Genomic DNA, 60,948 nt, shown 5'->3' on the forward strand with positions numbered 1-60,948 from the left:
AACACATTCTTGTGCTCTTTGTTCTGCCTCAGCTGAGCTTTGAACAGGTGACTTATATTGAGTGACAAACTGTCAGTGGTTAGTGAGACACCCTCAAACTTAAAATAATCACCTTTCTCTCTGAAAAATTTGCACCTACTATTGTTACAAGTAACTCCCAAAGTGACTATATCAGAGAGGGGAACAACAAATATTTCTCTTTGGTTTTTTAACTTCTTGAGTGTGCACCTGACAACACTGAGGCTCTTTTTATAGTGTCAATGGGATTTCTGCTCCTTAAGGCACTTTTGAAAATTCCACTCTTTTGTGCATCATAGTTTTGCCTGTTTGCATGGGTCTTTTCATGCAGCAACAGCAATGAGAAGAAAATATTAGTTCAGATCCACAAATATTGGCAAAGAGACTCGGGGGTGGGACCTAAAGTAATTTAAAAAAACCTGGTTAGGGTTTAGAAGAAATGTCAGGACAGATTTTTAAAGATACCGAAGTACCTAACTCCCACTGAAACCAGTAAGTTAGGTGCCCAAAAATCTGGCCTGTCTATAAATCTGAGAGCAATAATTTTGTGGTTAAGGATCTGACTGAAACTCCCTGTGAGACCTTGGGCAGCTCATTTATCTGGGCCTCAGGTCCCCACCTGTAACATGGGGGCAGGGAGTGAGGAAAACACCATTAATGCATGTGCGGCACTCTAATAACTATGGTGATGAGGGCCACAGGAGAACCTAAATAGACAGAATCTGCTTTGACCTGACTGCTGAAGCCACAGAGGAAGTAGAGATCATGTGACTTCGGCACCAGCAGGGTTGAGTGGCAGACGCAGACACAGACAGGGTGTGAGCGAAGGCTGAGAACTCACCTGCCAGAGCTGTTGCCAAAGCAATGATTAAACCAGCCACGACTAGGACTAAGCAGATAACAGAGCGTCTTAAGGTGCAGCCAAATCCATTCCCTGAAAGAGAGAAAGCCATGAATGTCCTGGGGCTGCTGGAGGGACCAGAGTTATAGTAATATCAGCCTCTGAGCTGCCATTGGCCAAATCATTTTGTATTTGGATTTCTAGGGGCTTGCCTACACATTTAGTTCACAACCATCTGAGGCATGAGTCTACCCCGTGCCAGCCTGCTGCGGCCTAACTATCCGCTTGGACCTTGCAGACACACATTAATAGTTGGTTAGCCCTCTGAAATCCGGTTAGAGCAAAGTGGATTAACTGTCTGTGTAGACAAGCCCTAAAATGCTCTAATGTCCATGCTGGGCATATGGACAAATACTCATGAAAGCAACAGTCCAGAGCCCTGAAAGCGACCAGCTCTGCCAGTGCCACCAGATCGATGAACCTGCCCAATTACAATTGGATTAAACGATTCCACCCGTTGCTCCTACCTAGACTCCCCTGCAGCTGTTGTCCAGAGTGTCCCAGAGACAACTGGCTCCCAGCCGACAAAAGGGAGGGAAATGTGCCTCATCCTCAGCGTCACTCTGCAGTTTCTGCCCCATGCCCTGCCTGTGCCCCCTACCTGGGGGGACAAAGGGGATCAGATTCTACCACACAAACCCAACTGCATCCAGCTCCCCTTCAAGCCAAGCTGCTCTGAGACCGTCAGGGGTGTTTGCCATATGGCCCTTGGCTTCAGAGCAGACTAGATCTGAGGTTAGTGACACTAAAGATCTGAGAAAATGCCCCCTGCAGGGAGGGCACAGCCCCTTCCTAGTCTGAGAAACAAACAAAGGATTTTTATTTGCAGCTTCAGTACAGCTGGGTTTGTATGAGTCACCGGAAGAGACACCAGGATATCCCAGTCCCAGAGGAAACGATCCTGGGATAAACCCATTTGTTTTCCTAACGGTTCTTTCTCAGGCCACTTCTAGATTTAGTTAGAGGAGAGCAAAGCAGTGAAGGTGTTGGTGTTATTAAGCATAACCCTAGGTAACTCAGGAGGGTGAAAAACCACAGTGTTAATGAAGCCTTTCTGTACCAGGCCTGAATGAATCAGGGTTGATGCTAAGCTTGTCCAAACTGTTTCCATGTTGGACTCTGATTGACCTTGCGAGCCAGAATTAAGAATGGAATGTGTAACTGCTCCTTATCAGTGCAACACTGGCACCAGGAGATAGGCCCCTTTTTACTACTTGTATCTGGCTTAGGAGGAGGAGGGGAGGGGGAGCAAAGTAATAAATCCGAAAGTAAACCAAGGTAACAGCCTTGAAAAGTTACAAGATAAATTGTTTGCTGTCAAGGATGATTTAACCTGTTTAATGTAATCACTAGCTATACAATATGTCTACTATATAGGAGGAGAGTAAAGGAGGGAGGAGAATAGTGGGCGGTAACAAAAATGTCTAACTAAAATCATGTATAAGAAGGAAAACACAGCTTGCATCTGTGTGCAGGATTTGAGATTGCTATGTCTCCCTTGCACCTTATTTGGGCTCAAATAAACTTTTTCTGCATTCTCCACCTTGGTGTGTTTATTGGAACGAAGCACACCGGGCAACGAACCCCTGTTTGCTGCCTCAGGCCTTTTGGGCTGGCAACAAAGGTATTAGAAGTACAGCGGGAAGATCCTCTTTTCCCCACACTGGAGCCAAGAATCTGAGCTGGCAATCAGGCCCTCCAGGCTAAGGCTTAACCTGCCTGGACTTGGATTGGGACTAGAAACAACGTCCTCCCTCTAGATTTCCTGCTTTCCTTGTTTCAAGAAACACAGTTCTGTGGTGATCAGATCAGATTTAAATGAGAAATAGCACGAGCATTCCTCCAGAAGGGTAAATCCGGGTAGCTCTGAGCTGGGAGAATTGTTGGTGGTCCACCATTCCACTCTGCATAAAGCCCTTTGCAAATACCCTACCCCCAGTGCTTTGACCCACGCTTCAGAAGATACAACGGCTACCCTGGCAAATGCATTTCCCTGCATGTTATGGTAGGTCATAGAGATCCAGAACTCCCTGCACAGTTAATACACTATCCCCAGATCACCATCCCCATGCACACATTTTGTGGCACACATCTGAAAATCTGGCCCTCAAAACAAATCGAAGGAAAGAGAAAGTGGAGTGAGGAAAGGAAAGGGGAGAGCGCAAGGGAGACATGGACCAACTTTTCAAACAAATGGGGGCATAATAGGTGCACCCGCAAATATTTACGTGTGCCAACCGCATGCTGACATGGCCACGTTTCTACATATGAAACAGCAAATCAGGAAACTGGATCATAGGAACCCCCTGAGGTGAGCAGGTCTCTGCTCCCCACGCTTAAGAGGGTTGGGCAGTTGTGGCCACCACTGAGATGTGGCCCCACCTGGGTAGCCTCAGTGTCTCTTCCCGAACTGCTACCCCACCAATGAGACTGTTTACCTGGCTTCCTTCCTTTGTTGAGGTCTCCGTTGCGGTTAAGGGGCTGCTCTGACTGCTGGGAGTCCTCAGTGGGACTCTCTCCCATCCCCATCTCTCCTCTCTCAGGGAGACACCAGGGAGTATCTATTCTCTCTCCTTGCCTGGGTGCTGCAGTGCTTTACTCAGCAGCAGTGGAGTGGCTTCTCTCCTGATTGACCTGGAATCCAAGACCACCATATGAAGAGTCAGTGGGCTGGTCTGTGGTTTCGCAGCCTCCTGTTCATTGCCACAAACACAGAGATACAACAAGCAATGCAATGAACACCCTCACATTTCATTAACCCTGTGCAACAAATCCCCATCCTTCTCCCTCACTCCAGGATTGCAGCTCTCACTTGGGTGTGCCATCATGGAAATGTAGGACTGGTAGAGACCTGGAGAGGTCATCTAACCCAGTCCCCTGCACTCAGGGCAGGACTAAGTATCATCTAGACCATCCCTGACAGGTGTTTGTCCAACCTGCTCTTAAACACCTCCAATGCTGGAGACTCCACAACCTCCCTAGGCAATTTATTCCAGTGCTTCACCACCCTGATAGTTTTTCCTAATGTCCAACCTAAATCTCCCTTGCTGCAATTTAAGCCCATTGCTTCTTGTCCTGTCCTCAGAGGTTACGGAGAATAATTTATCACCCTCCTCTTTAAAACAACCTTCCACCTACTTGAAGAGTGTTATCCCCCTCCCCCACCCTGCCCTGAGTATTCTCTTCTCCAGAAAAGTGTTTGGAGGAATGGCAGGGGACAGGGGGATGGAGGAAGGGGGGAGTTAGTATAATGAGGGTGAGGGTGCACAGGGCAAGCTTTGTGCTTGGGGCAGGTGCACATCGCGCTCTCTGTATGGAGGGGAAATGGATTTAGTACCCAGTGCCGTCTCCCTGTACTGACACCTCTTCCCCCCCCTCCCCCAGGATGTGGAGTAGGCACACACACATACATATAGAGCTTTGATACCCACGCTCCTCCCCCCCCCCCCCGGCACCGATGGCTTTGTGACACTAGGAGCATGGGGCGTGATACATGTTGCTCTGGGAAGGGGGATTTTAGTAGCCAGTTCCCAACCCTCCCTGCACCAGGGAGCTGCAGCTGTGTGTTTGCCAGGCCTGGCAGCACTCACAGAGCTTTCCACACAGGCTGAGAGGAGGGGCTCGGTGCCCAGGTCTCCTCATGAGACACACAGCTGTCTGCCTGGAGGATGGTTTTGGCACCCAGCAGCACACTCCCTAGGCCTGCAGAGGCTGTGGGTTGGCAGAGAGACAGGGTACGTGCACACAGAGGCTGGGGGGACAGGCTCAGTGCCCCAGTCCCCGCCCCACACACTCTGATGTCATTGTTAGGTGGGGTTTGTTTATTTCTCTCTGTGTATGATACCAACAGCCACCGGCAGAGGGTAACTGCAAGTTCTGTTCTCAGCTGATTTTCTAACTGCACAATAACTTTCAGCCTATTGCAGACTGAAATGCCTCAAAATTCCAGACTTTGCAGTGACACCCCCGCCCCCCTCACACACCCCCACCTTTCCTTGTACTGTGGGGATCAATCCTGCCTCGAGCTCCGGCTGGGGACTCACTGAGGGGAGCCGCCAGGGCAATCCAGCGCCCAGTTCCCAGCCCCTCCCTGCCCCCATTCCCCACCAACACCGTCTCGGCTAATGTCTCTCCCGACATTGACAACTCCCCTGTGGGTGCTGAATGCTGGCACCTGAGCAAGGCTCCTTCTCCCAGCCCAAGGGGCTGCTGCCTTCAGGGTAGGGGGTTAAAGGGATTCAGTCCAGGTGCTTCCCCTGTCCCCAACCATGGGACTGCAGTTTTGCAGGGGACTAATAGGGACAGATTCCAGCCAACCCTCCCCATAGATGCACCAGTAAAGGGGATGGAGCAAGGAGTGGAAGGGGCTGAGACTGAGTCCCGCTGCCCTTCCTCCGCCCGTCTCCATCCACGGGGCTACAGCCCTAGATGGGAAAGGGGCAGAATCCAAGCACCTTTTCCCATCCTCAGCGGGCTACAGGGACTAGTCCGGAACCCACCTCCCGAGCCACAGGGGGTGCAGCCCAAGGGACTGACGCCAGGCAGCTGCCCCACAAACGCAGTTGCAGTCCTGGAGTTGGCCAGGGTGCAAAGTGCACTCCGCTGCCACCTCCCCAGTCCAGCCAGCGGCTGCTCTGCGCTCGGCACCACATGGAACCGTTTTCCCCCATGCCACTGCTATGCCATTCACTTAAGAGACTTACGCCGTGCAGCTCGCACCTTGCTACGCAAATGGCGCAGTACTCTGGGCTCTCGGTTGTGCTGCTGGCTCCACACCCCTGCAGCAGCTGTGCCAGCGGATGGACGGAGTCCTCCCTGCCTCGTGCGGTGGCCGGGGTGGGGGAGCCGGCAGGGTGACAGGTGCTGTGCAAACACAAGCCATGCCCATGTCATAAACATACAGCTAAGGGTAGCAAAAAATCCCTCTTTACCCTGGAAAGGGTTAATCCCTCCTTTACCTGTCAAGGGTTAAGAAGCTCAGATAACCTGGTTGGCACCTGACCAAAAGGACCAATATGGGGGAAGATAGTTTTAAAACTGTGGGGGAAGGTTTTTTGTTTTGTGTTTCTTTGTTCTCTCCAGGTCAGTGAGGAACCAGGGCAGGGAAAATACATCTCCCTAAGCCATATCTGAACTAAGCATCTAATATTACAGAAATAGTAAGTAATAGCAAGAAAATGCATTAGAGTATCTTTTGTTGTAGCTTGTGAATTTTCCCTGTGCTAAGAGGGAGGTTTATCTCTGTTTTTGTAACTTTAAAGTTTTGCCTAGCGGGAAAATCCTTTGGGTTTGGAATCTTTTTGTTACCCTGTAAAGTTATCATCCATTCTGATTTCACAAAGGTAATTCTTCTATTTATTTTTAAAATAAACTTCTTTTAAGAACCTGATTGTTTTTCAGTGTCCTAAAAACCCAGGGGGGTTGATCTGTGCTCACTTTGTAACCAATTGGTTAGGATATTATTCTGAGGCCTCCCCAGGAGAGGGGATGTAGGAGCTTGGGGGGATATTTTGCGGGAGGTAGGGCTCCAAATGGCCCTCCCTGAATGCTTGTTTAAATCACTTGTTGGTGGCAGCAGTACCAAGGGCAAGGAAGTAATTTGTGCCTTGGGAAAGTTTTAAACCAAAGCTGGTAGAAATAAGCTTAGGGATTTTTTCATATGGGTCCCCACATCTGTACCCCAGCGTTCAGAGTGGGGAGGGAACCCTTGACAGCCCACTTCTGCAAGGGGTGAGGGGAAAGGGGCATGATGACCCACCCCAGGAGTTAGGCCAGGCTAAAAGGTGAATAAGGTCAGGTGCCTCTGTATACACCCCTAAGTAGAGTTGGGAGAGACACAGGGTCCCAATGTCAAGAGAAATCAGGAGCCCAACTACTTTTGTTAATCTGGGCCTGGAAGAGAGGGGCCCAGTACGAGCCAGGGGTGACTGGGCCCCGTTGTGCCGGGTGCTGCACAGACACACAGCGAGAGACAGTCCCTGCCCCAGCTGAGATCAGGGCACCGTTGTGCCAGGCGCTGCACAGACACACAGCGAGAGACAGTCGCTGCCCCAGCTATCAGGGCCCAGTTGTGGCGGGATGGGGCGCTGGCCCCCTTGCCTCCAAACTCCTCCACAAATGAGTTGTCAGTGTGTTGCCCTGTGGAGTTGAGTTGTTTCTTTTGTTTCTTGTTTCAGTTCCTCTCCTGTGGACTGGGGGAGGGGCAGAAATTAACCATTCAGGAAATGGAGTCTGACTGGTCTTCGAAAACAGTGTTAGAAACCCCAAACCCTGTAACCTCCATTTCTGGATGGGATCTGGGGGTTCCAGCTCAGGGCAGGGGGCGCAGGAGGGGGAGGGGGATATTGGTGTTGCTAGGAATGCAGACACAGAGTGAAGGGAAAGTTTGTGGCTGTAACAACCACACAGTACGAAATGTCCGCTGGAAAGCGAAAGTAACTCAGAAGCCGAAGGACGACACAACACATTGCTCGTCACAGAGAGCCTCCTAACCCCCCACCCCACGCAAACACAAACACACTAGGGAAGTCCTTGTGCCCACTCCATGCAGAGCAGGCTCAGGAGAGGGAAAGGGGGAAGAGATTGAGGAGCGGAGAGCAAGGAGGGAGAAAACTAGGCAATGAAAAGGGGAAACAGGAGAAACGCAGCAAGGGAAGAGGGAAAGAATCAGGGTAGAAGGAGGGACTGGAGAAGGAAAAAGAGAGAAGAGGGGGAGGCGGGGGGGAGCAGCCCCCAGAGACTGCGACAAAGAAAACCCAGAGCTGGGAATGACCCCCTCAGTCACGGCCCCTGGAATCTGTGCACCTCTGAGAGGTGAAACATTGAGGGGGGATGGGGAGCTGAGTTGCACCCCTCAATCTGGCCCCCCTCTATGCACCATGTACCTTAAACCAGCTCCCACCATCAGCCTAGACAGAGACACACAGGTGGGAGATGTTAGCAGGAGGTAGATCTGAGCTCTGTGATGTGTTTATATCATTTGAATACCTACCGCAGAGTGACAGAAGGCAGGAATCAGGGTGGGCAGCAGAACAGGGCAGAGGTTGGGGTGAAATATGGGAACACTGACTGCCCCCAAGGGTCAGTGAGGTGGGGGGCAAGGCACCCCACAGTGACTGCACCGTGGGGTAAATGCAGGGGAGTGGGGGGCGGGGGTCATGCAGACTGCAGTTTCTGTGCTCTGGCATCAGTGCACCTGTGGGGGACTGTGCACCCTGCAGTGACTGTACCCCAGAATCAGAGCAGGTGGAGGGGGCAGTGCTGCACCCCACGGTTAGTGCACCCCAAAGTCACTGTGTAACCAGGCTGGTGCTTGTGAACTGTTGACATGAGCACCGGTGTGTAACCTGGGTTTGAATGCTCTGACCACTGCAGTTGCTTATGTCAATGCTAAAGTAGCTTCAGCCTGGAATTGCACAATGCAGAGTGTGTGTGACTGATACCCCTGCCTGCACTGAGCCTGCACTAACCACTGGGAGAGTTCTCCTCTGGCTCTGTGTCAAGATTTGGCAGGCAGCCCAGGTAAATACATTCTGAAAGTTGAAAACATCCAGCCTGGCTCGCACAGGGCCTGTCATTCCACCCGGTCCCAAAAGTCAGGGACCATTTCAAGGTATTGTCTCTGGCTAACCAACAGGGATGGAAATCAGTGGTGCTGCCTCTGGGGAAATTGGGGATCCAGCCACTGAGTGATGGACTTCCCAGCCCAGGATCCCCAGCCTCCCTCAGCGTTTCTCAAATGTGACAACCAGGGACTTTTCTTACAGCCACGGCCTTCTGGGTGGTGATTGGGGAGGTGGGGGAGGGAAGCAGTGGCCCCCTCCCCCAGGGCTGCCAACCTCTGGAGACAGAAACGCTGGAGGAGCAGACAGCCAGTGAGTTCCCCACCTTCCCAGGGCCAGTGGGGTCAGGCTTCAGGTGGCGGGTGGCAGGCTCCAGCCATGCGGCTTCAGGCTCCGTTCCCCCACCATATGGTGACAGGATCCGGCTCCAAGGTCACCACCCTCACCACCCTGGCTCCCGCTGCCTCCATATCCACCTGCCCATCCAGGGCTTAATTTGTCCCCAGTGTTGCTGGAGCTGAGTAAGTCTGCTGTGAAAAGAGATATTAAACTTTTCACAGCAGAGAAGAGAGACAACTGCACATTATTTTTATTACTGAGTCTGCAAAAAAAATCCCACATAAAGAAATTACAATGATTGGGAGGTGGATCTGTGCATATTTATTTGTTTTTCCTAAAGTTAATTAAGTATTTCAGGAAAAACGGTCAGAGCGGCCACCAGCAAGGGTTGGTGGCAGCTCTCTGAGGCCACCAAAAATTTTGTTGTGAGAACCCTGGGACTAGATCACACTAGTGCAGTGATACTCAGAGCTCAGTGATTCGGGAGCCAAATTAGCGATCGGCATTCCCCAAAAGAGCCACAGTCGTGTGACTCCAGTGTTTCATTTACTATAGTACTATCCATATTTAAACAGTATGGCAGGGGAAATGTTTAGTTCATATCTATAGTCACAGCAAATAAGTTAATAACTTAGTGCAAGTTGATAACTTAATTGGTTAATAACACAGTAAAAGCATCCTGACTGGTTAATAACTGTAATATCTTGTGCTGCAAAGAGACACATTAAAGAGCCTCTTGATGCTCCCGAGCCTGAGTATCCCTGCTCCAGCACTGCGGATAGACTTTTCCCTCCCCACAGGTCACTCTAAACCACAGACAGTGCAGGGGGCAGAGGATGCATGTTGCACTCATTGCAGCCATGGCACGAGAGAATCCACCCCCGGCCTCCTGGTACTGGCTTGGGAGGAGTGGGGGGCGATGCACCCTGCTGTGGCTGCCCCTTGGAATCAGCACTGGTGAAGTGGGGGTGACTGTACCCTATTAGAAAGCCCCTCTGCAGGGGAGTCTAGCCCCCCTCCCTCTGCCGCAGTTCACCTCAGACACTGCACATCGTCCAGCCGTCAGCAGTAAATCTACCAACGTTGCCAAGAGAATTGGGCTGCAGGCTCCATGGGGCAGGGATCCGCTTCTTTTCGTGCTTGAATTCAGCACCCAGTGCAGTGCTGACCCCTCAGTAATAACAAGGAGACTCACCTCAGTCTGTGTCTGTGGCACGGAGACCTGCCTTTACCTGGTTCAGAGAGACCCTGGGCAGCTTCAAAGCACAATCTTCCCGTTCCTTCCCATGGCAGGAGAACAGGTCTGTCCTTCAGGGGACGGGTGGGAAGGGCAGTGGGTGCACAACAGCACAGGCAGAGGGGCCGGGAAAGCTTTCAATAGAACCGGCTCAGCAGAGAGGCAGCTGCACACTGAGATCTACTGCTCACATGAGCCTGCAAATGGCCTTAAATACACAGAAAATACACAGCATTGCACAGAAGCAAATCTGACACAGAATACAGAAACCTGAATGTATGGGATGAGTCAGACGCTTTCTGTTCTACACATGCTGGGCTGCTCCTCCCAATGACTGGGCTGCCAGCCAACTACAGTAACAGATTTTGTGGTCAGAATAAACAATGACTTAAGACTGTTGTACAGTGACTCTGCTCTGTGCTCTCTGTAATTCCCCTTTTCCTCTCCTGCTCTAAAGCTCCAGCCAGAGAGAGTGATCAAACCCCACCTTGACTGCCAGTCCCCCTAGTCCCCCTCCCCTCATCTCTCTCCTGGGGGTGGGGGCGGGAAAGCAGGGCAACCCACCAACCAAGACATGGGGGAGATGAGCCCTGCATAGATAGCACAGTGGTTGGAGAAATTCACCCTGCAGACAATGCCCCGCCAAATCAAGGAGGATTGGGAGGGGGAATTATTTGCGTCACCTGATGTTAGGGGGTGGGATCAATGTTCCCTCTAATTTTTTCTGTCCATGTGTGGAATTAATTTTATGTGTGCCAATATGGAGGTGATGTGTGGTGGGGGTGGGACGAAGGGTTCAGGCGGGTGGGGGGGGCTTAGGGCTGGGCGGAGGGTTAGGGTGCAGGGAGGTGAGGGCTCTGGCTGGGGGTGTGGGCTCTGGGATGGGGCTGGGGATGAGGGGGTTTGGGGTGCAGGCTACCCTGGGGCTGCAGCGGGGAGAGAGGACTCACCCCAGCCCTCTCTCCCCACAGCAGCTCAGGGTAGGGTGACCAGACAGCAAATGTGAAAAATCAGGACGGGGGTGGGGAGTAATAGGAGCCTATATAAGAAAAAGACCTACAAATCGGGACTGTCCTTATAAAATCGGGACATCTGGTCACCCTAGCTCAGGGCCAGGGGAGAGGCACCACTTTCTTGCCACAGCAGCTGCAGGGAGGCTGGGCTGGGTGAGGGGCGCCTCTCTACAGTCATGGCAGCTCCGGACGGGCTGGGCTGGGCCGAGAGAGAGGCACTCTCCCTGCCTGTGCAGCCCTTGAAAGCCTGCTGCACGGCCGTGCAGCTTAGAGGGAATTTAGGAATACACCCTGCAGACAGCAGATCAGAATAATGCAACCCCAGAGAGTCAGTGCCAGCAGTGGTGATGGGGCAGGGCAGGAAAATGGATCCAGCAGTGGGTGCACAACAACACAGGCAGCGGGACAGGGAAAGCAACCCAGAGTCAGTGAGCAAGGGCCCAAGGCAGATGCAGGCATCGGTTTCCATATGCACTTTGTCCTGCCATACACAAAGCGTAGGAGGGAAGGGACATGGTGTTTGACTCACAGAGCCACCGGGCTGGAGACCCGGAATCATTAATGTGAACTGACTAGAGCCTACACATGCTATGGATAATCCAGAAGAGTCAATGGGTGCCCTGAGGACCCGGACACATGTAAACACAGCATGGCTGGGAGGTGCCAGGTGACTGTTGCTTAAAGGTGCTGCTAGGAACAGAGCAGGGAGCCAGGCCAGAGAGATACTTGAAGATGGATCTCAGAGAAGGAGAACTTGGCTTCTCCATGGTGCCCACCAATACGGCCTCAGGCTTAAGCTGATCTTTCCTGAGTCCTAAGGACTCTCCGATGCTGGACTTTGCTCTGAGAAGTTGCCTCGCTCCCTAGGAAGGAAAAGCCTCTCTCAGGCGTCTGATCTCAGTTTGACTTGCTGTTTACAGCCATGGTGAGAAACGGGGGGTGCTGGAGCCCGAAAGCCAGGCCAGGAGTCGATGAGGCTGCGTGGCCCTGCCCTTGTGGAACAGCATGGGCCCTGCCCGTGGGCTCCGGCAGACTGAGGGGGTTACACAGAGCCAGGAGAACGTTTAAAAGCCAGGGCATAGCAAGGCTGGGACACCCCCATGCCAGGGGCTCTGTGTGCCCGCCCTTCCCCCATGCTAGATTCACCCGGTCTCCCCCCCCCGGGGTTCTGTGTGTCCCCCATTCTCCCCTCACCTCATTCACCTCCCCATGGCCAGGGTTCTGTGTGTGTCCCCATCCCCCTACCAGCTCCCCTATTTCCCTCCAGCAGGGGTTCTATGTACCCCCATTCCCCCTCTCCCTATACCAGGTTTCGCCATTCTTTCCCCATGACAGGGGCTGTGTGTGGCCCCATTCCCCTCCCCACACCCGGGTCCCCCAATCTCCGCCCAAGAGAGGTTCTGTGTGCCCCATTCCCACCTCTCCCCCATGCCAGTGGCTCGGTGTGGTCTCCCTTCCCCTATATCAGGCTTCCCATTCTCCCCCAATATCAGGGGCTCTGTGTGCCTCCCCATGCCTCCTGTTACCCCCTCCCCCACCAAAGCAGGATCCTCCAATCTCTCTTCCAGCAGGGGTTCTTCTGTGTCCCCTCCCCATGACGGGTTTATGTCCTGGACTTTAAACAGTCTCCCATTAGTGCCAGGGATGACAGAGACTTCCTAAAACTTGGGGGGAACGAGGCCCCACCCCTTCTGTGGCCCCACCTTGACCCTCCTTGGCGTGGCCAAGCCGAAACTGGAGCAAGGCCGGGAAGCCTGGGGCCCTCCATCTGCCTAGGTTGCAGGGTGGGGGACTGAGAGCAGCTCCTGTCCTGTGTCCCTATCACCTGGGCACCCCGCCCAGAGCAGGTGGAGGGGCCACACCTGCCTGTGTGGCCCTTACCCCGACCTGGTTCCTGCTTCCAGCCTGGCCGGGGGTGGGACCTCAGGGGGAAGAGGAGGGGCTGGGGGCCAGGCCTGTGGGGAAAAGTGGGGCACCCCTGGTTAGTGCACCAGACCCCTGAGGGCTCACACTTGGCCTCCATGACTCCTAGACTGGCCTTCAGGCTCCAAAACCCCTGTTCTTCACTATAGCTCTAAACAAGTCCAGCCAAAGCTCGTCCCCTTTTTAAAAGCAGGGGAACCTTCATTCATCTCCTGGAATCCAGTGTCAGGGAGTCCTTAGGGAGCATGGGAACGGGCAGTCCTGGTGGGAGCCATGGCCCAAGGTGCCACGCTCGCCTTCTCTGAGGTCCATCTGCACGCTCTGTCCCTGTCAGTCAGTGTAGGTCTGGAAAGGAAATGGGGTGTGTGCACAGAACCCTGGGAAAAGGGGGGGGGCCTGGCATGCAGCAGGGGGCGGGGGGGGGGAGAGAAGAAGGGCGCAGAGCCTCCAGCATGCAGAGGAAGGTGGTGATAGGACGCAAACAGCCGGCTCTGGGGGAGGGGGATTAACTGCGCCAACAGCAGAACCCCGCCGGGTGCAGGAAATGCAGTGGCAGCGCAGCTGTGCCAGGCACTGGGGTGGTTTCAGTGTGCACAAGCCCCAAGCAAGGAGGGGGAAGAGAAACAGACTCGCAGGGCCAGGGCAGGGTCAGAGCAGGGACGGGGGAGGAACAGACTTACAGGTGTATGCGGGGGGAGGGTCGCCTCATCACTTATAAAGGACTGTCAGGACCTGCTACCGCACTAAGGGGGGTGTGACCGGTAACTTCTGAGTTCTTACCCAGGCGCTTTTCTCTGCGCTCCTTCTTCCCAGCTCCCCAGGGTGCGGGGGGCGCTCGGTGCTCACAAGGTGCTGGCGCACGCGGCTCCCATGGGCCCTAGACATCACCGCTGGGACATTCGCTCTCCATGGACCTCACTGACCGCCATAGGCTGCGGCTGCTTCCCCAGCCCTGCTGCAAGTCAGACCGGGGAGTGATAAACCCCTGGAGTGCTGAGATCTGCTGCAGGGTCTGACTCTGACAGCGGGGGTTGGGGAGCTGGAGGAGACCTGCTGATAGGGGCTGGGGCAGGGCTGGAATGTTCAGAGAGCAGCAGTGGGTGAGATTAAGGCAGACAGAAAACTCAGATTCATAGATTCTAAGGCCAGACGGGACCACTGTGATCATCTAGTTTGACCTCCTCCAGGGCACAGGCCATAGAACTTCCCCAGAATAATTCCCAGAGCAGATTTTTTACAATCCAATCTTGATTTAAAAATGTCCAGTGATGGAGAATCCAGCATGATCCAAATTGTTTTAATGGTTAATTACTCTCACTGTTAAACATGTAGAGTACTGTCCTATTTTCAAACTCCCCAGTTACTGCAACAGTGCCCCCTGAGCCCCTCAAAAGAATCTGCATCACAAAACTAAGACCAATAGCACATTTTCTTCAAAGGCTGAACATTGCTTGCAAACTAAGAAAAAGAACTTGTAAAACGATGTGTAACAGTGCCATCTGGTGACTTTCACCTTAAGTATAGGCTCAGGGGTGAGCAAACTTTTTGGCCTGGGGCCACATCTGGGAATAGAAATTGCACGGCGGGCCATGAATGCTCACAAAATTGGGGTTCAGGTGTGGGACGGGGTGAGGGCTCTGGTTGGGGGTGTGAGCTTGGGGGTAGGGCTGGGGATGAGGTGTTTGGAGTTTAGGAGGGTGCTCTGGGCTGGGACTGAGGGGTTTGGAGGGCAGGAGAGGGATCAGGGCTGGGGCAGAGGGTTTGTGTGCGGAGCGGGGGGGGGGGTGAGGGCTCTGGCTGGGGTTGAAGACTCAGGTGGGGCCGGGGATGAGGGTCTTGTGGTGCAGGGGCTGTGCATGGCCACATTCCCTTTCCTTCGCCATGCCCAGGAACCCCAAGAGAGGTTCTGTTTGCCCCATTGCCACCTCTCCCCTGTGCCAGCGGCTCTGTGTGGTCTCCCCTCCCCTCAGAGAGTAACAGCACAGCTTCCCATGGCGCCTACCAATACAGGCTCAGGATTAAGCAGGCTCCCAAAACCCTGCTCTTCACTGTAGCTCTAAACAAGTCCAGCCAAAGCCCCGTTCCCTTTTCCAAGGTAGGAGAACGATCATTCCTCCCCTGGAATGCAGTGTCAGAGAGTCCTTAGAGAGCACGGTAACGGGCACCCTAAGTCTGAGTCCATGCTGGTGGGAGCCATGGCCCAAGCAGCCTTCTCTGAGGTCCATCTGCACGCTCTGCCCCTGTCAGTCAGGCTGCGGCTGGAAAGGAGCCTCCAGCATGCAGAGGAAGGTGGGAATGGGAGGCAAACAGCCGGGCGAAGGAATTTTCACTATTGCTTGGTCTCTCCGGGATGTGAAAAATCCACCCCCCTGGGCAACTCAGGGAAACCCACCTAACCCCCGGTGCAGACAGCATGAGGTAGACAGACAGAATCTTCCCTCCACATCGCCTCCGCCTCTGGGGAAGGTGGATTAACTGCGCCAACCGCAGAACCCCGCCGGGTGCAGGACGTGCTGCCAGCCACTGGGTGTTTTCAGTGTGCACAAGCCCCAGGGGAGAAACAAACTCTCCAAGCAGGGAGGGGGAAGAGGAACAGACTCACAGAGACAGAGCAGGGAAGGGGGAGGAACAGACTCAAACAGGGCCGGATTAATCTTTTGTGGGCCTGGCGCCAAACTTATTTGTGGGGCCCCCATGGGGGCAGTGGAGCCTGGCGCGAGTGGGGGGGGGTCGGTCCCCAGAGCGAGGGGCCAGCCAGGGGCAATATTGCATGGCAGGGGCGGCCCCGCTCTGCCCAGCCCAATGAGAGGGCACTATTTACAAACTAGTAGTTGCCAGATGCACGATGGCTTGCCCGGCCCTGTGCTGCCAGCATGGCCCTTCCCCTCAGGGGTCGGCCCAGGCCATGCCACACAACCCCCCTGCCCAACACTGGAACCCCCCCGCCCGAATTCCCTATGGCCAAAGCCCCCCCCCCCCCAGACCTGCTATGTCCAGCACCCGCCCCAGACCCTGCCACAAATGCACAGTGCCCTGCATAGACCCCCACTCCCTAGTGCCCCAACACACAGTGATCTTCCCCATCCCTTCACAGCCCAGCACCCACCCCAGGCCCTCCAGAGACCCACTCCCCCATGCCCTGCCTCCCGGCCCCACTCACCGGCCCTGCTGGAAGGCGACTGTGACTGCCGGGCTGAGCCGCCAGTGCAGCCAGGGCCGGTCCCAGGGCCGGGAATCGCTCCAGCCCCTTGGAAGTGGTGCGATCAGCCAGGCCAGGGCCTGCCCCACCCAGGCTCCATCAGGACCCACTTGCCTGGAGGGGCCCAGCCAAGCCCCCCACACTGTCCCTCCTGCCAACTGGCTGAGACTGGCCAGGTTTCTGCACCAGTCCCAGGTGGCTCAGCTGTGGGGAGTCAGGTGGGTCCCCACAGGTGGTGGGAAGCAGAAACTGCCTGGAGCCGGAGGTGCACTGGGGTCCGGCCAGGGAGCAGAGAGAAGCCAGCGGGTGGGGCTAGGGGGCAGAGAGGAGCCCTTGGTTGCCCGGCGGGCAGGCCGAGAGGAGGAAGTGATGGGCGGGGCGGGGTGCGGGGGGAGTCAGTGGGCTGGCGGGGTCTCAGGGCACAGTGCCAGCAGAGCATGCCTTCTGAGCATGAGCCCGGCTCCATGGCACCACTGTAAACCCGGCACTGCTTATAAACGACTGTGGACCGGCTGCCGCACTAAGGGGCGTGACTGGGTAACTCCCGAGCTCTCGCGCGGGCGCTTTTCTCTGCGCTCCTTCCTCCCAGGTTCTCAGGGTGCAGGGGGCGCTCGGTGCTCACAGGCTGCTGGCACACGCGGCGCCCATGGGTACTAGACATCACCACTGGGACCTCTGCCCCAACCTCTGCCCTATTCTGATTCCTCGTGTCCCCGGTGGTGGTGGGTGGGTAGGAGGCTCTCAGGAGAGAACCCTGCGGTGATGTTGCCAACTTAGCTACTTTGTCACTAGATTTAGCGACTTTTTGGTTTCTCTAGCGAGAAAATAAGTGTCAAAGTGCTGGGTGACAAATCTAGCGACTTTCACTGCCAATTACAGTGACATTCAGAGAAAGATGTCACCAGTATGTATAGTCAAAAAATGTTTTCAACATTTGAAATGAACTTACTTGGCCGCGTGCTAAATCTTGACACAGAGCCAGACCAGAACGCAGTGGTTATTTCCAACTCACTGCAGGCAGGGGTATGACTCACACACGTTGCTTTGTGCAATCTAAGCTGAAGCTATTTTAGTATTGACATGAGCAACTGCAGTGATCAGAGCCTTCAAACTCTGTTTACATTCCAGTGCTCATGTCAGCATTTCAAAAGCACCAGCCTGGTTACACAGTGACCTTGGGAATGCTTGCGGAAGCTCCACCGGAGCCGTGGACCAGCTACAAGAGGTCCTGCATTGCCGCAGGACCGGCGCCCGGCAGCGCGCCCCCTGCGGCATGCCGCCCTGCTTGGGGCGGCCGGATTCTTAGAGCCGCCCCTGCCTCCATCCCCCCCCATCCGTGTTTCCAGGTGCACAGATTCCAGGGGCCATGACTGAGAGGCTCATTGTTTTCTTTGTTGCAGTTGCTGGGGGCTGCTCCCACCTTCCCTCCCTGATTCTGTTTTTCTACTCCCTCCCCTCCTCTCTCTTTTTACTTCTGCAGTCCCTGCTTCTACCCCGATTCTCTTGCTCCCTCCGTTTGCTGTGTTCTCCTGCTCCCCCTTTTCATCCCCTGGTTTTCTCAATTCTCCCTCCTTCCACTCCTCACCTCAATCTCTCCCCACCTCTCATGAGCCCAGGCTGCCTGGAGCCCGTTCTCTGGGAGCAGGGCCGCCCAGAGGGGGGGGCAAAGGGGGCAATTTGCCCCAGGCCCCGAGCTCCGCAGGGGCCCCCAAGAGAACAGCGGAGGCTCCCGCCTCCGCCCCTCTCCTGGAACCTCAGCGCATCAAGCGCCGTGTCTCCGCCGGGGCCCCTGAGCCCCGCCCCACTCCGAGCCGCGTGGCTCTGAGTGGGACGGAGCTCAGGCCCCGCTGGAGACACGCTGCGGCTGTCGGGCGAGGTGCTGAGACTCCGGGTGAGCCGGGAGCCGGGGGCAAGAGGCTGGGGCCGGGGCGGGGGGGAAGCGGGACCCGTTGCCGAAGCGCAGCCTGGTCTTCGGCGTCGGGGGGCCCCTTCCGTTCCGGGGCCCGCCGCCGAAGTGCCCCGAAGACCCCTGGGGGGGGCACCCACCCACCCGCCGCCGAATTACCGCAGAAGACCGGGCTGCACTTTGGCGGCGGGTCCCGCTTCGGCGGTAATTCGGCGGCGGGGGGCTCCCGCCGCGGGTCTTCGGGGCACTTCAGCGGTGGGTCCCGGAACGGAAGGGCCCCCCGCCGCCGAAGACCCCGGGCCCCTGGAATCCTCTGGGCGGCCCTGTCTGGGAGTGGGGACAAGGACTTTCCTAGTGTCCCGGGTGGGGTGGAGTCTCTCCGGGATGAACAATGTCCTGTCGACCTTCAGTTCCTAAGTCACTTTCACTTGCCAGCGGACATTTTGTGCTGGGCGGTTGTTACAGCCGGAAACCTTCCCTTCGCTCTCTGTCTGCATTGAAAACAGTGTCAGAAACCCAAACCCTGGGACTGCCAGTTCTGGGGGCTCCAGCGCAGGGCAGGGGCGCGGGAGGGGGATGGGGATAGTGCTGCTACTGGCAACGCAGAGAGTGGGAGGGGGATTAACTGCGCCACAGCAGAACCCCCCCGCGAGCAGGAAGCGCTGCTGCAGCGCAGCCCTGCCAGCCACTGCGGTGTCTCTAGCGCGCACAAGCCCAAGGGGAGAAACAAACTCTCCGAGAAGGGGGGGAGGAACCGAGTATCAGGGCGGAGCGGAGCAGAGGTGCGAGGAGCGGAGAATGGGCGGGTGGCAACTTTGTTTATAAAGGGCTCTCTGGACCGGCTACTGCACTAAGGGAGGGTGACCGGGTAACTCCCGAGCAGGCGCTTTTCTCTGCGCTCCTTCCTCCCGGCTCCCCGGGTGCGTGGGGTGCTCGGTGCTCCCAGGCTGCTGGCGCACGCGGCGCCCATGGGCCGAGACATCACCGCTGGGACATTCGCTCTCCATGGACCTGACTGACCCCCACAGGCTGCGGCTGCTGCTTCCCCGGCACCGCTGCAAGGCAGACCCGGGAGTGATAAACCCCGCAGCCCCGAGATCTGGGGCAGGGTCTGACTCTGACAGCGGGGCTTGGGGGATCTGGGGGAGACCTGCTGATAGGGGCTGGGGCAGGGCTTGAATGTTCAGAGAGTATTTCCTGGAGCCCCTCTCACCCCACCCAGGCTATGAAAACTCTGGGGCGGGGTGTGTGGAAAACATTTACCGGAGCCACGGCACCGAGAGCGGGTTCAGGCCCCGATTAAAACATTTTGCAGCCCCCCCCCCCCCCCGCAAGGGCGGACCGTGAGGTTGCAGGTGAACCATGATGCCTCAGTGCAGTGCTCGCTGGGGCCCTACACCCTGCTGGGGCGGCGGCCGGCCCGGAGCTGCCCTCGCTGCAGCCACGCGAGCAGGAGCAGGGGAGCCCGCCAGCGGCCGTGCCGTGCACTTCCCCTGCACCATCGCCGTGTTCTCGCCCATGGCGTCCTGCAGACTCGGCCCCTTTCTGGAGGAGCCCGAGGACCCAGGGCAGGAGGCGGCCGGCGAGGAAGAGGAGGAGCAGCAGCGGACGGAGGCGGCCGCTAGGTGGGCCAGTTGGGAGCAGCCCCCGGGAGCAGCGCGGAGCCGCAGCCGCCCTAGCAGCAGGAGTTGGCGGAGGAGGAGGCAACTGCCCCGTGGCAGGAAGGCCCCCGAGCGCCAGGCGGAGCAGCTCCAGGCCGCAGCCCCTCAGGAGACGGGGTTGGGCAAGACCCACCGGCGCTTCCAGGTGAGGGCCGGGCAGGTCAGGTCACCGCGTGCTGCTGCAGGGCAGGAGGTGGCGAGGCCTCAAGCGACTGGCCCTGGGGCAGCCGGGATTCTCTGCAGCGGGGTCACTCTTTGCACAGCGGCCAGTAGGGCCCAGGGTGCGAGAGCTGGGCACAGCTGGGGGCTGGCTCCTTACCCATGGCTGAGTGACCCTTGTTCCCCCTAGTTTCTGGAGCAGAAGTAGGGTTTTACCACTGCAAGGACTGCAACATCTGATGGGAGAGCGCTTATGCAGGGCTGTTGGGGGAGGGGAGAAGCCGGGCCTGGAATCCTCCCCCCTTTTGCCTGTGTGTGTGTGTGATTTTTTTTTTTCAGAGAGTGGGTTCAAAATTGTGCTGCTCCCCACTATCAACCGTTATCTGTCACCTCTGCTAACCAAGATGAGGCCACATTTTCACTGGCAGCTGCAACTAACACCTTCCCCCCCTGCCTCAGTGACAGGCTGATCATCACATGAACTATGGGCACAGGACAGGTACAAGTTAGAGGTGTTGGGCAGGCAGTTTTGGTAGATAGGGTGGATAAAACAAAATCAATGATTTAAAAAAAATAAAACTGGATTGTTTTCATTTAAGTTAAATGCAGATTTATTTAAAAAGACAAATCTATTAAATTAAATCTGAAATTTACAATTATGTTAGGGCCTAAACAACTTATAATCTATTAAAATCATTTTAAATTAAATACAGAAAATAAGCAGTACAGGTTTGCTGCCAAATTTTAAAGAAAGTCAAACAACTGAAGTGGTGGCAATCACTTGGCAAAGCACCTGGCAGACTGGGGAAGGGCTAAACTCACTCTTGCCAGTGGTCACCTCTTCTGCAGCTGCAGAGAGAATTTTCCTCATTTCAGTTTATGCAGCTAGTTCAATCCAATGATTAGTTTCTTCAAAGTTAAATTTATTAGGAACTGGAAAAGCAGGAAAGCTTGTTTTCCTCTCCCAATCTATGAATGAAAACTAGATGTGATAGGATGAGATCTACTAGTTCTAAAATCTTGAAGGACACAGTGACCAGAACTAATCCAGTTCAATTGATTAACTACAGATAATACTTCCTATGATTAGTAAATTAGTTTTAAATGCAAAACATATTTTGATAAACTTTTTCTGATGCATTCAGCCTATTTAAAGTAGTTTATTTAATGAAAGAAAAAAGCTGTTTGTTAATTTTTAATGGAATTTGAATTTCTGTCCAAATAGTTTTTACTTGTAATTTGCATCAAGCTCTAATTATCTGGTAAGTAAGAATTACACCATTTTCAAACAAATATGAAATATAAAAATTACATTTATTCAGATTCTTAGGTTATTCTATATAAATGCTTAAAGTGTATTGATATAGTATGTCCTCCTGCCTAGCAAAAGGAAGCACCAAATGTAGTGTAAAGACAATATTTAGTTACAAATCAGCATGTTTTAATGGCTACTAAACAATGAGAAACAACCTCTCTTTAGGAAAATAACTAAGTAGTACAAATGTAAAACAATTAAAATCAATTACACCTCTACCCCGATATAACGGCCCGACATAACACAAATTTGGATATATCATGGTGAGGCGGGGCAGCGCACTCCGGATCAAAGAAAGTTCGATATAACACGGTTTCACCTATAACGTGGTTTTTGGCTCCCGAGGACTGTTATATTGGGGTAGAGGTGTATTTAAAAAAGTTTCCCATTTGCTGATTTAAATCACTTGATATAAATCAAATCATCCTGACTGTATTCCTCTGTAAATTCTGGTCCAGGCCTCTCCTTTGGTCTCTCTCTTTCACTTCACTTTTTCCTTTTTCTGTTCATTTTGAAATAGGTGAGTGATGTGAGCATGTGGAAATGTAGGGCTCTGCATGTGGACACATCTGTACATGTAAATATTTTGTTGCTTGTAGCACTGTCACAGCAATCCACAAATTACTCTTAAGGAAAATTAGGTTATGAATGAAAGCCTCTTTACTTCAGTATTGGAGCAGGATTAATGCAGTCTAATTTATGCACACTAATGTCGCAGCGTTAGTTGATTTCCCCATAATTTTCCTGAGTGTTCCCATACAGATGAGTTGTTACTACCCGAGTGCTGCCCGCACCCACTGGAGACTAACTGTCTCTAGTCCCCCACCCACCAGGCTCCTCCTTTAGAGCAGCCCCAAAAGCACTAACGGTTTTCTCTTTCAGATTATCAACAGAAACTCCAGATCAGGAAACACAACCACACATGGAATGAATTCGCAATCTTGCCCATCACCATCGTGACTCCAGCAGGTAAGTTCCAGCCTCTGTTCTCCAGTCTCTGTGTTGCTCATCCTCTCTGAATCTGTCAATCGCACATTTTCTGCTTTCCCCACTAGGCTCTGCAATGGCTTTAAACAGGACACTACATCCAGCTCCCCCCAGGCATCTTATTGTAACATGGGACTCCTAAGTCATAAATCTGGGTTAATGGGCAGAATTTAGTCCCCGCCATCAGCATTTTGGGAGGGGGCTGGTGGGCACTTGTTAGGAGCATTTAATAGTGTCTGGGAGGACCAGAAATTAGTTCTTGGGGTTATTGGAATGTGACTATTGCAGTGATCTGTGGTGAGTGTTGGATCCAAACACCTACTGGTGCTGGGCTCCTTCCAGAGCAGGTGACAGTAGAGATGGGGCATAGCAGGGGAGTTGGGGAAGCAAACGCAGTCAGAGGCTCCCAGAAATGAAAGACTTCTTTTGATGCCATCAGAGCACCCCTTTCTTTCCTGTAGCTTGGGCAAGGGCCCAGCTGGGCTGGCAGACTTCTCTCTGGGACCTGCACATCAGATTTCAAATGTTCTGTAGCTAATATATAATTTTACCATTGCTGGTTGCAACTGCTCCTGAGAGCTCCTTGAAGGCGGTACAGAAAATAACCACAGCAGGCTGTGTGTTATCACTGATGACTTTAAATGCCCAGATACACAAAGGGTGAGTGCCAGCTTTTACAGGGACACAAGTGGCTATGCAGGGAAATGTGTTGTGCTGGGCATGCTCCGCCTTTAGTCTTGGCTTCCTCACTTCCTAAAAATGAAAAGTAACTGGTATAAAAAATTATGGTAGCTCCTAAAGACCATCACTGAGATCAAGGCCCCATTGTGCAAGGTGCTGCACAGACACACAGGGAGAGAGAGTCCCCATCCCCAAGAACTTAGCATCTAAGTCCTTGCCTAAACTGGGGGGGGGGAAGCTGTTGTGCTTAAAACCCTCATAGCATGTAGTGTAGACAGTGTTGACTGTGTCCTGTTAGCACCTTTAAAGATGTACTCAAGACTTGTGGGGAACCTTGGGGCTAAATGAGGCTGGGAGGGTAAATGGGCACAGAGAAGGGGAAGGGACTTGCCCAGGGTCACCCAGCAGGTCAGTGGCACATGTAGGAATTGAACCCTGACCTTTCCACTAGATCGTGGTGCCTCACTACAACCATGCAGTGATGTGCGATCACACCAGCTGGGGAGGTTTAAAAATCAGCTGCTGTTGAGTTACTGCAGCACAGAGAGGGATGCAAACAAATTGGGCAAAATGGAAAAACTTTCCTTGATGTGCATAACTCAAGGCTCTCTTCAGTTTCTCATTTTCAGTGGTTGCCTCTAATCCCCCTTCGGCTGCTCCGTGCACCACTGCTGATACTGCACCCCCTGCAAGGGCCTGGGGCCCAGCAAGCTGGGTCGGGGTCCAAGATAAATGTTACTGGTTCCCAGCAGTCCAAGCAAACTGGAGCTGCAGCCAGAGCCACTGCTCTTCCCTCGGTGCCTCCCTGGCTGGGATCAACAGTGAGCAGGACACGGTGAGAGAAACACACAGATGCTTCTGTCATCACAACAGTCTGGGCCTGGCAAGGACTGGCAGGGCTGGAATCAGGCTGGGCTCAGTCCATGTGGCTGGGGGGGTCAGAGTGAGTGAGACTCACCTGCCTGCCCTTAGAGCCCTAGATGGGTGAATCCCCCCTGTAGGGCCTGGCCAGCCGAGTCTGCTCTTATCCTTGCACGTCCATGAGAAGTGGGGAAGGGGGGATCCCACTGAGGGTGAGGTCTCCTTTCACACTGAGCCGTCCCTTTGAGGCTCCCTGCCCTGCTGTGGTGGGAGAGAGCAGAGACTCCCTGTGCGACAGACACCAGTGATCAGGGTTGGATACCTGCTCTCCCTCTGCTTTCCTCGTTTCCCCAAGGTTTTCATGCTCCGCTACAAGGGTTTCCCCTGATCACTGCATCGGCTCTGGAGGACCCAGGCCAGCCCGGAAATGGGCCAGTGGCACTGAATTCGAGCCCAGGTGAGTTCCTCCTCCTCAGTTCCCAATGCCAGAGCGAAGGGAAAGGAGAGGGATTGAATCCAGGGCTTCTGTGCTGCTGCTGTGCAGAAGCGAGCGGTGGGATCCCTTGCCTGGGACTGGGGAGAAGCTAGTGGCAGGAAAGGGACATGACAATCCCAGGGAGAGCGTGGGTTGGTTCCTGGGATAAAAGTCCCTGTTCAGTCCATTATTTATGGTGCGCAGTAGAGTTATGAATGTAAGCGCCCAGGCTCGGCTTTGGAAGGTGTTGGGCAGGTTTCCTTTGAGGATGAGGATGGAAAGATCAGACATGGAGCGATCGCTGTGTGACAAGTGCTTGCCCACATGTGATGGTGTCTTTTTTTTTGTCTGTATCATTTGGTCCAATAAAAGCTGTTACCTCACCAGCTGCGACCATCCTGCGACTGACACAGCTACAACCCCCCTGCAAACACAGGATCCATCCCTTTTGGCTTTGTGAATATTTAATAGGTGACAAATCTAAGGAACTGTCACAGATTGAAGTGTCACTAGAGGAGGTTTTGGAATTAATTGATAAACTCAACATTAACAAGTCACCGGGACCAGATGGCATTCACCCAAGAGTTCTGAAAGAACTCAAATGTGAAGTTGCGGAACTATTAACTAAGGTTTGTAACCTGTCCTTTAAATCGGCTTCGGTACCCAATGACTGGAAGTTAGCTAATGTAACGCCAATATTTAAAAAGGGCTCTAGAGGTGATCCCGGCAATTACAGACCAGTAAGTCTTATGTCGGTACCGGGCAAATTAGTTGAAACAATAGTTAAGAATAAAATTGTCAGACATAGAAAAACATAAATTATTGAGCAGTAGTCAACATGGTTTCTGTAAAGGGAAATCGTGTCTTACTGATCTATTAGAGTTCTTTGAAGGGGTCAACAAACATGTGGACAAGGGGGATTCGGTGGACATAGTGTACTTGGATTTCCAGAAAGCCTTTGACAAGCTCCCTCACCAAAGGCTCTTACGTAAATTAAGCTGTCATGGGACAAAAGGGAAGGTCCTTTCATGGATTGAGAACTGGTTAAAAGACAGGGAACAAAGGGTAGGAATTAATGGTAAATTCTCAGAATGGAGAGGGGTAACTAGTGGTGTTCCCCAAGGGTCAGTCTTAGGACCAATCCTATTCAATTTATTCATAAATGATCTGGAGAAAGGGGTAAACAGTGAGCTGACAAAGTTTGCAGATGATACTAAACTGCTCAAGATAGTTAAGACCAAAGCAGACTGTGAAGAACTTCAAAAAGATATCACAAAACTAAGTGATTGGGCAACAAAATGGCAAATGAAATTTAATGTGGATAAATGTAAAGTAATGCACATTTGGAAAAAATAACCCCAACTATACATACAGTATGATGGGGGCTAATTTAGCTACAACGAGTCAGGAAAAAGATCTTGGAGTCATTGTGGATAGTTCTCTGAAGATGTCCATGCAGTGTGCAGAGGCGGTCAAAAAAGCAAACAGGATATTAGGAATCATTAAAAAAGGGATAGAGAACAAGACGGAGAATATAGTATTGCCCTTGTATAAATCCATGGTACGCCCACATCTCGAATACTGTGTACAGATGTGGTCTCCTCACCTCAAAAAAGATATTCTAGCACTCGAAAAGGTTCAGAAAAGGGCAACTAAAATGATTAGGGGTTTGGAGAGGGTCCCATACGAGGAAAGATTAAAGAGGCTAGGACTCTTCAGCTTGGAAAAGAAGACTAAGGGGGGATATGATAGAGGTATATAAAATCATGAGTGGTGTGGAGAAAGTGGATAGGGAAAAGTTATTTACTTATTCCCATAATACAAGAACTAGGGGTCACCAAATGAAATTAATAGGCAGCAGGTTTAAAACAAATAAAAGGAAGTTCTTCTTCACGCAGCGCACAGTCAGCTTGTGGAACTCCTTGCCTGAGGAGGTTGTGAAGGCTAGGACTATAACAATGTTTAAAAGGGAACTGGATAAATTCACGGTGGCTAAGTCCATAAATGGCTATTAGCCAGGATGGGTAAGAATGGTGTCCCTAGCCTCTGTTCATCAGAGGATGGAGATAGATGGCAGGAGGAAGATTACTTGATCATTGCCTGTTAGGTTCACTCCCTCTGGGGCACCTGGCATTGGCCACTGTCAGTAGACAGATACTGGGCTAGATGGACCTTTGGTCTGACCCGGTACGGCCGTTCTTATGTTTGTAATAATTTATACAAAATGGCAGATCTCCAACAGGAGAGACTGAGCCAGCCGGACTCCACCTCAGGCAGAGCAGGGACGTGGAGCTGGGTCTCCTACATCACAGATGGGCTCCAGAACCACCAGGCTATGCTGGGGGGTGGGAGGAGGAGGCTCATACTGATTTCAGAAAGGAACCAAATTTCAATGTTTCTCACCCAGTGGAATAATTATTGGTTTTCCTGCCAGGCCAGGGGAATATACAAGCCGGCTTTGTCCTCCACTGATATTTGTAGCCTGGTTCTTACTCCCCACTGCATTCGCTGCTCTCCTTCAGAACCGTCCAATTCTCTCCCCGGCCCATTCATCCTGTTCAGACAGGAACTGTTCTAGAGGCTGTGCCAATGTGGCAGCTTCAGGGACATTCACAGCAAGGGACAGGGCCATTTAGACAGCCCAGGAGTTACCCTGTTCCAGCGGACGGAGTTACGCTGGGGTAAGTGAGAATAGAAGGGAGATGCCTGATGGCTGTGTGAGTCAGGGACTCATGCCAGGGCTCCATGTGCTGCAGCCCCTCGGCCTGTCCGGCCCATGGGGCTGAGAAACTTGGACTTTCAGTGGGTGAAGCCCTGAACTAGCTGGGCAAGGAGTGGGACCACATCCAGGGGAGCACAACAACCTGACCATGCTCAGGGAGCTGTGACTGGGCGGGGAGGGGTGCAGAGGTATCCGCTGTAGGGATGCCAGGTGTGGGTGTGGAGTGCAGGAATCTCAGGGGTTGCACAGGAAACATGGTGCAGGGATGTGGGAGGGGAGGAAATACCAGGGGAATGGGGGGGGGGCTAGATAGGGAGGGGCTCCATAGGCACTGGCTGTGGGAGGGAATGGCTGCAGGGATCTAGGAGGGCTGTGTGTGCAGGTGGGGGGAGGGGGTTGGGGAGATGTACTAGGCAGCGTACTGGCACAAGGGAGCGGAATGGGCATGCAGGAGGACAGGGGTGTAGACTAGATCAGGCAATGTTGGCTGCAAGCATATGGGAAGGGACCAGTGTGCAGGGAGGGGGCAGAGGTGGATTAAGTTGTCATGGGACTCTGGGCCAGAGCAAGTTGGGGGGGCCCTCCCCACCCCTTCTGCCTGTGATCCTAACTCTTTTCTCCCCCTTCGGCCTGCAGACCCGCCCCATTCCATCCCTTCCCCTCCCCACTGGGCTGTCCCTGTTTCACCCATAGTTCCACCCCAACCCCAACAAACCAACAGCTTGCACTTGAGTGGTTTTTCCAAGCTTGCTCCAGTTGGGGATTCACATTACTTAAATTTATGCTGGATTTTTGGATTGAGTGGGATCATAATGAAACTAAGAGCGTCAGCTGGAGCCAGCCACGGCCCAGACTTCTTGTACAGTGCTCTGCTAAAGCAACTTGGTCCTGATCTGCAAGGCTCCTGCCATCCCAGTATTGGGCCTCAGAACTCTGCCAATGAAACTTGCTACTGCTGCACTCACTTCTCCTCCAGTCTTGGTATATCCCAACCCATCAACTGACCTGCAGACACTACACAGTTCTGTCAAAACCAGACCACCTCAAGTTTTGCCTGCAAGAACCAAGACAGTTACCACAATGGGGGTGAAGGAAGCTTAATACCAACCTGCATTGGAATGAAGATCTAGGAATGAACACAGCTGGCTAGATCCTCAGCTGCTGTAAATCAACATAGCTCCACTAGAGGGCCGCTGAGTTACATCAGCCAGAGATTTGGCCCTTTGCTTCTAAGGCATAAGTAGGGAGGATGGGGCAATTCTTCTCTGGGGTCTGAATTTGCAGGAAAGGTATCAGCTCAGAGAGACAAACCCAGTTTCCTCCTCTTTGTGCCTTGACTAGGCTATTAGCCTTTTACACTTTTGTCCTCCTTGCTCAGCCACTTATTCCTCATTGGTTTTTTTTTAACAGCATTTAACATTTGTGTTAGGGGCTCATCTCCAGTTTAACTACCCCCATTGGAATTGCTGACACACACACACACACACACACATCCATAGGAACATGCTCTGGCCGAATGGATTCAGTGGCATTAGACACCCCGTACCAGGGAGTGGGTGGGGTCAGGGCAGTGGGGTGACCATTTTCCCAGGGTCCTCCAGTTGGCCTAAGGGCTCATCTGCTGCTGGGAGGGGGTCTCTGCTGGAGATTTCAGGCGGGGCCCTGACACTGACTCTCCATAAACCAAGTGCACTGGTCTGAGGGCAGCTCTGTCCTGCAGCCCCGCACCGGTCTGACGCCCCCCTCGGGGTGAGACAGAGCCACGTCCCCGAGTGACCGCGGTGATACTGACCCCCCCGCAGACACCCAGCGCGGTGCGGATGCGGGAGCTTCTCCCAGGACAGCCCGAGCCCGGGCCCGGGCCCAGGCGGGGGAGGCTGGAGCCGGGGTCTCACCCCGCGCGGTTTGGTGCCTGGGAGCGCGGGCACCGCAGCTCCGGCTGGCGGCGGCTCCGACACGTTCCCTACGAGTCTGAATGAATCACCGGCAGCTGCGGCGGGGAAGGAGCCGCGAACTCACCGGCCGCCTGCGGAGTCCCGGGTCCCTCCGCTCCCGCAGGGCGGGACGCCCCTCCCAGAGCAACAGCTGAGTGGTGCTGCCCCGCGGGTTGCTAATAACAGAGGGGAGGAGCCGCGTTACCAGGGGCGGGGCGCTGAGTGCTGGAGCGGCTCCAGGGGGCGGGGCGAGACGGTGAGTGGCTGGGCGGTTGGAGGGGGCGGGGCAGAGCGTTGCGCGGCGCTGAGCGGCGGAGCGGCTCCAGGGGGCGGGGCGAGGCGCTGAGTGGCGGAGCGGCTCCAGGGGGCGGGGCGAGGCGCTGAGTGGCGGGGCGGCTCCAGGGGGCGGGGCAGAGCGTTGGGCGGCGCTGACTGGCTGTTGCAGGGGGCGGAGCGAGCCTGGAACAGCCGAGACGTTGCGCAGATCTGAGCCCGGAGAACAAGGGGAGCGGGGCTCGTTTCTCCCCGCGATCCAGGCCCGGCCCCGCACGTGCCGCCCGCCCGCCCGGAGCCCGCGGGACGCTCGGGTAAGAGGCGCCGCCGCCCGGGGAGACCGAAGGACCGAGCGGGAGAAGGGGAGGGAAATTTTCCCCCGACGTTCTGGGGCGGGGGCGGAGCCAACCTGCCGGCTTCGAGGTTGACCCGCGCGCGCCCCTAGCGGCAAACCAGGGACATGCTGCACATGCGCAGTTAGGGACCGGGGCGTGCGCGCTCTATGCAAATGAGCCACCTGCCTCCCCCCATCCCCTCTGGCGTTCGGTTGGGAAAGCCCTCGGGGCGGGGCATCGAGGTTTCCCTCAGGCGCCGGTGTTGCCCTTTAGCCCCTCTCCTAATGCTGCCTCCAGCTGCTTGACCCCCCCCAGACCAGTCAATTTCCGCCCCCTGCTCAGGCCCTGGTCAACCCCCTGCTCCGATTCGCCCCCTGTGCCACTTTTTAAGCCCTGTCATAAGCAGTCAGCAGAATACAACTGGTATAAGGGCAAAGGCTTCAGCATATGACCTGAGCACGCTCATTATGCGGTAAGTAGCACAGTATCCTTCACTACACCCGCTGGGCCGCTGCCCCCCTGTGGTTCTTTGCTTGTGCCTGTTCCTGGGGGGCTCTGCCCCCGCCCCCCACCTGGCTGCGGGTCACAGGTGGGTGGGGCCCGTAACCAATCAGATCTCTGAAGCCCTGGTGGGGGGGGATGGAGGGGCCAACGCGGCTTAAGGGGGTTTAATCATCATGGCACCACCTCTGGCAGGAGTTGAGCTGCTGGGCAGGGAACGAGAAACCACAAATCGCCCCCGACCCTGACCTGTCCTGCTGGGTCTGGCTTGGCTTTCAGGTCGGCCGGAGAGTCCGGAGCAGGAGCCAGGGCCAGGACCTCCACCCTGGCTCATCTACGGTGAATCGGAGCCAGTCAGACCGAGAGGAGCTGATCCCAGCCCAGCGCCTGCAGCAGCAGCTGTAGCCTGAGTGTTGCTGAGAGACAATGGAGTCCGTAGCTGGGTCCACTGAGAGCCAAGTGCCGCTGCAGCAGGTGTCCTGTGTTGGTTGCAGTGGACACCTGAAGAGTGGTGGGAAGCCAGGTAATGGGACATCACTGCCTGGGACCAGGCTGGCGAGAGACCCTGAGGCTGCCCCACATGGGGCCATGTTCTCAGTGGCAGCAGCCAGTGCCCAACAACCCCCCGTCTGTGGGTAGCAGGGACTGGATCTCCCCCAGGGGCTCTCAGGGCACCGATTCTGGCTCACAGCTGCTGACTGGTGCACTCGGCAGTGGCCATGGGGCTGGGCAGGGGCCTTCTGGGCTGGGTGTGTCAGACCCCCTGTGACATCCCTGGCCCAGCTCTGCCTGGTTCCTTCTCCCCCTTCTGCTGTGTGTGGCCAGTGCGAGACCCCAGTGTGCGGGGACAGGCGCACTCGGCAGTGTGGGCCCAGCCAGCGCTCGGCAGGGGGCAGAGGGGGGTGAAGGGGGGGGCGCAGTTTGAGCTCCTGCCAGCAGAACATGCGGGTCCTTGTCTCTGTGCCCCTGAGCTCACCAAGCCCCGTGACAGCCTGGCTGGGGGTGCCCAAGGAGGGCACTGGGCTGAGGGGAAGGAGGGACTGTTCTGCCAGCCCCAGCCTGCCTGAGCTTCCGGGTGCCTCTCCCAGAGCGTCTGACGGGAGGAGCAATTGACAGAATGGGGCGTGTTCTAGGGCAGCTCCAGCCCTGGTGCCGTCAGTGAGACGTGTCCTCGCGGCCCGGCCTGACGGGTCTTTGTGTTTCAGAACCTCCTCGTAACTGCAGGAAATGTAACTACTACAAGAAACATACAGTTGTGCTCGCAGTCGCCCTCGCAGTTGTGTCCTTAGGTCTCATCATCGCTACTACTGTCCTGGCAGGTGAGTTCTCAGCCCTCCCATCCCCCTCTCTGCACATCCCATTCCCCCTGGAGCCACCACAGTCACAGTCTCTCCTCTTGGCCTGTCTGGCTTCTTCCCCTGGGACAGAGGGTTCCTGGGGGATGTTCCTCCACGACCCTCCTCCTGCTCTCCCCAGACACCTGCACCTGGGTGCTCTCTGTGTCGGGACTGAAATTAGTTCCCCCAGCAAATCTCTGAGCACTTTGGGTCCAAGTCACTGTTGCCAGGCTCCAGGCACAGTCACTGATACCCCCATGCAGAGTGGGGGTGATTGACAGGAGATGGTGCAGGGCAGCGATGAGCCTGCAGCGTGTTGCCCTGAAGTACCAGCCTGGCCTTCCTGCATCCCCAGGTCGTGCCTGGGGCCAGGCTGGCAGTTGCTGGTGTGTCACTGAAATGAGCCTTAGAACGCTATACGGACACCTCCTTCAAGGGATCTGGTTTGTCTGTCTGGTTTTGGTTTTGGCTTGGTTACAGTTTACAGAGTGGTCTATTGGGGATTGTGTGTTTGGGGGCTGTGTGGGACTGGGGGTCAGAGGCCTGCTAGGTGTGTGTGCACTAGCAAGGCTCTAGCCTCCTGTCCTTTCATCCTTGGTCATCCTTGTGATCCCCCTTCCCCTGTGTGTTAATACGGGGCAGGGCTGACCTAGGAGAGAAGGGTTTAAAAGCCAGACACTAAGGCTGTGTCTACACCGCGCTAAAAGCTCAGCGGTGCGGCAGTGGCTGGCCCATCTCTGCTGACTCAGGCTCATGGGGCTCAGGCTGCAGGGCTAAAAATTGCTGTGTCGATGTTTGGGCTCAGGCTCCGTTGTCACCAGGTCCCAGGGCTTGTGCTCCAGCCCAAGCCCGAGCATCTACGCTGCGTTTTTTCAGTCCCATGAGCCTAGGTCAGGTAACCTGGGCTAGCTGCGGGTTTTTTCTTGCTGTGCAGACACACCCTAAGCGACCAAAGGAGCTAGCAAACAGGGGAGCTTGAGAGCGAGTTTTTAGGAGGGAGAAGTAATAAAATTAGTATTGTTCAGAAGGGCCCCATAGCCAGTACCAACACTGCACCTGGCTCTTCCACCTGTAACTTTGTCCTGACAGAGAATCTGACCATGGATGCCTCTACCCAGGTCCTGGTGTGGATTTGCAGAGACTGTGGCCTGCATTTCCCCATCACAGAAAGACAGGCTGGGGGGGACCATCTGGTGTGATAGGTGCTTACTGGTAGAATCTCTCAGGAAGCAGGTGGGAGAGCTACAGGAGGAGGCGGCTAGGCTGAGAAGCATCCATGCACATGAGGAATTCACAGAAAACCTGCATATGGAGGCCTCCAAGGTGGAGGAGCAATCCAGCGGGAGAGGACTGCACTAGCTGGCTGCTGGCTACTTCTGGCAGCAGACAGTGCTCCATCCCTGCTCCCAACCCATCATCCTTAGTGATGCAAAACCAGTGTGCTGCCCTGGCAACAAGGGGTGACAAGTCTCCCCCAAAGGTGGAGGAGGAGAAGCCATGTACCGCCAAGGCTGGGAGGATCACAGCCATCGGTCCCAAGAGGAAATGAAGAGTGGTAGTCGGTTACCTAAGGGGGATGGAGACATCCATCTGCAGGCCTGGCCTGGCAACCTGGGAGCTGTGTTGCCTGGCAACCTGGGAGCTGTGTTGCCTGCCAGGGGCCTGTATCTGAGACATTGCGTACGGGTTGCCAAGGATCATTTGGCCCTCTGACTACTGTCCCATGCTGCTCATCCATGTGGGCACTAATGATACTGCGAGGTCTGACCCTGAACAGATCAGACGTGTGACAGGGCTCTGGGAGTGAGGGTGAAGGAGTTGGGGGTGCAGGTGATGTTCTCTTCGATCCTTCCAGTCACGGGTGGGGGCCAAGGTAGAGACAGACGTGTCCTGGGCGTTAATGCATGGCCGAACGGATAATGTTGCCAGGAGGACTTTGGCTTCCTCAACCATGGGATGCTGTTCTGAGAAGGAGGACTGCAGAGCAGAGATGCGGTCCCCCTATCAAGGAAGGGCGGGAATATCTTCGGATACAGACTGGCTAACCTAGTGAGATGGGCTTTTAACTAGGTTTCACAGGGGCAGGAGACAAAAGGTCTCTATGTTTTGGACTTGGGTGAAGGGCTGGGATTTCGGGGAGATGAAGGAGGGATGAGGGAATATAGAGGGAAATATATAAAAAGGGGAATAAGGACAACCCAGGGAATTCTAGACCAATCAGTTTAACTTCAGTACCCAGACAGATAATGGGGCAAATAAATAATTTGTAAGCACCCGGAAGATAAGGTGATAAGTAATAGTCCACATGGTTTTGTCAAGAAGAGATCATATCAAACCAACCTAATATCCTACTTTGACAGGGTAACAAGCCTTGTGGATTGGGGGAAGTGGTAGGTGTGGTGTATCTTGACTTTGGTAAGATTTTTTGATACTGTCTTACATGATCTTTGCATAAACAAACTAGGGAAATACAGCCTAAACTAATCTACTATAAGGTGGGTGCACAACTAGTTGGAAAACCATACTGAAAGAGTAGGTATCAATGGGTCACAATCAAGCTGGAAGGACATATCAAGTGGGGTTCTGCAGAGATCTGTCCTAGGTGCAGTTCTAGTCAATATCTTCAGCAACGATTTAGATAATGACATAGAGAGGACATTTATAAAGTTTGTGGACAATGCAACCCCTCCCAGCTTGGCAAGTGCTTTGGAGGACAGGACTAGAATTCAAAATGATTTGGAGAAACTGTTTGAAATAAGTATGATGAAGTTCAATAAGAACAAACGCGAAGTCCTATGCTTAGGAAGGAATAATCACAAATACAAAATGGGAAATGACTGCCTAGAAAGGAGAACTGCAGAAGAGGATCTGGGAATTACCAGCTAAATATGAGTCAACAATGTAACGCTGTTGCAAAAAAAGCAAACATCATTCTAGGCTGTATTAGCAGGAGTGTCCTAAGCAAAGCATGAGAAGTAATTCTTCTGCTTTATTCAGTGCTGATTAGCCTCAACTGGAGTATTGTGTCCAGTTCTGAGCACCACACTTTGGGAAAGATTGGAGAGAGTCCAGAGAAGAGCAACAAAAATTAGTAAAGGTCTCGAAAACATGAGCTGCAAGGAAAGATTGAAAAAAAATTGGGTTTGTTTAGTCTGGAGAAGAGAAGACTGATGGGGGACATAACAGTCTTCAGGTATGTGAGAGATTATTATAAAGAGAAGGATGATAAGTTGTTCTCCTTAACCACTAAGTACAGGACAAGAGGTAGTGGGGCTTTAATTGCAGCAAGGGAAATTTAAATTAGATATTATGAAAAACTTGCTATTATAAAGTATAGTTATGCACTGGAACAAATTACCTAGGGAGGTTGGGGAATCTCCATTGTTAGGTGTTTGTGCAACATGCTCTTAAAAACCTCCGTCAGGGATGGTCTGTTTACTTGGTCATGGCTCAGGTGACCTACTGAGGTCCCTTCCAGTCCTACATTTCTATGATTCTGTGACTTATGCAGAGTTGACTGGTGACCTTGGCAGTGAAGGATCCCTTAGTGGCATTCACCCCCCCAGTCTGCACAGACAGTACGTGCTAGTTCAGAAGGCGGCTGTTCCTGGTGAATGTGAGCCCTGCTGTACCAATAGTCTGGGGAAGCAGGTGCTGTACGATTGTCAGGGTGGGATTTATCTGTTGCCCTGGGATCTGATCACTGGACCCCATGAGAGTTTAGCAGGTACGAGAGGGCGTTGAGTCCAAGTTAGTCTGCATCCTTTGTGCCAATGTAATGGCATCAGTGCAGCTGAAGAGGTGCAGATAGAGGCTGGCATTGATGCAATTCACTGCAGCAACCAAAATGAGCCACCATCGTTCCACAGGGACTCATTCATCACCGTCATTACATCCAGGGAAATTGTCCTGCCATAGACGGCCCCTGAATCCCATTGACTCACACAGTGTAAGGTGAGGGGAGATCTGTGAGCTCTGGGGTTCTTCACCTCCAGGTGCAGGGAGGTTCCCAGAACAGAGAGGCTCCTTGAGGTACCTCTCCCATTCTAGGAGGTTTGGAACGGACCCAGGAAGTCTGTCAGCCTCTCTCACAGGGTCTCTAGAATCTTACCCTGTACAGAGCACTGGATATTATTAAACTTGTTATTATTAAACCCTCAGCTGCAGTCGCTCCTGAAATGAGTTGCACATACGTGTGCTGAGCATGTGTCAAAAACTATTTTAGGGACTTGTGTACAGAAATATTTAGTTCATGGCAAGCAGAGGTGTGAATCTACCCCACACTAGCTTGCTCTGTGTTCTCAGTGTGCACCTTGTTGATGCACATTTACATTTGTTAGTGTGATTTGATCTCTTCTTCTTCGACAGAGGTGGGGAGATCAAAGTGCATTAACAAACTGTTAATGTGGGTCAGTAGGGTGCCCATAGACAGTCAGACCGCAGCAGACTGGTGTGGGGGTAGATTCACACCCCAGCTAGACACAAACATTTAGATCGTGGTGACAAGCCCTAATCACTGCCTTCCCTACTCAGTTCCACAGTATGTGTGCACATGGTAGTACGCACTACACCAGGGGTAGTCAGTTATTAGTCAAGGTCCAAATTTCTTGGTCAAGGTATAGCCAAGGTCTAGACTCCAGAGAAAATAATAATAAAATATAACAGTAATAAATAAATAAGATTTCAGGGTACGTTTGAAAGCACCTGGTGGTCCGGATTTGGCCCACAGTCCCCCTATTGACTCCCCTACACTACACACTTAAATCTCCAGGGTAACACATGCCTTGTGTGTGAGCTGAGCATGCTCTTTCTTTGATGACAGTGGCCTGGTTTCCTGACTCTTCCAGACCTAGTGTCTGTTCCTCACTGAGCGCCAGCCACAAGGGTGCAGCTACTGAGTTACTCTGGTGCAAAAAAAGAAGATATTCTGAAAAATCGCTGGAGGGGTCTGACTCAAAAACTTCCCACCCCAGAAAAGATCGTCTAAGGGAACAATCCCTTTGAGGCTGAGAGCAAGCAGGAGGGATTATTGTGGGAGAAACCACTAATTGATGCGGGGTTTAGGACGGTTTATCAGAGGGGTCCCCAACGCGGTGCCCGCGGGCGCCATGGCTCCCACGGGGGCATCTAAATGCGCCTGCATCCTGGCCGGCGTTGGAGCATCTGCTGAAACGCCGCCAAATTTCTGCGGCATTTCGGTGGCAACACCTTTCGATGACGCCGCTTGCTGCTGACAAATGACGTCATTGAGAAGCGTTGCTGCCGAAATTCGGTGGCATTTCGGTGGATGCTCCACCGCTGGCACGGTCCTTCATCTGGTGCCCACCAGACAAAAAGGTTGGGGACCACTGGTTTAGCAGTTCTTACCCAGTGTGACCCTAATAAACCTGCCTCTGGCTATCCATCCACTGCACTGGATGTTAGTTATGGTGATCCTACTGTTGCTATCTGATGGCACTGAAATGGTTAAACTTCCAGCATGTATGATTCTTTTTGCTGCCTTTTGGGGAAGAAATGTAACTTGATTCACCCCTTCCCTACAGATGACATTCCCGGCCACTCAGTGTAACAGGCCCTTTCCTATTGCTAGAGGTCTGGTGCCACCTTGTGGCCATTTCATGTTCCTGGGTGAAAGTTACTTCACTTCCTTTTCAGGGCATGTCAACACTACAGAATTGTGCTGACCTAAGTTACGTCGGCATACAGCTGCCGCAGTCATTACTTTGCTTTTCCGTCTCCACTCTACACTCCTCGTTGGCGGTGTGGGTCCTCATTAGCGGTGCTTGCATCAATGCAGAGAGCAGTGACCCTGGATATCTATCCCTCTGTGAAATTCACCATAATCTATAACAAGGAGTTTGGGGAGGTTTTGCAGTGCCTCGTGGGACCAAAAAGAGTTGTGCAGGGGTTACTGAGACCCTGATTTCAACGTCCCATAATGCAGTGTTCTCCATCCTGTACTTTCAGCTGCATCCTATAATGTGTCGTACCTCTTTTCAAAATCTCCACTGGATTTATGACTTATTACAACAATCACCGCCCACTAACCCCTCTTTTTCCCCCTATGACTGCAGAGGTGTTAATGAACCACTCCACCTTGATTGGTCCCCTACAGTATGTGCTAAACAATCTGTGTCTGTGTACGTATGTGTGTGTATATATACATATATATAGTTATAACTGCCTTCACTTCTCCTCTAAACTAGTTCAGTTTGTTACTAGGCCAGTAACCCTGTCAAAAAAGGAAATGAGGATGGTTTGGCATGATTTGTTCTTGGCAAATCCATGCAGGGTATTCCTCATTGCTCTGTTATCCTCTAGGTGTTTACACATTGTTTAATTGGTCCAATTGAAACATTCCTGCTCTGTTGACCGTGGTTGTGGAGGCAGACCCAGTCAGAGTGGCTGCCAGCCCTCAGAGTCTGCCTCTAGTTCTATACAAGTGCCCTTCTCTCTTTGGTAGCATTATCAGGGCCCAGCAGGGCTGACGTCCTCGTCTCTGCTGGGTCCAGCACTTTTACATTTCAGTGTTTTAGCTCCTGAAATGGGTATTGGCACTTTGGTCTCAATGTGCCTCTGCAGGAGAGCAAAGCAAAGAGCAGGAAGAGGGAATCTGCCAGCCCAGTGCAGCAGTCTGGGTCCTAGCTGATCAGAACAAAATCGAGCTTTTCTGTATTTTCCTGCTGGTCCTTTGACAGCTCTGCAGCTCCCTGAATTTGGGCCTAGCTCTGAATTCTACATTTTATGCTGATGCCTGGGAATCCTGTCTGTCTGCATCCTCGCTGAATTCAGCCCAGCACTCCACACCAACAAAGCCAGGAGTGGTGGCCCCTCATAACTGGTTCAGTTTCTAACGACCTCGTGGCTCCCTGCCACCCTCTGAGCAGCTTCCAGAGGCTTAAGGAGTCTGAAATGTGGATCTGATGAGATTATTCGTATTTGCTCTTCTCGGAGAGCAGGTATATGTGTCACCAATCTCTTAACCCTGTGTTCTTTCATTTTCAGTGCTCCTATTCATGAGATCTTGGGATGGTCGAGCCACCTCTGCTGGCCCCTCTCCGGGCCCCCCTTTAGTCCCCTGTCAGGGGCCCCCTTCTGTCCCCTGCTGCCTGGAGGGGTGGGTCGGATACCGAGGGAAATGCTACTATTTCTCAAAGGAAGAAAAGAACTGGGATTCTAGCCAGCACTTCTGCTCTTCATTCAATGCTTCCCTGGCAGTGATTGACACCCAACAGGAAAAGGTGAGACAGGTGCAGATTCCTTGTAACTGCAATAGCCTGGGCTTGGTGTGACAACAGACAGAGCTGGGATCTGGGCAGAGCCCCACCCCTGTAGTGTGAGTAGGAGTGTTGATATTTCTCAGGATTGGAGGCGAGAATGAATGAGATTCTGGAAGTGAAGCCCCTGCCCTGGGTATCAATGTGGCTCTGTGATCAGTACGGACCCTCTGAACCCTCAGCTTCTGACTGGAGGCGGCAGCCTTATAGCTTCCCAGCCTCCCTTGCCCAGTTTTGGGGTTTCTTGGCAACGAGCCAGGGTGATTGGAATTGGTGTCTGAGTCTCCCATCCTCCACCGAGATACCCACAGGAAGCTGGGGGAGGGGAGAAGTGGCAGCAAAGCGCAGGTGTGACTGAGCTAGGAGCAGGGGAGCTGTGGGCAATAGCTGCTGTTGCAGAGACGAGCCTGGGAGATAAGGAGCCTCTGGGATATTTCAGGAAAGCAGAAGAGAGGAAAACCCTTCTCTTGGGGGATGGGATGGGGAGGCAGGGCAGGGGTAGGGTGACCAGATGTCACGAATTTATAGGGACAGTCCTGATTTTTGGGTCTTTTTCTTATATAGGCTCCTATTACCCACCCCACCCCAGTCCCGATTTTTCACACTTGCTGTCTGGTCACCCTAGGCAGGGGTATACATGCAGTATGGATTTCCCCTGTTCCCAGAGTACAAAGGAGAAATTCCACCCAAAAAAGAGAGACAAGATGAGGCCTGGTCTGCACTAGAAGGTTTAACTTCTTTAAAGGGTTCGCCTTTCGGCTTCTTACCAGTATAATTCTACTGATCTAAGTCCTAGTGGAGCTGTCGTTCTACCAGTTGAAAGGTGCCTTGGCGCAGTGTAGCTTATTCCCTTTCCCTCTCCTATACAATCACTTCTGTACCAATGTACGAGCGGCCAGACTCCTGGGGATTGTGATGCTGTGACTATCCTGGTACAGCTCAAGGGCTGCAGCTCTGATGTGGAGACAAGCCCTTAGCTATACAGCTGAGATTCCCTGCTGTACAGAGGCCTGTGGGGCAGGACCGGAGGAACACTGCAGAGTCTGATGCACACTGTCCTGTTGTTCAGGATTTCATGATGCGCTATGCAGCCCTCGTTGAGCACTGGATCGGCCTCAGGAGAGAATCAGGCCAGCCCTGGAAGTGGGTGAACGGAACCATATTCAGCCAGCAGCTGTGAGTCCATTTCTTTCTCTTTGCTTTCCCAGTGATAAATCACAAGCAACTGAAATGTTAGCTTGGACCGAGCCACAGTTTACCCCATTAGAGCTTTTAATCTTAAATCCGGTGTTAAAGTAGGGCCTAACTCTTCTGTGCAGCACAGTCCGGGGCAAGCAGGAGCGTGTGTCTCTGGCCTTAATCTGTGCTCCAATGTCCCCTCTCCAGCTGCTGTCTCGGTAGGAGTTAAAAACCTCTGGGGGTAGAGTCCCAGTGGATTCACATTTGCAGTGAAACAGGCTGTAACCCCAGAGGCTCTTTATGATCCCTTGCTGATCAGAGCAGCTGCTGCATTTGTTTTGAGCATGGGCTGTGCACTGCCTACATGACTTTCTAAAGTGCTGTGGGGTGCTCGAACCGCAGCTCTGCCCAAGGCCCCGCCCCCACTCCACCCCTTCCAAGGCCCCACCTCTACCCTGCCTCTTCCCGCCCCTTCTCCACTCCTGCCTCGCCCAGTTCCATCCCCTCCCCCAAGTGCCCCATGTCCTCACTCCTTCCCCATCTCCCAGAGCCTCCTGCGTGCTGATTGGTGGGTGGGAGGCGCAGGGAGGGAAAGGGGAGGCGCTGATCTGTAGGGTTCACTGGCTGATTGGAGGCGCTGGGTGGGGGGAGGTGATAGAGGAGCAGCACCCACTATTTTTTCCCTGTCAGTGCTCCAGTCCTGGAGCACCCACGGAGTCAGCGCCTGTGCCTATATCTACCTCGGGCCCAGATCCTTTGAGGATCTGGGCCTGGGTTACTTTTAATTTGAAGGTGTTAAAGAGACATCTCACTGTTTTGTACACCTCAGTTTCCATGGTCTGCAGACTCAGGCAGAGGTTGCCACATTGGCTACGCTGTGATGCAAACTTTAAAAATATGAACAGTCATAAAGGGTAAAAAAAAAAAAAAAAGTTTAACTATAGCTGAACATGGTCGTGCCATGGAAAAATTCTGGTATGCTAAGCTGCCGAGAGCCACCCAACTCGGATCCCTTTTTCTGCTTGCTGTGCCTAATGATTGCCTGAAACGTTCCCTCCTGTTCTGATCCTTGGCTGCCAGGCAGGAGTTTGGGGTGATCCTGCTGCTGCTGCAAAAAGGGGAAATGCTGAGAACCTGCGGTGACCAATGCAGGTTAAACGTTCAGCTCCTGACTAGCTCCATGACTTACATTACAGGTTTGAAGTAAGAGCAGAAGGGGACTGCGCGTATCTGAGCGACATCTTCGTGAGCTCTTCCAGGTGCTATTCTCTGAGAAACTGGATCTGTAGCAAACCTGATGCACATACAAAGGGAAAGGAACATAAAATGGAGGGAGACTAGTAGGGATGTAAAAGTTTAACTAGTTAACTGATAAGCTTGCTACTAATCAGTAGGGACCTACCAATTTCAAGTGCGTTGGGGACCAAAATAAGCCCTTCCCCCTGAAATCCGTGTCCCCTTCTTCCTAGGTGTGCCCGCGCAAAGGGGGCATCTAGCTCTGACTGGGCAGGAGAGGGAGAGGGAAAGGGTGCCCCCCCCCCCCCGCTGTAGGATACAGGCAGCATAGAAGGGAGGGTTACAATCCCATGACCCCCCGCAATCAACAGGAAAATCAGAAGGAATCAGTATTGCAGAGGGCCAAGGAGAGGCTCTAGCTGTGAGGGAACCACACTGAGTCTGGAAGCGGCTGAGGCAAGGTCCAGCTGTGCACGGGAGCGAGATGTGAGCTGGGGGCAGGAGCCAGATGTGTGCTGGGGAGGTGTGCTGGGGAGAAGCGCTATGGACGCTGCCAAGAGCAAGTGTGAGCACCATCCGCTCTGCAGCACGGTGAGGGAGCCAGACACCTGGCTGCCAAGTGCCCTGCCTGCCCTGGGGAAGCTCTGCAGTGGTGTGGCCGAGCCCAAGCCTGTGTGAGGAGGGGAGAAGTTGGTGGCAAGTCTCAACACTAGCCAGCCCCCAGCCTCTGTTCTGCGCCCTGGAGAGGAGTCAGGTGTCTCCTGGCAGAAATTGGGGAGGGGGGCTGCTGCACATGAAACCAGCACCACCCCCCCTGTTACCTCTGATCGGTCATTCCGGAAATTAAAAAATGGTTTTGGAAAACATCACATCAATAGCAGCAATTTCCAGAAAACACTGGCCCTAACCCTGATTTAGGGTACGTCTACACTACGGGATTATTCCAATTTTACAGAAACCGGTTTTGTAAAACAGATTGTATAAAGTCAAGTGCACGCGGCCACACAACACACATTAATTCGGTGGTGTGCGTCCATGGTCCGAGGCTAGCGTCGATTTCCGGAGTGTTGCACTGTGGGTAGCTATCCCATAGCTCCCGCAGTCTCCCCCGCCCCTTGGAATTCTGGGTTGAGATCCCAGTGCCTGATGGGGCAAAAAACATTGTCGCGGGTGGTTCTGGGTACAGCCTCACCCCTCCCTCCGTGAAAGAAGCAGACAAGTGTTTCACGCCTTTTTTCCTGGGTGAACTGTGCAAACGCCATAGCACACCAAGCATGGACCCTGCTCAGCTCAAGATAGTAATCATGGACATTGTAAATAGCTCGCGCATTCTCGTGCACTCAATGCTGAACCAGGACCTGCAAAGCCAGGCGAGGAGGCGGCGGCGGCGGCTATGGCAGCGCGGCAACGAGAGCGATGAGGACATGGACACAGAATTCTCTCAACCCGCGGGCCCCTGCGCTTTGGAGATCCTGATGGTAATGGCGCAGGTTCTAGCCATTGAACGCCGATTTTTGGCCAGGGTAACAAGCACAGACTGGTGGGACCGCATAGTTTTGCAGGTTTGGGATGAGTCCCAGTGGCTGCAAAACTTTCGCATGCGGACGGGCACTTTCATGGAACTTTGTGACTTGCTTTCCCCTGCCCTGAAGTGCCAGAATACAAAGATGAGAGCAGCCCTCACAGTTGAGAAGCGAGTGGCGATAGCCCTCTGGAAGCTTGCAACGCCAGACAGCTACCGGTCAGTCGGGAATCAATTTGGAGTGGGAAAATCTACTATGGCGGCCGCTGTGATGCAAGTAGCCAAAGCAATCACTGAGCTGCTGCTACCGAAGGTTGTGACTTTGGGAAATGTGCAGGTCATAGTGGATGGCTTTGCTGCACTGGGATTCCCTAACTGTGGTGGGGCGATAGTTGGAACCCATATCCCTATCTTGGCACCAGGGCACCCAGTACGTAAACCGCAAGGGGTACTTTTCAGTGGTGCTGCAAGCACTGGTGGATCACAAGGGACGTTTTACCAACATCCACGTGGGATGGCCAGGGAGGGTTCATGATGCTCACGTCTTCAGGAACACTACTCTGTTTAAACGGCTGCAGCAAGGGAATTACTTCCCAGACCAGAAAATAACAGTTGGGGATGTTGAAATGCCTGTCGTTATCCTGGGGGACCCAGCCTACCCCTTGATGCCATGGCTCATGAAGCCATACACAGGCAGCCTGGACAGTGGTCAGGATCTGTTCAATTACAGGCTGAGCAAGTGCAGAATGGTGGTGGAATGTGCATTTGGCCGTTTAAAGGCGCGCTGGCGCACATTACTGACTCGCTCAGACCTCAGCCAAACCAATGTCCCCTATGTTATTGCTGCTTGCTTTGTATTCTCCACAATCTCTGTGAGAGTAAGGGGGAGACCTTTATGGCTGAGGCAAATCACCTGGCCGCTGATTACGCGCAGCCGGACACCAGGGCGATTAGAAGAGCACACCAGGAAGCGGTGCGCATCAGAGAAGCTTTGAAAAAGAGTTTCATCACTGGCCAGGGTACGGTGTGACTGCTGTGTTTGTTTCCCCTTGATGAACCCCCCCCCTTGATTGACTCATTCCCTGTAAGCAACTCACCCTCCCCCTTCAATTACAGCTTGCTTAAGGAAATAAAGTTACTTTCGTTTAAAAATCATGTATTCTTCATTAATTCATTATAAAAAGAGGGAAAGAACTGACAGGGTAGCCCGGGCGTGGTTTGGGAGGAGGATAGGAGGGAAGGAAAAGGCCACTAAAAAAAATTAATAATGAGAGCCTTTTGGTTGGGCTGTCCACGGGGGTGGAGTGGGCGGGTGCACAGAGCCTGCCCCCATGCGTTCTTACACGTCTGGGTGAGGAGGATGTGGAACATGGTGAGGGTGGTTATACAGCACTCTGTGATCCTGTTGCCGTTCTTGAAGCTCCACCAGATGCCGGAGCATGTCAGTTTGATCACACAGCAGCCCCAGAGTTGCATCCCGCCACTGCTGATCTTCCTGCCGCCACCTCTCATCTTCCTGCCGCCACCTCTCATCTCAAGCGTCCCTCCTGTCCTCACGTTTGTCCCTCCTGTCCTCACATTCACTGGCATCTTTCCTGTAATTTGATACCACGTCCTTCCACTCATTCAGATGAGCTCTTTCATTGCGGGTCACTTTCATGATTTCCGAGAACATTTCGTCTCGTGTCTTTTTTTTCCGCCGCCTTATCTGAGATAGCTTTCGGGACGGAGTAGGGAGGCTTGAAAAATTTGCAGCTGCATGAGGGAGGGGAAAAAAGGGAGAGAAATATTTAAAAAGATACATTTTACAGAACAATGCTTACACTCTTTCACGGTGAACAACACTATTCACCTTACATAGCACATGTGATTTCACTACAAGGTCGCATTTTACATCTTAATATTTAGTGCCTGTGGCTCTGGTGTTAAAGATCTCACAGATGCAGGTCCGGGCAGCAGAATTCGGCTTGCATGCGGTCATCGTAAGCCACTGTCTTTCGGCTTCTGCAGCCTTCATATATCCAGTGCCCTCCTTTACCAAAGAGCAAGCAAAGCCCGTCCAGTGCTGCTTCTTTCCTGTTAGCATGCAGCAGCAGAAATCACGCCCCCATCCAATTCTCTGGGATGATCGCTTGACCCCTCCCCCCCACCGCGGGGCTGGTATCATGGAAGATCGCTGCTAAACACCCCCGTCTCCGCCCCACCACGTGGCTGGTAGCAGGGAAGATCCCTACTAGCCAAACGCCAAAAAGCTCAGCACCAATCACCCACCCCCCCCGGCTTGGCTACCTGCAAGGAAAGAATTCTTTTAAGCAACAGGCAAACAGCCCAGTAGGAATGGCCATCTCTGTCCCCTTACTTAAATTCCTGAATTTCAACCAGGTTACCATGAACGATATCACTCTCCTGAGGATAACACAGCAAGATAAAGAACGGATGTTGCTTGAATGCCAGCAGTCACCGGGACCATACGCAGCTAGGCTTTGTCATGTAATGATACCAGATTACTTGCTACATGCATGGCGTGGTCAAGTATCCTACCATGGAGGACGGAATAAAGCAGCGCTGCCCAGAAACCTTCTGCAAAGGCTTTTGGAGTACCTCCAGGAGAGCTTTATGGAGATGTCCCTGGAGGATTTCCGCTCCATCCTCAGACATGTTAACCGACTTTTCCAGTAACTGTACTGGCCGCGAATGCATCTCAAGTCCTCAGGCCAAATTAATCATTAAAAAACGCTTGCTTGTAAATATAAAACATGTTTTAAAAGGTACACTCACCAGAGGTCCCTTCCATGGCTTCATTGTCTGGGATAGTTGGTTGGGGGAGGGTAATTTCGTCTGGGTAAGAAAAAGCTCCTGGCTTTTGGGGAGAACGGAGTGCTGTGTGCTCTTTACAAGCTCGTCCTCCTCTTCCTCCTCATCTTCCCCGTCCACAGCATCCTCAGCCATGGCTGCGATTACCACCGCCACCTCGGAATCCACGGACGGGTGGGGTAGTGGTGGCGGACCCCCCTAGAATTGCATGCAGCTCAGCGTAGAAGCGGCATGTTTTCGGCCCTGCCCCGGACCTTCCATTTGCTTCTTTGGTTTTCTGGTAGGCTTGTCTGAGCTCTTTAACTTTCACACGGCACTGTACGGAGTCCCTGGTGTGGCCTCTCTGCATCATGGCCTTGGAAATTTTTTCAAATGTTTTTTCATTTCGTCTTTTGGAACGCAGTTCTGTTAGCACGGAATCCTCTCCCCATATAGCGATCAGATCCAGTACCTCCCGTGCGGTCCATGCTGGAGTTCTTTTTCGATTCTCAGGAGACTGCACTGTTACCTGTGCTGATGAGCTCTGTGTGGTCACCTGTGCTGATGAGCGCTCCATGCTGGCCAAACAGGAAATGAAATTCAAAAGTTCGCGGGGCTTTTCCTGTCTACCTGGCCAGTGCATCCGAATTCAGATTGCTGTCCAGAGCAGTCACAATGGTGCACTGTGGGATACCGCCCGGAGGCCAATACCATCGATTTGCAGCCACACTAACCCTAATCCGATATGGTAATACCGATTTCAGCGCTACTCCTCTTGTCGGGGAGGAGTACAGAAACCGGTTTAAAGAGCCCTTTATATCAATATAAAGGGCCTTGTTGTGTGGACAGGTGCAGCGTTAAATCGGTTTTCCGCTGCTAAAAATCGGTTTAAACGCGTAGTGTAGACCAGGCCTTAGGGTTGCAATTCAGACATCTAGAAGTGTCCAGTGATCTACACCATTTCCCAAACTTTTTTGGCTACAGAACACTTTTTAGCCATTTACAGAACATGTATAATATTATTTTGTAGTTGTTTGGTTTTCAAGTACAAAAATGCATTTTTATGCTCAAATATATTTTATTTTATAAAACAAAGCAAAAATACAAATTTAAAATAACTTGAACTAACAATTTCTAACTGGAAAGCGTGTATAAAGTGGTAGAAAAATCAAGTGCAAGAGTCACAATTAAACATTGTTCTACTTAAAAAAAACCCTGTTTATTTATTTATTTATATATATACACACACACACACACACCCCCCCGAACAAATTAGATTTTTACTAGGAAAATCTATTTTTATAAACAAATACAAATTTGGATTCAATGGGATTGGTGTTTCTGCATTTTTCTATCACAAATTCACTTAATATTAGGAATAATGCTGGAAAGTTGAATTCTCATGTCAGGCGCAGCATCAAGTCTATTCCTATATTTGGTTTTTGTTGCCATATAATACGAAAATCCCATCTCACACAACTATGTTGTAGCAAAAGGAAGGAGCACTCAAACTGCACGTTTAGCCACATTCGGTTACTCTTCTATTAGGCTGCTCCAAAAATTATTCAGCGGAAGATCCTTAAACTTTTGTTTCAAATCAGAGTCAGAAATTAAGTCAATTAGGCTTTCATAATCGTGTGCAGTAAAGCCGACTGGTTTGGCTGTAATTACAAACAGATTTCTAACCCAAGCATTATCATCAGTAGTTGTAGGAAAATAATCTAATAAAGAGGCCTGCAAATCACATAAGTGCTGTAAAATGGTGCAGGAAACTTCTTCATAGACTATAGAGTTTATTTCAGTCAGAAATTCATGTACAGTAGGGAAGCAGTCAAAGTTATTCTGTTCTACAGAATTCAAAGTAGCAGCCGTGTTAGTCTATATCCGCAAAAAGAACAGGATTACTTGTGGCACCTGTGGCAAGGCACCTTCTCAGTCTCCCCAGCCTCTGCTGCTTTTAGCCCTGGCGAGACAGGCTTGGGTAACGCGGTCCCCCTTAGGACACAAGGGAAGTCTGCTCCCCGTCTCTCCACCAGTCCTTTTTAAAGTATTTTTACTCCCTTTTGGGAGAGAGTACTGCCTCTCCTCCTGGTGAGGCTTGCTGTCTTACTGCTCCAGCACTCCTGGCGGCAGGGCTCCTTCTCTCTCTGCTCTCCCCCCTCCTTCCTCCCAGGGAGGGGTTTAAAAAGGTATCAGGCAGCCCCAAGTTGGAATCAGCTGATCCTAATTACCCTCAGGTAGCTCCCCCTCAGCTGATTTCAATTTGCTACCTTGGTAACCCTTTCTCAGCTGAACCTGATTGACCTGTAGTTGTCTCCCAGTTGATAAGGGGGAGGGCCTTTTAACCCTCTGGGACTGACTCCTACTGCTCCCTTGCAGCTGTCTGTCCTGAGTTTATCACACACCTTAGAGACTAACAAATTTATTTGAGCATAAAACTATGGAACGCTTCAGTCTCTAAGGTGCCACAAGTACTCCTGTTCTTTTTGTTCTACAGAAGATGCCCAAGAAGCAAAATGTCCTGTGGCACCTTATAGACTAACAGATGTATTGGAGTATGAGCTTTCGTGGGTGAATACCCACTTTGTCGGATGCGTGTAGTGGAATTTTCCAGGGGCAGGTATATATATGCAAGCAAGAAGCAGGCTGGAGATAACGAGGTTAGTTCAATCAGGGAGGATGAGGCCCTCTTCTAGCAGTTGAGGTGTGAAAACCAAGGGAGGAAAAACTGCTTTTGTAGTTGGCAAGCCTTTCACATTCTTTGTTTAATCCTGAGCTGATGGTGTCAAATTTGCAGATGAAACTGCTGAGTCCAATGCTCTGGTTGCTGTTGTTCATCGTGCCACCATTCACTCTATTGCTCTGCCCCAATGGCCCTGCACTGTCACCTCCTGCTGCCACCTGCCACTGTGACCTCTGCGAGTCGGTCCCTTGAGGTTCCACCAGCTCTGTGATTTCAGCTCTCAGTGGGAGAACCTTGCTGCTAGTGCAGGCTGGGCCATCTCTTCCACAGAAACACGGTCCCCACAGCAGGACTAAGCACTTAGACCTGATTATCAGAGGTTTCAGCTGTAGTGGTCACTTAAACCAAAAGACTCTATGAAGCCTACTTAGCTCTATCTCTAAACAGGACAGGGGGCAGGTCAAATAGTCCCTGTGACTCTTCGGCAGAGCCCACACCACCAAGCAAAACACCTGTGCCCCACTCTCTCTTTCTCTCTGCTAGGATCTGGCACCCAAACCTCCTGCTTAGCAAGTGCAGTTCAGTTGAGGGTGACCAGTACTTAATTTGTAATGAAAGAGGTGCCGGGACTCAAGCAAGTTTGTTACTTTCATAACTGATGTGACCAGCCCAGAGGTCCCAGGGCTATGAACTGCCCAGCCTAGAGAAGTCCTAGCACAAATTAAGCCCTGAGGGAGACCCCCTCATTCAGTCAGGCTAAGCACAGATCTGCTGCCCTCCTTATTGTCTGAGTAAAGACCAACATTTCATGACCCCCACATTTAATACTTAAGTGATTTGTGACCCAACACCAGCCAAAATTGATCACTTGGGCAGCACAGCTCTGTCTGCTGGATACCTGGGCAGAGTAGGTGAGTTCATGTAAATACAGTCTGGTCCTGAAGCCTTTTCCCCCCTCCCCTGGCTCATCACTAGCTGTCAGAGGAGAGCTCAGTCAGACCTTGCTTACAAATCATAATTTTAAATTATAAGGTAGGCCAATATAGCCAAAACGAATGTGCTGACATTGTCATAAATAACAGCTGTGTGAGGAAGCTAATCCTTGTTCAGACTTTTCCAACCCATTATGCTTTCTCAGGTACAAGCAGTGATGAGCTCCCCAAATCCTAAGAATCAGTTCCCTACCGGGTCTTCGGCGGGTGTGGGTGTGTCTTCACTCGCTCTGGGTTTTCAGCGGCAGGTACTGCACCTGGAGTGATTGAAGAACCCCCCTGCTACCGAAGTGCCACAGAAGACCCGGTAGGGAACCACGGGGTGAGTACAAGCCCCATGTGCCTGTCTCCCCCCCTCATCTGACCCCCAACACATATACTGCCCCCCTCAAAACCCACAACCCATCAAACCCCCTGCTTCTTGTCCTCTGACCATCCCCTCCCAAGACCCCTCACCCTAACTGCCCCCCCAGGACCCCACTCCCTACCCAACTCGCCCCACTCCCTGTCCCCTGACTGCCCCAACCCCATCCACCACCACCTCAACAGGTGCCCAGAACTCGCACACCTACCCAACTCCCCTGTTCCCTGACTCCCCCCCCCGCAAAAGCCTCTGCCCCCTCCAACCACTCCTTGCACCTTATCCAATCCATCCTCCCAGTGCCCTTACCACGTTGCTGTGCCTCACAGCTGCTGGAGCTCGCAGTCCCACCCCCTTACCATGCCACTCAAAACAGCAGGAGCTGCTCAGAGTGCGGGCGGGGGGGGACGGGGGGGGACGGGAGAGCCTCCCCAGCTGGGAACTCAGGTGGGCAGGCAGGATGGTCCCATAGGCTGGATGTGGCCCAGAGTTTGCCCACCTGCCTGCCCGCTGGCCCCTTTAGGAACTGGTTCTACACCAGCTTCTAAATTTAACAACCAGTTCTTGCAAATTGGTGCAAACGGGCTCCAGCTCACCACGGGGCACAATTATTTTCTCATATACTGTGGAACTGAAGTCACCAACTCATTTCACAAGGACACTGAACAGCTGCTAGAAGGTAACAAATTTTAGTTCTTAATCTGAGCTAAGGTTGACCCAGATTTGAAAGGCTCTATTTTACCAATCCGGTCATCCTCCTTTACCATTCCAGGGCACGTTTTCAAAAGTGCCTGCGTGACCTAGGTTGCTTGTTTTATTTTCCTCTTAAATCACATAGGAGCCTGTGTATGCTTTTAAAGTGTGTATTAATGTCTGGAAATTTGAATTGAAATTCAGCCAACAACTAAATTGGCAACACTATATGAAACTGGGGGGGGGGGTGTTGGGGAAATTCATGGAGTGTGTAGGGGGGTGGGGTCCTAGGGAAATCCCTGCAGACACATCAATAGGAACATGCTCTGGCAGAGCCGATTCACTGGCCGTAGACACACCCTACCAGGGAGCAGGGTCAGAGCTCTAGGGTGAGCATTTTTGCAGGGCCCACAATTGGCCAGAGCCGCTGGGCACGGGCCCAATGGCTAATCCGCTGCTGGGATGGGGTCTCCGCTGGAGTTTCCGTACGGGGGCGGGGCCCTGCCACTGACTTTCCATAAACCAAGCGCACTGATCTGAGGTGCCACAGGATTCTTTACTGATCTGAGGGTTGCTCTGTCCTGCAGCCCCGCACCGGTCTGACGCCCCCCCTCGGGGTGAGACAGAGCCACGTCCCCGAGTGACCGCGGTGATACCGACCCCCCCGCAGCCACCCAGCGCGGTGCGGGCGCGGGAGCTTCTCCCAGGACAGCCCGGCCCCAGGCGAGGGGGGGGAGCAGGCTGGAGCCGGGGTCTCACCCCACGCGGTTTGGTGCCTGGGAGCGCGGGCACCGCAGCTCCGGCTGGCGGCGGCTCCGACACGTTCCCTAAGAGTCTGAATGAATCACCGGCAGCTGCGGCGGGGAAGGAGCCGCGGATCCCTCCGGCTGCCTGCGGAGCCCCGAGTCCCTCCGCTCCCGCGGGGCGGGGCGGGACGCCCCTCCCAGAGCAACAGCTGAGTGGTGCTGCCCCGCGGGTTGCTAATAACAGAGGGGAGGAGCCGCGTTACCAGGGGCGGGGCGCTGAGTGCTGGAGCGGCTCCAGGGGGCGGGGCGAGACGGTGAGTGGCTGGGCGGTTGCAGGGGGCGGGGCAGAGCGTTGTGCGGCGCTGAGCGGCGGAGCGGTTCCAGGGGGCGGGGCGAGGCGCTGAGTGGGGTGGCTCCGGGGCGGGGCGAGACGCTGAGTGGCGGAGCGGCTCCGGGGCGGGGCGAGGCGCTGAGTGGGGTGGCTCCGGGAGGCGGGGCGAGGCGCTGAGTGCCGGAGCGGCTCCAAGGGGCGGGGCGAGGCGCTGAGCGGCGGGGCGGCTCCAGGGGGCGGGGCGAGGCGCTGAGCGGCGGGGCGGTTCCAGGGGCGGGGCAGAGCGTTGAGCGGCGCTGGGCGGCGGAGCGGTTCCAGGGGCGGGGCGAGGCGCTGAGTGGCGGAGCGGCTCCAGGGGGCGGGGCGAGGCGCTGGGTGGCGGCGCGGGTCCCGGGGGCGGGGCGAGGCGCTGCGTGGGGGGTGGCTCCAAGGGGCGGGGCGGGGCGAGGCGCTGAGCGGCGGGGCGGCTCCAGGGGGCGGGGCGAGGCGCTAAGTGGCGGGGCGGTTCCAGGGGGCGGGGCAGAGCGTTGGGCGGCGCTGACTGGCTGTTGCAGGGGGCGGAGCGAGCCCGGAACAGCCGAGACGTTGCGCAGATCAGAGCCCGGAGAACACGCGGCGCGGGGCTCGTTTCTCCCCGCGATCCAGGCCCGCCCCGCAGGTGCCGCCCGCCCGGAGCCCGCGGGACGCTCGGGTAAGAGGCGCCCTCGGGGCGGGGCCGCCCGGGGAGACCGAAGGACCGAGCGGGAGAAGGGGAGGGAAAGTTTTGCCCCGACGTTCGGGGGCGGGGGCGGAGCCAACCTGCCGGCTTCGAGCGTGACCCGCGTGCGCCCTTAGCGGCAAACCAGGGACATGCTGCACATGCGCAGTTAGGGACCGGGGCGTGCGCGCTCTATGCAAATGAGCCACCTTGCCCCCCCGCCTCTCTCCCCGGGGTTCGGTTGGGAAACCCCTCGGGGCGGGGCATCGCGGGTCCCTCCGGCGCTGTCCGGGCCGCTGCCCCCTGCGCGCGCCTGTTCCCGGGGGGCTCGGCTCCAGGGTGGGGGTTTGCAGAAATTTTGGTGGTGCCCAAAACCTGCTCCCCCAACTCCGCCCCCGCCTGCCCAGGGCTCTGGGAGGAAGTTTGGCGGGGGGGGGGAGGAGATCTGGGGTGCAGGCCCTAGGCTGGGGCAGGGGATTGGGGTGCGGGTTCTGGTGGGAGTTTGGGGATGGGTTGTGCAGAGGGATGGGGTGCAGGGGTGAGGGCTGTGGGTTGTAGCTGCAGAGGAGGGATTTGGGCTGTGAGAGGGGCTCAGGGGGCGGGGCATAAGATGAGGTGAGGGCTCTGGCTGGGGATAAGATGTTTGGGGTACTGGAGGGGCTCAGGGCTTGCGTGTGGGGCGGGGCTGAAAGCTCTGGCTGGGGGTGGGGGCGCTGGGATGGAGCAGGGCTGGGGATGAGTTGGGGTGCAGACAGGCTGCTCAAGGACAGGGGCCAGAGAGGAGGACTCCCCCCAGCCCTTTCCCTGCTGGCAGCAGTGAGCTGTGGGGAAGGAGCATACTTTCCCGCCTCCCCAGCACCACACTCACCCCCACCACTGTCACTGCATGTGCTCCTACGGCCCCCTCAGGTCCAGGAATCTCCCTCGCCTCCCCCGTGGTGGGTGCCGGGGGGTGCTGCGTGCGCCTCCTCCCCTGCTGTTGCCCCCAACAGTAGCTTCACTGGGGGTGGGGGATGGGGCTGCCTCCTTGCCCAGCATGGGGCAGGAGCAGTGACTGTGGGCAGAGGGGGCCCTGTGCTGCTGGAGGGTCCTGTTGGAAAAGGGAAGGGTCTGAGGTGGAAGGGTAGGCCCAGAATCAGTCTGCCCATGCAGTCGAGATGCAGGGGGGGCCCTAGCAGTTGCTGCAGGGAGGCAGCATGGAGCTGCATGGAAGAGACAGTGACTCTCTGCTCTGGGCCCCGGAAAGGCGAGTCAGGGCAGCAAGGTGGGGCCGGGGGGACACCCAGCCCAAACATTGGTGGAGCTGGGCTCCGAATATTGGTGGAGCCTGAGCACCACGTGGGAATATAACTCGCTGCATATGCTCTGCTCTCCCCCCACCCCCCCCACCCCACACACACACACTGGGTGCCTGTCATGGGCGGGTGGGGCCCAGTGGGCAAGGCCCGTAGCAGATCAGCAAAAACAAGGAGTCCAGTGGCACCTTAAAGACTAACAGATTTATTTGAGCATAAGCTTTTGTGAGTAAAAAAAACTCAGGTCTCAGAAACCCTGGGGGGCAGAGAGGCTGATGGGGATTAAGGGGGTTTAATCATCATAGCACCACCTCTGGCGGGGGATTGGGCTGCTGGGAAGGGAATGAGAAACCACAAATCACCCCCCCCCCCCGAACCTGACCTGTCCTGTTTGGTCCGTCTCGGCTTCCAGATCCACTGGAGAGTCTGGAACAGGGACGGGGAGCCAGGGCCAGGACTCACCCACCCTGGCTCGGTTTCACTGCTGCTGGATCGGACCCAGTTAGACCGAGAGGAGCCGATCCCAGTCCAGCACCTGCAGCAGCATCTGTAGCCTGAGTGTCACTGAGAGAGACAATGAGGCCAGGAATAACATACAGAAAGATCAAAGGAGATCCAGGTAATGGGGCATCGCTGCCTGGGAACAGGCGACAGAGACACAGAGGCTGCCCCACCTGGGGCCGTGTTCTCAGTGGCAGCAGCCAGTGCCCAGCAACCCCCTGTCTGTGGGCAGCAGGGACTGGATCTCCCCCAGGGGCTCTCAGGGCACTGATCCCGGCTCACAGCTGCTGCCTGGCGCACACAGCGGAGCCGTGGGGCTGGGCAGGGGCCTTCTGGGCTGGGTGTGTCAGACCCCCTGGGACAGCCCTGGCCCATCTCTGCCTGGTTCCTTCTCCCCCCTTCTGCTGTGTGTGGCCAGTGTGAGACCCCAGTGTGCGGGGACAGGCGCACTCGGCAGTGTGGGCCCAGCCAGCGCTCGGCAGGGGGCACAGCGGGAGGAGGCAGCTTGAGGTCCTGCAACCAGAACATGTGGGTCCTTGTCTCTGTGCCCCTGGACTCACCAGGCCCCGTGACAGCCTGGCTTGGGGTTCCCAGGGGGGGCACTGGGCTGAGGGGAAGGAGGGGCTGTTCTGCCAGCCCCAGCCTGCCTGACCCTCCAGGCTCCTCTCCCAGGGTATCTGACAGAACGGGGCATGTTCTAGGGCAGCTTTAGCCCTGTTGCTGTCAGGGAGACGTGTCCTCGCAGCCCATCCTGACGTGTCTTTGTGTTTCAGAACCTCACTGTAACTGTAAGAAATGTAACTACTACAAGAAATGTAGAATTGTGCTCGCAGTCGCCCTCGCAGTTGTGTCCTCAGGTCTCATCGCTGTTATTGTCCTGGCAGGTGAGTTCTCAGCCCTCTCTGCCCCCTCTCTGCACATCCCATTCCCCCTGGAGCCACCACAGTCACAGTCTCTCCTCCTGGCCTGTCTGGCTTCTGCCCCTGGAACAGAGGATTCCTGGGGGATGTTCCTCCACGACCCTCCTCCCACTCCCCCCAGACCCCTGCACCTGGGCACTCTGTGTGTTGAATGATCTGACTGACGTTAGCTCCCCCCAGCCCAGCTCTGAGCACTTAGCACCCAAGTCACTGTTGCCGGGCCCCAGGCACAGTCGCTGGTACCCCCGTGCAGAGTGGGGGTGATTGACAGGAGAAGGTGCAGGGCAGCGATGAGCTGGGCCCTCTGCCTGCAGCGTGTCGCCCTGAGGTACCAGCCTGGCCTTCCTGCATCCGCGGGTCGTGCCCAGGGCCAGGCTGGCAGGTGCTGCAGCGTCACTGAAATGAGCTGTAGAATGTAGTACGGCACCTCCATCAAGGGAGCTGGCTTGTCTGTCTGGTTTTGGTTTTGGCTTGGGCTTGGTTATAATTTACAGGGTGGTCTATTGGGGATTGTGTGTTTGGAGACTCTGTGGGACTGGGGGCCAGAGTATGTGTGTGAATGGTAGTATGCGCTACACCAGGGGTAGTCAGTTATTTTTAATCAAGGTCCAAATTTCTTAGTCAAGGTATAGCCAAGGTCCAGACTCCAGAGAAAATAATAATAAAATATAACAATAGTAATAACTAGGGCTCTCAAGCGATTAGAAAAATGAATCGCAATTAATCATGTGATTTAAAAAAAATAATAAAATATAACAAATAGTAATAAGTAAATAAATAAGATTTCATGGTGCGTTGAAAAGCAACTGGTGGTCCAGCCCTGACCTACTGTCCTGGTGACTACTTCTGCACTATACAGTTAAATCTCCAGGGTAATACATGCCTCGTTGACAGTGCGCGTCCTTACTAGCAGCGCTTGCCTCAATGCAGAGAGCAGTGATCCTGGGTACCTATCCCTCTGTGCAACTCACCACCATCTAGCACAGGGAGTTTTGGGAAGGTTTTGCAGTGCCTCATGGGACCAAAATGAGTTGCGCAGGGGTGACTGGGACCATGATTTCAACAGCCCATAATGCAATGTTCTCCATCCTATACTTTCATCTGCATCCCATAATGTTTTGTACCTCTTTTCAAAATCCCCGCTGGACACTGGATTTATGGCTTATTACAAGAATCACCACCCGCTAACCCCTCTTTTTTTACCGTATGATTGCAGAGGTGTTAATGAACCACTCCACCTTGATTGGTCCCCTACAGTATGTGCTAAACAATCTCTGTGTATGTGTATTTTATTTTTATATATCTATATCTAGATATATAAAAATAAAATCTGCCTTCACTTCTCCTCTAAACCAGTTCAGTTAGTTACTAGGCCAGTAACCCTGTCAAAAAAGGAAATGAAGATGGTTTGGCATGATTTATTCTTGGCAAATCCATGCAGGGTATTCCTCATTGCTCTGTTATCCTCTAGGTGTTTACACATTGTTTAATAATTAGATCCAATTGAAATATTTCTGGTGTATTCACTGTGGTTGGGGAGGCAGACCAGTCAGACTGGCTGCCAGCCCTCAAAGTCTCCTAGCTAATCAGAACAAAATCGAGCTTTTCTGTATTCTCCTGCTGGTCCTTTGACAGCTCTGCAGCTCCCTGAATTTGGGCCTAGCTCTGAATTCTGCATTTTATGCTGATGCCTGGGAATCCTGTCTGTCTGCATCCTCGCTGAATTCAGCCCAGCACTCCACACCAACAAACCCAGGAGTGGTGGCCCCTCATAACTGGTTCAGTTTCTAATGACCTCCTGGCTCCCTGCCATCCTCTGAGCAGCTTCCAGAGGCTTAAGGAGTCTGAAATGTGGATCTGATGAGATTATTCGTATTTGCTCTTCTCGGAGAGCAGGTATATGTGTCACCAATCTCTTAACCCTGTGTTCTTTCATTTTCAGTGCTCCTATTCATGAGATCTTGGGATGGTCGAGCCACCCCTTTAGTCCCCTCTCAGGACCCCCCTTTAGTCCCCTCTCTGGGGCCCCCTTCTGTCCCCTGCTGCCCAGAGGGGTGGGTCGGATACCGAGGGAAATGCTACTATTTCTCAAAGGAAGAAAAGAACTGGGATTCTAGCCAGCACTTCTGCTCTTCCTTCAATGCTTCCCTGGCAGTGATTGACACCCAGCAGGAAAAGGTGAGACAGGTGCAGATTCCTTGTAACTGCAATAGCCTGGGCTTGGTGTGACAGACAGAGCTGGGATCTGAGCAGAGCCCCACCCCTGTAGTGTGAGTGGGAGCATTGATGTTTCTCAGGATTGGAGGCGAGAAGGAATGAGATTCTGGAAGCGAAGCCCCTGCCCTGGCTATCAGTGTGGCTCTGTGATCAGTACGGACCTTCTGAACCCTCAGCTTCTGACTAGAGGCGGCAGCTTTATGGCTTCCCAGACTCCCCTGCCCAGTTTTGGGGTTTCTTGGCAACCAGCCAGGGTGATTGGAGTTGGTGGCTGAGTCTCTCTCCCATCCTCCACGGAGACCAAAAGGAAGCTGGGGGAGGGGAGAAGTGGCAGCAAAGCACAGGTGTGACTGAGCTAGGAGCAGGGGAGCTGTGGGCAGTAGCTGCTGTTGCAGAGACGAGCCTGGGAGATAAGGAGCCTCTGGGATATTTCAGGAAGGGGCAGAGGAGGGAAGAAGAGAGGAAAACTGTTCTCGGGGGAGTAGGGGAGTGCATGTGGTGGTATACATGCAGCATAGATTCCCCTGTTCCCAGAGTACAAAGGGGGAATCCCACCCAAAAATGAGACACAAGCTGAGGCCTAGTCTATACTAGAAGGTTTAACTTTGCGCCTTTTGGCTTCTTACTAGTATAATTCTACTGATCTAAGTCCTAGTGGAGCTGTAGTTTATACCAGTAGAAAGGTGCCTTGTAGCAGAATAGATTATATCTCTTCCTGTACTAGTACATTGGTACAGAAGTGATTGTATAAGCGGCCAGACTCCTGGGGATTGTAATGCTGTAACTATACTGGTACAGCTCAAGTGTGGAGACAAGCCCTTAGCTATACAGCTGAGATTCCCTGCTGTACAAAGCCCTGTGGGGCAGGACCAGAGGAACACAGCAGAGTCTGATACACACTGTCCTGTTGTGAAGGATTTCATGATGCGCTATGCAAACCTCGTTGAGCACTGGATCGGTCTCAGAAGAGACTCAGGCCAGCCCTGGAAATGGGTGAACGGAACCATATTCAGCCAGCAGCTGTGAGTCCATTTCTTTCTCTTTGCTTTCCTGGTGATAAATCACAAGCAACTGAAATGTTAGCTTGGGCTGATCCACAGCTTACCCCATTGGAGCTTTTAATCTTAAACCCGGTGTTGAAATAGGGCCTAACTCCTCTGTGCAGCACAGTCCAGGGCAAGCAGGAGCGTGTCTCTCTGGCCTTAATCTGTGCTCCCACTGCCCTCTCTCCAGCTGCTGTCTCAGTAGGAGTTAAAAAAACAAAAACCCTGAGGGTAGAGTCCCAGTGGATTCACATTTGCAGTGAAACAGGCTGTAACCCCAGAGGCTCTTGGTGATCGCTTGCTGATCAGAGCAGCTGCTGCATTTGTCCTGAGCACAGGCTGTGCACTGCCTACGTCCACAGGCACCGACTTTCCAAAGTGCTGTGGAGGGCTCGAACCTGGGCTCTGCCCCAGGCCCTGCTCCCACTCCACCCCTTCCCCCAAGGCCTCACTCCTGCCCCACCTCTTCCCACCCCGGCTCCACACCTGCCCCACCCACTTCTATCCCCTTCCCCCCGAGCACGCCATGTCCTCGCTCCTTCCTCCTCTCCCCCACACCCTCAGAGCCTGTTGCGCACCATAAAACAGCTGATCATGATGGGCGGGAGGTGCAGGGAGGGAGCGGGAGGCGCTGATCTGCAGGGCCCATTGGCTGATGGGAGGCGCTGGGTGGGGGGAGCTGATGGGACTGTTTTCCCAATGGGTGCTCCAGCCACGGAGCACCCACGGAGTTAGCATTTTTGCCTACGTCTAACTCCTTTTAATTTGAAGGTGCTAAAGAGACATCTCACTGTTCTGTACACATCAGTTTCCATGGTCTGTAGACTCAGGCAGAGGTTGTTACGTTGGCTACGCTCTGTTCACATTTGTGAAGTTTGCTTCAGTCATTAAAGGGTTAGAAATTAATTTTTTTAAAGATAGCTGAACATGGCCGTGCCATGGAAAAATTCTGGTTTGCTGAGCTGCCGAGAGCCGCCCCACTCGGATCCCTTTTTCTGCTTGCTGTGCCTAATGATTGCCTGAAACGTTTCCTCCTGTTCTCATTATTGGCTGCCTGGCAGGAGTTTGGGGTGACTCCTGTTGCTGGTGTAAAAAGGGGAAACTCTGAGAACCTGCGAACAGCTCTGCTTCACCGTCTTAATGTGTGGAATACCACCTTGATGGGGACTGATGTGGGTGGAGAGGGAAACGTTCAGCTCCTGACTAGCTCCATGGCTTACATTACAGGTTTGAAATAAGAGCAGGAGGCGACTGCGCGTATCTGAGCGACGTCTTCGTGAGCTCTTCAAGGTGCTATTCTCTGAGAAACTGGATCTGTAGCAAACCTGATGGATCTACAAAGGGAAAGGAACATGCAGTAGAGAGAGACTAGTAGGGATGTAAAAGTTTAAGCATGATGCTTATCAGTAGGACCCTACCAATTTTGCCTCAGGGATCAAAATAAGCTCTTCCCTGTGAAATCCGATGTCTCCTTGTTCCTAAGCACACCCCAGCAAAGGGGGCTCCTAACTCCGACTGGGCAGGGGAGGGACCAGACTTGAGGCATGGGGCTGGAAGCGGAGCTCCACAGAAAATGTGAGGGTGCTGCAGCACTGCATGCACTCCTAGTTCCCTGGGTAAAGGTTTTACCTATAGAATTTTAATTGGTTACAGTTACTGTTTTTACACGTTATTTACATGCCGAGGGACTAGTATATCACTGTAGAGATCAGTCATGAATAGGACCTGTGTTTTCTGGCAATGAAAACAGGGTAATTTCAGATTTAAAAGCCTTTATGTTTTGGAAATATCAGATATGTATTGTATTAATACAGAACATACAGGCATGGCATCCCCCCCCGGTTACAGCCTGGACTGTGGGACTGCTGAGCCCCTTAAACTCACCAGCCTGGGCTGTCTCTCACGGTGCCATACAAATGACAAGGAACAAAACTCTTCCATGTACTGTGATCACTCAGCCATCAGTACGCGGCGAGACACAGCCAAATGAGTTTACAAATGTCTTTTTCACATGTGCCTTCTGTTTAGACAGTGTGGTTAGTTCAGTGCCCATTGTGTCCTTCAGCTCCTTCCTGAACCTTTGCATGTAGCAAGTGCTGCATCAGGAGTGGCCATATTTACTGCATTGATGCCTTGTTCATATTTACAAATTGGGCAGTAGGTGGAGATATGTTTAAATTACACAGAAACCTGCAATAAAACAGTTTATCACCACATCAGCATACAAATATTCATTGACACACACTTAGGGCACATTCAAACTTGTTTGGGCAGCCCACATCTTCATACTTTCCAATGACATACAGTCATGTTGTGGGGTTAGCACTTGTCCAGGTTTGGAGAAACTGGGTTCAGCATCAACTGAATTGCACGCGATCACCAAAAGAGCCCAAGCAATCTGGCAGTGTTTTGGCAAACGCTTGTCTGCTTTTCCAAAAGCTGGAGAGAGAAATGTCATGGAAACTAGGAAGATTATTTACAATGTTCAAGTAAACTGCCCATTCATCCTCCGATACAGAACTCAGCTGCGGAATTCTCTGTTCGTAGTCACTGCAGTTGTTGGGAGTACAGGAACTTGCTTAGGATCAAGGATTCTGACATTGCAATAAATATATATATACTGTATATCTATATGCTGTCTGCATTTCAGTGCCTCTGCAGTTTCTCTCCAAGACATTGAAAAACTTGGTGCTTGAAACTGTCCAGTCCAGTGCATTCTGTCCTTTGTACTGAAGTGTTGCCAGCAGATCAGAGGCAATGTTTGTACACTTCTGTCGGTAAGGTCAGAAGTGATTCAAACTTAAGCCTTTGTATGTATGTGACTCTGCTTATACAAATTGTATATATGTATGTGACTGCTTTACCATTTACCAAATTCTCTTCTTTATAATAAAGCTTTAAGTTGAGATGCTAAATGATTGGCTGGCAGCGTGGTGTTTTGGGTAAGATCCAAACCTTTACTGACCTGGTATGTGGCTGGCCCTTTGGGGTCAGAAGAACATTTTGTACATGTGAGCAGAGTTTTAAAATAACTTCTCATTGTACTGGACCTAGGTGGTGATTGGGAGCCAGAGAACTGGAATGCAGTCGAGGCTGTGTGATTTCTTTTTGGCCTCTTGACCG

General features: G+C 53.2%; 2 protein-coding genes, 1 long non-coding RNA gene and 1 pseudogene across 7 annotated transcripts; 2 read left to right on the top strand and 2 right to left on the bottom strand.

Moving 5' to 3' along the window:
* Window positions 1-3,593, bottom strand: part of LOC120392523 — a 7,238-nt pseudogene extending 3,645 nt beyond the window's left edge.
* Window positions 3,594-21,213: 17,620 nt separating this feature from the next.
* On the bottom strand, window positions 21,214-29,009 carry LOC120392537. The gene is made up of 2 exons (XR_005591711.1): window positions 28,855-29,009; window positions 21,214-22,973 (listed from the first exon to the last, which is right to left on the bottom strand). It is a non-coding gene; the product is annotated as an uncharacterized LOC120392537 (long non-coding RNA).
* Window positions 29,010-29,331: 322 nt separating this feature from the next.
* On the top strand, window positions 29,332-42,028 carry LOC120392517 (C-type lectin domain family 2 member D-like). Of its 2 annotated transcripts, none has more exons than XM_039517326.1 (6): window positions 29,332-29,480; window positions 30,282-30,525; window positions 31,208-31,321; window positions 38,345-38,580; window positions 39,686-39,792; window positions 40,992-42,028. In XM_039517326.1, the coding sequence occupies exons 2-6, from the start codon at window positions 30,429-30,431 to the stop codon at window positions 41,134-41,136; spliced, it is 699 nt and encodes a 232-aa protein (XP_039373260.1). In that variant the 5' UTR covers window positions 29,332-29,480; window positions 30,282-30,428; the 3' UTR covers window positions 41,137-42,028. The 2 variants fall into 2 exon arrangements, with proteins under 2 accessions (XP_039373260.1, XP_039373259.1); XM_039517325.1 differs by lacking the exon at window positions 29,332-29,480 and adding an exon at window positions 29,543-29,973.
* A 7,298-nt stretch (window positions 42,029-49,326) lies between these two features.
* On the top strand, window positions 49,327-60,431 carry LOC120392521 (C-type lectin domain family 2 member B-like). Of its 4 annotated transcripts, none has more exons than XM_039517337.1 (6): window positions 49,327-49,343; window positions 53,557-53,763; window positions 54,419-54,529; window positions 56,508-56,743; window positions 57,698-57,804; window positions 59,053-60,431. In XM_039517337.1, the coding sequence occupies exons 2-6, from the start codon at window positions 53,721-53,723 to the stop codon at window positions 59,195-59,197; spliced, it is 642 nt and encodes a 213-aa protein (XP_039373271.1). In that variant the 5' UTR covers window positions 49,327-49,343; window positions 53,557-53,720; the 3' UTR covers window positions 59,198-60,431. The 4 variants fall into 4 exon arrangements, with proteins under 4 accessions (XP_039373271.1, XP_039373269.1, XP_039373268.1 ...); XM_039517335.1 differs by lacking the exon at window positions 49,327-49,343 and adding an exon at window positions 49,940-50,061; XM_039517334.1 differs by lacking the exon at window positions 49,327-49,343 and adding an exon at window positions 51,696-51,843.
* Window positions 60,432-60,948: the final 517 nt, after the last annotated feature.

This window comes from Mauremys reevesii, unplaced genomic scaffold (assembly GCF_016161935.1).
Source record: "Mauremys reevesii isolate NIE-2019 unplaced genomic scaffold, ASM1616193v1 Contig1, whole genome shotgun sequence".
NCBI classification, from domain to species: Eukaryota; Metazoa; Chordata; order Testudines; family Geoemydidae; genus Mauremys; species Mauremys reevesii.

Excerpts from the sequence above, each read along its gene's own strand:
- LOC120392517 (XM_039517326.1), top strand. The coding sequence starts at position 30,429 with ATGGAGTCCGTAGCTGGGTCCACTGAGAGCCAAGTGCCGCTGCAGCAG. Across the intron at positions 30,526-31,207 it reads GAAGAGTGGTGGGAAGCCAG|AACCTCCTCGTAACTGCAGG; the intron begins GTAATGGGACAT and ends TTTGTGTTTCAG. Across the intron at positions 39,793-40,991 it reads ACCATATTCAGCCAGCAGCT|GTTTGAAGTAAGAGCAGAAG; the intron begins GTGAGTCCATTT and ends CTTACATTACAG.
- LOC120392521 (XM_039517337.1), top strand. The coding sequence starts at position 53,721 with ATGAGGCCAGGAATAACATACAGAAAGATCAAAGGAGATCCAG. Across the intron at positions 53,764-54,418 it reads AAAGATCAAAGGAGATCCAG|AACCTCACTGTAACTGTAAG; the intron begins GTAATGGGGCAT and ends TTTGTGTTTCAG. Across the intron at positions 54,530-56,507 it reads CGCTGTTATTGTCCTGGCAG|TGCTCCTATTCATGAGATCT; the intron begins GTGAGTTCTCAG and ends TTTCATTTTCAG.